This window comes from Oncorhynchus keta, chromosome 24 (assembly GCF_023373465.1).
Source record: "Oncorhynchus keta strain PuntledgeMale-10-30-2019 chromosome 24, Oket_V2, whole genome shotgun sequence".
In the NCBI taxonomy this organism is placed as follows: Eukaryota; Metazoa; Chordata; class Actinopteri; order Salmoniformes; family Salmonidae; genus Oncorhynchus; species Oncorhynchus keta.
In genome coordinates this window covers 4,985,942-5,055,834 of record NC_068444.1, presented here as the reverse complement: position 1 = coordinate 5,055,834, position 69,893 = coordinate 4,985,942, and the positions used below count along the sequence as shown (strand labels likewise).

The following is a 69,893-nucleotide window of genomic DNA, read 5'->3' as shown; positions in this document are numbered from 1 at the left end:
CAGTAACCAGGCTGTGAGGTTTAGTTTGGTGGCCGGGAGGCAGCAGTAACCAGGCTGTGAGGCTGTGAGGTTTAGTTTGGTGGCCAGGAGGCAGCAGTAAACAGGCTGTGAGGTTTAGTTTGGTAGCCGGGAGGCAGCAGTAACCAGGCTGTGAGGCTGTGAGGTTCAGTTTGGTGGTCTGGAGGCAGCAGTAACCAGGCTGTGAGGCTGTGAGGTTTAGTTTGGTGGCCAGGGGGCAGCAGTAACCAGGCTGTGAGGCTGTGAGGTTTAGTTTGGTGGCCAGGAGGCAGCAGTAACCAGGCTGTGAGGTTTAGTTTGGTGGCCGGGAGGCAGCAGTGACCAGGCTGTGAGGCTGTGAGGTTTAGTTTGGTGGCCAGGAGGCAGCAGTAACCAGGCTGTGAGGTTTAGTTTGGTGGCCGGGAGGCAGCAGTACCAGGCTGTGAGGCTGTGAGGTTTAGTTTGGTGGCCGGGAGGCAGCAGTAACCAGGCTGTGAGGTTTAGTTTGGTGGCCGGGAGGCAGCAGTGACCAGGCTGTGAGGCTGTGAGGTTTAGTTTGGTGGCCAGGAGGCAGCAGTAACCAAGCTGTGAGGTTTAGTTTGGTGGCCAGGGGGCAGCAGTAACCAGGCTGTGAGGTTTAGTTTGGTAGCCGGGAGGCAGCAGTAACCAGGCTGTGACGTTTAGTTTGGTGACCGGGAGGCAGCAGTAACCAGGCTGTGAGGTTTAGTTTGGTGGCCAGGAGGCAGCAGTAACCAGGCTGTGAGGTTTAGTTTGGTGGCCAGGGGGCAGCAGTAACCAGGCTGTGAGGTTTAGTTTGGTGGCCGGGAGGCAGCAGTGACCAGGCTGTGAGGCTGTGAGGTTTCATTTGGTGGCCAGGAGGCAGCAGTAACCAGGCTGTGAGGTTTAGTTTGGTGGCCAGGAGGCAGCAGTAACCAGGCTGTGAGGTTTAGTTTGGTGGCCAGGAGGCAGCAGTAACCAGGCTGTGAGGTTTAGTTTGGTGGCCGGGAGGCAGCAGTAACCAGGCTGTGAGGTTTAGTTTGGTGGCCAGGAGGCAGCAGTAAACAGGCTGTGAGGTTTAGTTTGGTAGCCGGGAGGCAGCAGTAACCAGGCTGTGAGGCTGTGAGGTTCAGTTTGGTGGTCTGGAGGCAGCAGTAACCAGGCTGTGAGGCTGTGAGGTTTAGTTTGGTGGCCAGGGGGCAGCAGTAACCAGGCTGTGAGGCTGTGAGGTTTAGTTTGGTGGCCAGGAGGCAGCAGTGACCAGGCTGTGAGGTTTAGTTTGGTGGCCGGGAGGCAGCAGTGACCAGGCTGTGAGGCTGTGAGGTTTAGTTTGGTGGCCAGGAGGCAGCAGTAACCAGGCTGTGCGGTTTAGTTTGGTGGCCGGGAGGCAGCAGTAACCAGGCTGTGAGGCTGTGAGGTTTAGTTTGGTGGCCGGGAGGCAGCAGTGACCAGGCTGTGAGGTTTAGTTTGGTAGCCGGGAGGCAGCAGTGACCAGGCTGTGAGGCTGTGAGGTTTAGTTTGGTGGCCGGGAGGCAGCAGTGACCAGGCTGTGAGGTTTAGTTTGGTGGCCGGGAGGCAGCAGTGACCAGGCTGTGAGGTTTAGTTTGGTAGCCGGGAGGCAGCAGTAACCAGGCTGTGACGTTTAGTTTGGTGACCGGGAGGCAGCAGTAACCAGGCTGTGAGGTTTAGTTTGGTGGCCAGGAGGCAGCAGTAACCAGGCTGTGAGGTTTAGTTTGGTGGCCAGGGGGCAGCAGTAACCAGGCTGTGAGGTTTAGTTTAGTGGCTGGGAGGCAGCAGTAACCAGGCTGTGAGGCTGTGAGGTTTAGTTTGGTGGCCAGGAGGTAGCAGTGACCAGGCTGTGAGGTTTAGTTTGGTGCCCAGGAGGCAGCAGTAACCAGGCTGTGAGGTTTAGTTTGGTGGCCGGGAGGCAGCAGTAACCAGGCTGTGAGGTTTAGTTTGGTGGCCGGAAGGCAGCAGTAACCAGGCTGTGAGGTTTAGTTTGGTGGCCAGGAGGCAGCAGTAACCAGGCTGTGAGGCTGTGAGGTTTAGTTTGGTGTCCAGGGGCAGCAGTAACCAGGCTGTGAGGCTGTGAGGTTTAGTTTGGTGGCCAGGAGGCAGCAGTAACCAGGCTGTGAGGCTGTGAGGTTTAGTTTGGTGTCCAGGGGGCAGCAGTAACCAGGCTGTGAGGCTGTGAGGTTTAGTTTGGTGGCCAGGGGCAGCAGTAACCAGGCTGTGAGGTTTAGTTTGGTAGCCGGGAGGCAGCAGTAACCAGGCTGTGAGGTTTAGTTTGGTGACCGGGAGGCAGCAGTAACCAGGCTGTGAGGTTTAGTTTGGTGGCCGGGAGGCAGCAGTAACCAGGCTGTGAGGTTTAGTTTGGTGGCCAGGAGGCAGCAGTAACCAGGCTGTGATGCTGTGAGGTTTAGTTTGGTGTCCAGGGGGCAGCATTAACCAGGCTGTGAGGCTGTGAGGTTTAGTTTGGTGGCCAGGGGGCAGCAGTAACCAGGCTGTGAGGTTTAGTTTGGTAGCCGGGAGGCAGCAGTAACCAGGCTGTGAGGTTTAGTTTGGTGACCGGGAGGCAGCAGTAACCAGGCTGTGAGGTTTAGTTTGGTGGCCGGGAGGCAGCAGTAACCAGGCTGTGAGGTTTAGTTTGGTGGCCAGGAGGCAGCAGTAACCAGGCTGTGATGCTGTGAGGTTTAGTTTGGTGGCCGGGAGGCAGCAGTACCAGGCTGTGAGGCTGTGAGGTTTAGTTTGGTGGCCGGGAGGCAGCAGTAACCAGGCTGTGAGGTTTAGTTTGAGGCCGGGAGGCAGCAGTAACCAGGCTGTGAGGCTGTGAGGTTTAGTTTGGTGGCCAGGAGGCAGCAGTAACCAGGCTGTGAGGTTTAGTTTGGTGGCCAGGGGGCAGCAGTAACCAGGCTGTGAGGTTTAGTTTGGTAGCCGGGAGGCAGCAGTAACCAGGCTGTGACGTTTAGTTTGGTGACCGGGAGGCAGCAGTAACCAGGCTGTGAGGTTTAGTTTGGTGGCCAGGAGGCAGCAGTAACCAGGCTGTGAGGTTTAGTTTGGTGGCCAGGGGGCAGCAGTAACCAGGCTGTGAGGTTTAGTTTAGTGGCTGGGAGGCAGCAGTAACCAGGCTGTGAGGCTGTGAGGTTTAGTTTGGTGGCCAGGAGGTAGCAGTGACCAGGCTGTGAGTTTTAGTTTGGTGCCCAGGAGGCAGCAGTAACCAGGCTGTGAGGTTTAGTTTGGTGGCCGGGAGGCAGCAGTAACCAGGCTGTGAGGTTTAGTTTGGTGGCCGGAAGGCAGCAGTAACCAGGCTGTGAGGTTTAGTTTGGTGTCCAGGGGGCAGCAGTAACCAGGCTGTGAGGCTGTGAGGTTTAGTTTGGTGGCCAGGAGGCAGCAGTAACCAGGCTGTGAGGCTGTGAGGTTTAGTTTGGTGTCCAGGGGGCAGCAGTAACCAGGCTGTGAGGCTGTGAGGTTTAGTTTGGTGGCCAGGGGCAGCAGTAACCAGGCTGTGAGGTTTAGTTTGGTAGCCGGGGGCAGCAGTAACCAGGCTGTGAGGTTTAGTTTGGTGACCGGGAGGCAGCAGTAACCAGGCTGTGAGGTTTAGTTTGGTGGCCGGGAGGCAGCAGTAACCAGGCTGTGAGGTTTAGTTTGGTGGCCAGGAGGCAGCAGTAACCAGGCTGTGATGCTGTGAGGTTTAGTTTGGTGTCCAGGGGGCAGCAGTAACCAGGCTGTGAGGCTGTGAGGTTTAGTTTGGTGGCCAGGAGGCAGCATTAACCAGGCTGTGAGGCTGTGAGGTTTAGTTTGGTGTCCAGGGGGCAGCAGTAACCAGGCTGTGAGGCTGTGAGGTTTAGTTTGGTGGCCAGGGGGCAGCAGTAACCAGGCTGTGAGGTTTAGTTTGGTAGCCGGGAGGCAGCAGTAACCAGGCTGTGAGGTTTAGTTTGGTGACCGGGAGGCAGCAGTAACCAGGCTGTGAGGTTTAGTTTGGTGGCCGGGAGGCAGCAGTAACCAGGCTATGAGGTTTAGTTTGGTAGCCGGGAGGCAGCAGTAACCAGGCTGTGAGGTTTAGTTTGGTGGCCAGGGGGCAGCAGTAACCAGGCTGTGAGGCTGTGAGGTTTAGTTTGGTGGCCAGGTGGCAGCAGTAACCAGGCTGTGAAGTTTAGTTTAGTGGTTGGGAGGCAGCAGTAACCAGGATGTGAGGTTTAGTTTGGTAGCCGGGAGGCAGCAGTAACCAGGCTGTGAGGTTTAGTTTGGTGGCCAGGAGGCAGCAGTGACCAGGCTGTGAGTTTTAGTTTGGTGCCCAGGAGGCAGCAGTAACCAGGCTGTGAGGTTTAGTTTGGTGGCCGGGAGGCAGCAGTAACCAGGCTGTGAGGTTTAGTTTGGTGGCCGGAAGGCAGCAGTAACCAGGCTGTGAGGTTTAGTTTGGTGTCCAGGGGGCAGCAGTAACCAGGCTGTGAGGCTGTGAGGTTTAGTTTGGTGGCCAGGAGGCAGCAGTAACCAGGCTGTGAGGCTGTGAGGTTTAGTTTGGTGTCCAGGGGCAGCAGTAACCAGGCTGTGAGGCTGTGAGGTTTAGTTTGGTGGCCAGGGGCAGCAGTAACCAGGCTGTGAGGTTTAGTTTGGTAGCCGGGGGCAGCAGTAACCAGGCTGTGAGGTTTAGTTTGGTGACCGGGAGGCAGCAGTAACCAGGCTGTGAGGTTTAGTTTGGTGGCCGGGAGGCAGCAGTAACCAGGCTGTGAGGTTTAGTTTGGTGGCCAGGAGGCAGCAGTAACCAGGCTGTGATGCTGTGAGGTTTAGTTTGGTGTCCAGGGGGCAGCAGTAACCAGGCTGTGAGGCTGTGAGGTTTAGTTTGGTGGCCAGGAGGCAGCATTAACCAGGCTGTGAGGCTGTGAGGTTTAGTTTGGTGTCCAGGGGGCAGCAGTAACCAGGCTGTGAGGCTGTGAGGTTTAGTTTGGTGGCCAGGGGGCAGCAGTAACCAGGCTGTGAGGTTTAGTTTGGTAGCCGGGAGGCAGCAGTAACCAGGCTGTGAGGTTTAGTTTGGTGACCGGGAGGCAGCAGTAACCAGGCTGTGAGGTTTAGTTTGGTGGCCGGGAGGCAGCAGTAACCAGGCTATGAGGTTTAGTTTGGTAGCCGGGAGGCAGCAGTAACCAGGCTGTGAGGTTTAGTTTGGTGGCCAGGGGGCAGCAGTAACCAGGCTGTGAGGCTGTGAGGTTTAGTTTGGTGGCCAGGTGGCAGCAGTAACCAGGCTGTGAAGTTTAGTTTAGTGGTTGGGAGGCAGCAGTAACCAGGATGTGAGGTTTAGTTTGGTAGCCGGGAGGCAGCAGTAACCAGGCTGTGAGGTTTAGTTTGGTGGCCAGGAGGCAGCAGTAACCAGGCTGTGAGGTTTAGTTTGGTGGCCAGGAGGCAGCAGTAACCAGGCTGTGAGGCTGTGAGGTTTAGTTTGGTGGCCAGGTGGCAGCAGTAACCAGGCTGTGAAGTTTAGTTTAGTGGTTGGGAGGCAGCAGTAACCAGGATGTGAGGTTTAGTTTGGTAGCCGGGAGGCAGCAGTAACCAGGCTGTGAGGTTTAGTTTGGTGACCAGGAGGCAGCAGTAACCAGGCTGTGAGGTTTAGTTTGGTGGCCAGGAGGTAGCAGTGACCAGGCTGTGAGTTTTAGTTTGGTGCCCAGGAGGCAGCAGTAACCAGGCTGTGAGGTTTAGTTTGGTGGCCGGGAGGCAGCAGTAACCAGGCTGTGAGGTTTAGTTTGGTGGCCGGAAGGCAGCAGTAACCAGGCTGTGAGGTTTAGTTTGGTGTCCAGGGGGCAGCAGTAACCAGGCTGTGAGGCTGTGAGGTTTAGTTTGGTGTCCAGGGGGCAGCAGTAACCAGGCTGTGAGGCTGTGAGGTTTAGTTTGGTGTCCAGGGGGCAGCAGTAACCAGGCTGTGAGGTTTAGTTTGGTAGCCGGGAGGCAGCAGTAACCAGGCTGTGAGGTTTAGTTTGGTGACCGGGAGGCAGCAGTACCAGGCTGTGAGGCTGTGAGGTTTAGTTTGGTGGCCGGGAGGCAGCAGTAACCAGGCTGTGAGGTTTAGTTTGGTGGCCAGGAGGCAGCAGTAACCAGGCTGTGATGCTGTGAGGTTTAGTTTGGTGTCCAGGGGCAGCAGTAACCAGGCTGTGAGGCTGTGAGGTTTAGTTTGGTGGCCAGGAGGCAGCATTAACCAGGCTGTGAGGCTGGGAGGTTTAGTTTGGTGTCCAGGGGGCAGCAGTAACCAGGCTGTGAGGCTGTGAGGTTTAGTTTGGTGGCCAGGGGCAGCAGTAACCAGGCTGTGAGGTTTAGTTTGGTAGCCGGGAGGCAGCAGTAACCAGGCTGTGAGGTTTAGTTTGGTGACCGGGAGGCAGCAGTAACCAGGCTGTGAGGTTTAGTTTGGTGGCCGGGAGGCAGCAGTAACCAGGCTATGAGGTTTAGTTTGGTAGCCGGGAGGCAGCAGTAACCAGGCTGTGAGGTTTAGTTTGGTGGCCAGGGGCAGCAGTAACCAGGCTGTGAGGCTGTGAGGTTTAGTTTGGTGGCCAGGTGGCAGCAGTAACCAGGCTGTGAAGTTTAGTTTAGTGGTTGGGAGGCAGAAGTAACCAGGATGTGAGGTTTAGTTTGGTAGCCGGGAGGCAGCAGTAACCAGGCTGTGAGGTTTAGTTTGGTGTCCAGGAGGCAGCAGTGACCAGGCTGTGAGTTTTAGTTTGGTGCCCAGGAGGCAGCAGTAACCAGGCTGTGAGGTTTAGTTTGGTGGCCGGGAGGCAGCAATAACCAGGCTGTGAGGTTTAGTTTGGTGGCCGGAAGGCAGCAGTAACCAGGCTGTGAGGTTTAGTTTGGTGACCGGGAGGCAGCAGTAACCAGGCTGTGAGGTTTAGTTTGGTGGCCGGGAGGCAGCAGTAACCAGGCTATGAGGTTTAGTTTGGTAGCCGGGAGGCAGCAGTAACCAGGCTGTGAGGTTTAGTTTGGTGGCCAGGGGTCAGCAGTAACCAGGCTGTGAGGCTGTGAGGTTTAGTTTGGTGGCCAGGTGGCAGCAGTAACCAGGCTGTGAAGTTTAGTTTAGTGGTTGGGAGGCAGCAGTAACCAGGATGTGAGGTTTAGTTTGGTAGCCGGGAGGCAGCAGTAACCAGGCTGTGAGGTTTAGTTTGGTGGCCAGGAGGCAGCAGTGACCAGGCTGTGAGTTTTAGTTTGGTGCCCAGGAGGCAGCAGTAACCAGGCTGTGAGGTTTAGTTTGGTGGCCGGGAGGCAGCAGTAACCAGGCTGTGAGGTTTAGTTTGGTGGCCGGAAGGCAGCAGTAACCAGGCTGTGAGGTTTAGTTTGGTGTCCAGGGGGCAGCAGTAACCAGGCTGTGAGGCTGTGAGGTTTAGTTTGGTGGCCAGGAGGCAGCAGTAACCAGGCTGTGAGGCTGTGAGGTTTAGTTTGGTGTCCAGGGGGCAGCAGTAACCAGGCTGTGAGGCTGTGAGGTTTAGTTTGGTGGCCAGGGGCAGCAGTAACCAGGCTGTGAGGTTTAGTTTGGTAGCCGGGGGCAGCAGTAACCAGGCTGTGAGGTTTAGTTTGGTGACCGGGAGGCAGCAGTAACCAGGCTGTGAGGTTTAGTTTGGTGGCCGGGAGGCAGCAGTAACCAGGCTGTGAGGTTTAGTTTGGTGGCCGGAAGGCAGCAGTAACCAGGCTGTGAGGTTTAGTTTGGTGTCCAGGAGGCAGCATTAACCAGGCTGTGAGGCTGTGAGGTTTAGTTTGGTGTCCAGGGGCAGCAGTAACCAGGCTGTGAGGCTGTGAGGTTTAGTTTGGTGGCCAGGGGCAGCAGTAACCAGGCTGTGAGGTTTAGTTTGGTAGCCGGGAGGCAGCAGTAACCAGGCTGTGAGGTTTAGTTTGGTGACCGGGAGGCAGCAGTAACCAGGCTGTGAGGTTTAGTTTGGTGGCCGGGAGGCAGCAGTAACCAGGCTATGAGGTTTAGTTTGGTAGCCGGGAGGCAGCAGTAACCAGGCTGTGAGGTTTAGTTTGGTGGCCAGGGGGCAGCAGTAACCAGGCTGTGAGGCTGTGAGGTTTAGTTTGGTGGCCAGGTGGCAGCAGTAACCAGGCTGTGAAGTTTAGTTTAGTGGTTGGGAGGCAGCAGTAACCAGGATGTGAGGTTTAGTTTGGTAGCCGGGAGGCAGCAGTAACCAGGCTGTGAGGTTTAGTTTGGTGGCCAGGAGGCAGCAGTGACCAGGCTGTGAGTTTTAGTTTGGTGCCCAGGAGGCAGCAGTAACCAGGCTGTGAGGTTTAGTTTGGTGGCCGGGAGGCAGCAATAACCAGGCTGTGAGGTTTAGTTTGGTGGCCGGAAGGCAGCAGTAACCAGGCTGTGAGGTTTAGTTTGGTGACCGGGAGGCAGCAGTAACCAGGCTGTGAGGTTTAGTTTGGTGGCCGGGAGGCAGCAGTAACCAGGCTATGAGGTTTAGTTTGGTAGCCGGGAGGCAGCAGTAACCAGGCTGTGAGGTTTAGTTTGGTGGCCAGGGGGCAGCAGTAACCAGGCTGTGAGGCTGTGAGGTTTAGTTTGGTGGCCAGGTGGCAGCAGTAACCAGGCTGTGAAGTTTAGTTTAGTGGTTGGGAGGCAGCAGTAACCAGGATGTGAGGTTTAGTTTGGTAGCCGGGAGGCAGCAGTAACCAGGCTGTGAGGTTTAGTTTGGTGGCCAGGAGGCAGCAGTGACCAGGCTGTGAGTTTTAGTTTGGTGCCCAGGAGGCAGCAGTAACCAGGCTGTGAGGTTTAGTTTGGTGGCCGGGAGGCAGCAGTAACCAGGCTGTGAGGTTTAGTTTGGTGGCCGGAAGGCAGCAGTAACCAGGCTGTGAGGTTTAGTTTGGTGTCCAGGGGCAGCAGTAACCAGGCTGTGAGGCTGTGAGGTTTAGTTTGGTGGCCAGGAGGCAGCAGTAACCAGGCTGTGAGGCTGTGAGGTTTAGTTTGGTGTCCAGGGGGCAGCAGTAACCAGGCTGTGAGGCTGTGAGGTTTAGTTTGGTGGCCAGGGGGCAGCAGTAACCAGGCTTTGAGGTTTAGTTTGGTAGCCGGGGGCAGCAGTAACCAGGCTGTGAGGTTTAGTTTGGTGACCGGGAGGCAGCAGTAACCAGGCTGTGAGGTTTAGTTTGGTGGCCGGGAGGCAGCAGTAACCAGGCTGTGAGGTTTAGTTTGGTGGCCAGGAGGCAGCAGTAACCAGGCTGTGATGCTGTGAGGTTTAGTTTGGTGTCCAGGGGGCAGCAGTAACCAGGCTGTGAGGCTGTGAGGTTTAGTTTGGTGGCCAGGAGGCAGCATTAACCAGGCTGTGAGGCTGTGAGGTTTAGTTTGGTGTCCAGGGGGCAGCAGTAACCAGGCTGTGAGGCTGTGAGGTTTAGTTTGGTGGCCAGGGGGCAGCAGTAACCAGGCTGTGAGGTTTAGTTTGGTAGCCGGGAGGCAGCAGTAACCAGGCTGTGAGGTTTAGTTTGGTGACCGGGAGGCAGCAGTAACCAGGCTGTGAGGTTTAGTTTGGTGGCCGGGAGGCAGCAGTAACCAGGCTATGAGGTTTAGTTTGGTAGCCGGGAGGCAGCAGTAACCAGGCTGTGAGGTTTAGTTTGGTGGCCAGGGGCAGCAGTAACCAGGCTGTGAGGCTGTGAGGTTTAGTTTGGTGGCCAGGTGGCAGCAGTAACCAGGCTGTGAAGTTTAGTTTAGTGGTTGGGAGGCAGCAGTAACCAGGATGTGAGGTTTAGTTTGGTAGCCGGGAGGCAGCAGTAACCAGGCTGTGAGGTTTAGTTTGGTGGCCAGGAGGCAGCAGTAACCAGGCTGTGAGGTTTAGTTTGGTGGCCAGGAGGCAGCAGTAACCAGGCTGTGAGGCTGTGAGGTTTAGTTTGGTGGCCAGGTGGCAGCAGTAACCAGGCTGTGAAGTTTAGTTTAGTGGTTGGGAGGCAGCAGTAACCAGGATGTGAGGTTTAGTTTGGTAGCCGGGAGGCAGCAGTAACCAGGCTGTGAGGTTTAGTTTGGTGGCCGGGAGGCAGCAGTAACCAGGCTGTGAGGTTTAGTTTGGTGGCCAGGAGGTAGCAGTGACCAGGCTGTGAGTTTTAGTTTGGTGCCCAGGAGGCAGCAGTAACCAGGCTGTGAGGTTTAGTTTGGTGGCCGGGAGGCAGCAGTAACCAGGCTGTGAGGTTTAGTTTGGTGGCCGGAAGGCAGCAGTAACCAGGCTGTGAGGTTTAGTTTGGTGTCCAGGGGGCAGCAGTAACCAGGCTGTGAGGCTGTGAGGTTTAGTTTGGTGTCCAGGGGGCAGCAGTAACCAGGCTGTGAGGCTGTGAGGTTTAGTTTGGTGTCCAGGGGGCAGCAGTAACCAGGCTGTGAGGTTTAGTTTGGTAGCCGGGAGGCAGCAGTTACCAGGCTGTGAGGTTTAGTTTGGTGACCGGGAGGCAGCAGTACCAGGCTGTGAGGCTGTGAGGTTTAGTTTGGTGGCCGGGAGGCAGCAGTAACCAGGCTGTGAGGTTTAGTTTGGTGGCCAGGAGGCAGCAGTAACCAGGCTGTGATGCTGTGAGGTTTAGTTTGGTGTCCAGGGGGCAGCAGTAACCAGGCTGTGAGGCTGTGAGGTTTAGTTTGGTGGCCAGGAGGCAGCATTAACCAGGCTGTGAGGCTGTGAGGTTTAGTTTGGTGTCCAGGGGGCAGCAGTAACCATGCTGTGAGGCTGTGAGGTTTAGTTTGGTGGCCAGGGGCAGCAGTAACCAGGCTGTGAGGTTTAGTTTGGTAGCCGGGAGGCAGCAGTAACCAGGCTGTGAGGTTTAGTTTGGTGACCGGGAGGCAGCAGTAACCAGGCTGTGAGGTTTAGTTTGGTGGCCGGGAGGCAGCAGTAACCAGGCTATGAGGTTTAGTTTGGTAGCCGGGAGGCAGCAGTAACCAGGCTGTGAGGTTTAGTTTGGTGGCCAGGGGGCAGCAGTAACCAGGCTGTGAGGCTGTGAGGTTTAGTTTGGTGGCCAGGTGGCAGCAGTAACCAGGCTGTGAAGTTTAGTTTAGTGGTTGGGAGGCAGCAGTAACCAGGATGTGAGGTTTAGTTTGGTAGCCGGGAGGCAGCAGTAACCAGGCTGTGAGGTTTAGTTTGGTGGCCAGGAGGCAGCAGTGACCAGGCTGTGAGTTTTAGTTTGGTGCCCAGGAGGCAGCAGTAACCAGGCTGTGAGGTTTAGTTTGGTGGCCGGGAGGCAGCAGTAACCAGGCTGTGAGGTTTAGTTTGGTGGCCGGAAGGCAGCAGTAACCAGGCTGTGAGGTTTAGTTTGGTGTCCAGGGGGCAGCAGTAACCAGGCTGTGAGGCTGTGAGGTTTAGTTTGGTGGCCAGGAGGCAGCAGTAACCAGGCTGTGAGGCTGTGAGGTTTAGTTTGGTGTCCAGGGGGCAGCAGTAACCAGGCTGTGAGGCTGTGAGGTTTAGTTTGGTGGCCAGGGGGCAGCAGTAACCAGGCTGTGAGGTTTAGTTTGGTAGCCGGGGGCAGCAGTAACCAGGCTGTGAGGTTTAGTTTGGTGACCGGGAGGCAGCAGTAACCAGGCTGTGAGGTTTAGTTTGGTGGCCGGGAGGCAGCAGTAACCAGGCTGTGAGGTTTAGTTTGGTGGCCAGGAGGCAGCAGTAACCAGGCTGTGATGCTGTGAGGTTTAGTTTGGTGTCCAGGGGGCAGCAGTAACCAGGCTGTGAGGCTGTGAGGTTTAGTTTGGTGGCCAGGAGGCAGCATTAACCAGGCTGTGAGGCTGTGAGGTTTAGTTTGGTGTCCAGGGGCTGCAGTAACCAGGCTGTGAGGCTGTGATGTTTAGTTTGGTGGCCAGGGGGCAGCAGTAACCAGGCTGTGAGGTTTAGTTTGGTAGCCGGGAGGCAGCAGTAACCAGGCTGTGAGGTTTAGTTTGGTGACCGGGAGGCAGCAGTAACCAGGCTGTGAGGTTTAGTTTGGTGGCCGGGAGGCAGCAGTAACCAGGCTATGAGGTTTAGTTTGGTAGCCGGGAGGCAGCAGTAACCAGGCTGTGAGGTTTAGTTTGGTGGCCAGGGGGCAGCAGTAACCAGGCTGTGAGGCTGTGAGGTTTAGTTTGGTGGCCAGGTGGCAGCAGTAACCAGGCTGTGAAGTTTAGTTTAGTGGTTGGGAGGCAGCAGTAACCAGGATGTGAGGTTTAGTTTGGTAGCCGGGAGGCAGCAGTAACCAGGCTGTGAGGTTTAGTTTGGCGGCCAGGAGGCAGCAGTAACCAGGCTGTGAGGTTTAGTTTGGTGGCCAGGAGGCAGCAGTAACCAGGCTGTGAGGCTGTGAGGTTTAGTTTGGTGGCCAGGTGGCAGCAGTAACCAGGCTGTGAAGTTTAGTTTAGTGGTTGGGAGGCAGCAGTAACCAGGATGTGAGGTTTAGTTTGGTAGCCGGGAGGCAGCAGTAACCAGGCTGTGAGGTTTAGTTTGGTGACCAGGAGGCAGCAGTAACCAGGCTGTGAGGTTTAGTTTGGTGGCCAGGAGGTAGCAGTGACCAGGCTGTGAGTTTTAGTTTGGTGCCCAGGAGGCAGCAGTAACCAGGCTGTGAGGTTTAGTTTGGTGGCCGGGAGGCAGCAGTAACCAGGCTGTGAGGTTTAGTTTGGTGGCCGGAAGGCAGCAGTAACCAGGCTGTGAGGTTTAGTTTGGTGTCCAGGGGGCAGCAGTAACCAGGCTGTGAGGCTGTGAGGTTTAGTTTGGTGGCCAGGAGGCAGCAGTAACCAGGCTGTGAGGCTGTGAGGTTTAGTTTGGTGTCCAGGGGCAGCAGTAACCAGGCTGTGAGGTTTAGTTTGGAGGCCGGGAGGCAGCAGTGACCAGGCTGTGAGGCTGTGAGGTTTAGTTTGGTGGCCAGGAGGCAGCAGTAACCAGGCTGTGAGGTTTCGGACCTATTTGATGGAGGGACATGACTGAGGTGTTCCACAATATTGCAGGACCTCCAACAGCCGAAGCTAAGTAGTAACATTAACATGATGCCTTCTAATTGCAGCCGCTGTGCTCGCCTTACGGCGAGGATAGCTGTACTGCAAGCCCAGCTTCAGACGCAATCGTTAGGCAAGGGTAATTTCAGTGTAGGAAAGGATGAAACAGCGTCTGTGCCACCAGTAAGTACAGATAGTAGTATAAACCCCCTGGCACAGTCCCCGCAGCCGGACAACTTTCTCACGGTTTCTGGAAGGAAATGCTGTAGGAACGCTCAACCGGTGTCGCTCATTCAGCAGACAGAAACTTTCAACCGGTTCTCCCCATTAAGCAGCGGGTCGGTGTCAGAGGCCGAGTCTTCTCTGGTCTCTACTCCTCCCGTTACGGGGTCTGAGACGCCGAAGCTTCCCACCATTAGCTCTGACAAATTGAAAACTCTAGTCATTGGCGACTCCATTACCCGCAGTATTAGACTTAAAGCGAATCATCCAGCGATCATACACTGTTTACCAGGGGCAGGGCTACCGACGTTAAGGCTAATCTGAAGATGGTGCTGGCTAAAGCTAAAACTGGCGAGTGTAGAGAGTATAGAGATATTGTTATCCACGTCGGCACCAACGATGTTAGGATGAAACAGTCAGAGATCACCAAGCGCAACATAGCTTCTGCGTGCATATCAGCTAGAAAGATGTGTCGGCATCGAGTAATTGTCTCTGGCCCCCTCCCAGTTAGGGGGGAGTGATGAGCTCTACAGCAGAGTCTCACAACTCAATCGCTGGTTGAAAACTGTTTTCTGCCCCTCCCAAAAGATAGAATTTGTAGATAATTGGCCCTCTTTCTGGGACTCACCCACAAACAGGACCAAGCCTGACCTGCTGAGGAGTGACGGACTCCATCCTAGCTGGAGGGGTGCTCTCATCTTATCTGCCAACATAGACAGGGCTCTAACTCCTCTAGCTCCACAATGAAATAGGGTGCAGGCCAGGCAGCAGGCTATTAGCCAGCCTGCCAGCATAGTGGAGTCTGCCACTAGCATAGTCAGTGTAGTCAGCTCAGCTATCACCATTGAGACCGTGTCTGTGCCTCGACCTAGGTTGGGCAAAACTAAACATGGCGGTGTTCGCCTTAGCAATCTCACTAGGATAAAGACCACCTCCATTCCTGTCATTACTGAAAGAGATCATGATACCTCACATCTCAAAATAGGGCTACTTAATATTAGATCCCTTACTTCAAAGGCAATTATAGTCAATGAACTAATCACTGATCATAATCTTGATGTGATTGGCCTGACTGAAACATGGCTTAAGCCTGATGAATTTACTGTGTTAAATGAGGCCTCACCTCCTGGCTACACTAGTGACCATATCCCTCGTGCATCCCGCAAAGGCGGAGGTGTTGCTAACATTTACGATAGCAAATTTCAATTTACAAAAAAAAAAAAATGACGTTTTCGTCTTTTGAGCTTCTAGTCATGAAATCTATGCAGCCTACTCAATCACTTTTTATAGCTACTGTTTACAGGCCTCCTGGGCCATATACAGCGTTTCTCACTGAGTTCCCTGAATTCCTATCAGACCTTGTAGTCATTGCAGATAATATTCTAATCTTTGGTGACTTTAATATTCACATGGAAAAGTCCACAGACCCACTCCAAAAGGCTTTTGGAGCCATCATCGACTCAGTGGGTTTTGTCCAACATGTCTCTGGACCCACTCACTGTCACAGTCATACGCTGGACCTAGTTTTGTCCAATGGAATAAATGTTGTGGATCTTAATGTTTTTCCTCATAATCCTGGACTATCGGACCACCATTTTATTACGTTTGCAATTGCAACAAATAATCTGCTCAGACCCCAACCAAGGAACATCAAAAGTCGTGCTATAAATTCACAGACAACACAAAGATTCCTTGATGCCCTTCAAGACTCCCTCTGCCTACCCAAGGACGCCAGAGGACAAAAATCCGTTAACCACCTAACTGAGGATCTCAATTTAACCTTGCGCAATACCCTAGATGCAGTTGCACCCCTAAAAACTAAAAAATGTCTCATAAGAAACTAGCTCCCTGGTACACAGAAAATACCAGAGCTCTGAAGCAAGCTTCCAGAAAATTGGAACGGAAATGGCGCCACACCAAACTGGAAGTCTTCCGACTAGCTTGGAAGGACGGTACCGTGCAGTACCGAAGAGCCCTTACTGCTGCTCGATCGTCCTATTTCTCTAACTTAATTGAGGAAAATAAGAACAATCCGAAATTCCTTTTTGATACTGTGGCAAAGCTAACTAAAAAGCAGCATTCCCCAAGAGAGGATGACTTTCACTTTAGCAGTGATAAATTCATGAACTTCTTTGAGGAAAATATTATGATTATTAGAAAGCAAATTACGGACTGTATTCCTCCAAACCTCAGTTGTCCTGAGTCTGCACAACTCTGCCAGGACCTAGGATCAAGAGAGACGCTCAAGTGTTTTAGTACTATATCTCTTGACACAATGATGAAAATAATCATGGCCTCTAAACCTTCAAGCTGTATACTGGACCCTATTCCAACTAAACTACTGAAAGAGCTGCTTCCTGTGCTTGGCCCTCCTATGTTGAACATAATAAACGGCTCTCTATCCACTGGATGTGTACCAAACTCACTAAAAGTGGCAGTAATAAAGCCTCTCTTGAAAAAGCCAAACCTTGACCCAGAAAATATAAAAACTATCGGCCTATATCGAATCTTCCATTCCTCTCAAAGATTTTAGAGAAGGCTGTTGCGCAGCAACTCACTGCCTTCCTGAAGACAAACAATGTATACGAAATGCTTCAGTCTGGTTTTAGACCCCATCATAGCACTGAGACGGCACTTGTGAAGGTGGTAAATGACATTTTAATGGCATCGGACCGAGGCTCTGCATCTGTCCTCGTGCTCCTAGACCTTAGTGCTGCTTTTGATATCATCGATCACCACATTCTTTTGGAGAGATTGGAAACCCAAATTGGTCTACACGGACATGTTCTGGCCTGGTTTAGGTCTTATCTGTCGGAAAGATATCAGTTTGTCTCTGTGAATGGTTTGTCCTCTGACAAATCAACTGTACATTTCGGTGTTCCTCAAGGTTCTGTTTTAGGACCACTATTGTTTTCACTATATATTTTACCTCTTGGGGATGTTATTCAAAAACATAATGTAAACTTTCACTGCTATGCGGATGACACACAGCTGTACATTTCAATGAAACATGGTGAAGCCCCAAAATTGCCCTCGCTAGAAGCATGTGTTTCAGACATAAGGAAGTGGATGGCTGCAAACTTTCTACTATTAAACTCGGACAAAACAGAGATGCTTGTTCTAGGTCCCAAGAAACAAAGAGATCTTCTGTTGAATCTGACAATTAATCTTAATGGTTGTACAGTCGTCTCAAATAAAACTGTGAAGGACCTCGGCGTTACTCTGGACCCTGATCTCTCTTTTGAAGAACATATCAAGACCATTTCGAGGACAGCTTTTTTCCATCTACGTAACATTGCAAAAATCAGAAACTTTCTGTCCAAAAATGATGCAGAAAAATTAATCCATGCTTTTGTCACTTCTAGGTTAGACTACTGCAATGCTCTATTTTCCGGCTACCCGGATAAAGCACTAAATAAACTTCAGTTAGTGCTAAATACGGCTGCTAGAATCCTGACTAGAACCAAAAAATTTGATCATATTACTCCAGTGCTAGCCTCTCTACACTGGCTTCCTGTCAAAGCAAGGGCTGATTTCAAGGTTTTACTGCTAACCTACAAAGCATTACATGGGCTTGCTCCTACCTACCTCTCTGATTTGGTCCTGCCGTACATACCTACACGTACGCTACGGTCACAAGACGCAGGCCTCCTAATTGTCCCTAGAATTTCTAAGCAAACAGCTGGAGGCAGGGCTTTCTCCTATAGAGCTCCATTTTTATGGAACGGTCTGCCTACCCATGTCAGAGACGCAAACTCGGTCTCAACCTTTAAGTCTTTACTGAAGACTCATCTCTTCAGTGGGTCATATGATTGAGTGTAGTCTGGCCCAGGAGTGGGAAGGTGAATGGAAAGGCTCTGGAGCAACGAACCGCCCTTGCTGTCTCTGCCTGGCCGGTTCCCCTCTTTCCACTGGGATTCTCTGCCTCTAACCCTGTTACGGGGGCTGAGTCACTGGCTTGCTGGGGCTCTCTCGTGCCGTCCCTGGGGGGGGGGTGCGTCACCTGGGTGGGTTGATTCACTGTTGTGGTCGGCCTGTCTGGGTTGCCCCCCTTGTGTTGTACCGTGGCGGAGATCTTTGTGGGCTATACTCGGCCTTGTCTCAGGATGGTAAGTTGGTGGTTGAAGATATCCCTCTAGTGGTGTGGGGCTGTGCTTTGGCAAAGTGGGTGGGGTTATATCCTTCCTGTTTGGCCCTGTCCGGGGTGTCCTCGGATGGGGCCACAGTGTCTCCTGACCCCTCCTGTCTCAGCCTCCAGTATTTATGCTGCAGTAGTTTATGTGTCGGGGGCTAGGGTCAGTTTGTTATATCTGGAGTACTTCTCCTGTCCTATTCGGTGTCCTGTGTGAATCTAAGTGTGCGTTCTCTAATTCTCTCCTTCTCTCTTTCTTTCTCTCTCTCGGAGGACCTGAGCCCTAGGACCATGCCCCAGGACTACCTGACATGATGACTCCTTGCTGTCCCCAGTCCACCTGGCCATGCTGCTGCTCCAGTTTCAACTGGCCTGGGCCCTAGGACCATGTCCCAGGACTACCTGACATGAGGACTCCTTGCTGTCCCCAGTCCACCTGGCCATGCTCCTGCTCCAGTTTCAACTGTTCTGCCTTACTATTATTCAACCATGCTGGTCATTTATGAACATTTGAACATCTTGGCCACGTTCTGTTATAATCTCCACCCGCACAGCCAGAAGAGGACTGGCCACCCCACATATGCTCTCTCTAATTCTCTCTTTCTTTCTCTCTCTCGGAGGACCTGAGCCCTAGGACCGTGCCCCAGGACTACCTGACATGATGGCTCCTTGCTGTCCCCAGTCCACCTGACTGTGCTGCTGCTCCAGTTTCAACTGTTCTGCCTTATTATTATTCGACCATGCTGGTCATTTATGAACATTTGAACATCTTGGTCATGTTCTGTTATAATCTCTACCCGGCACAGCCAGAAGAGGACTGGCCACCCCACATAGCCCGGTTCCTCTCTAGGTTTCTTCCTAGGTTTTGGCCTTTCTAGGGAGTTTTTCCTAGCCACCGTGCTTTTACACCTGCATTGTTTGCTGTTTGGGGTTTTAGGCTGGGTTTCTGTACAACACTTTGAGATATCAGCTGATGTACGAAGGGCTATATAAATAAATTTGATTTGATTTGATTTGAGTTTAGTTTGGTGGCCGGGAGGCAGCAGTACCAGGCTGTGAGGCTGTGAGGTTTAGTTTGGTGGCCGGGAGGCAGCAGTAACCAGGCTGTGAGGTTTAGTTTGGTGGCCGGGAGGCAGCAGTAACCAGGCTGTGAGGCTGTGAGGTTTAGTTTGGTGGCCAGGAGGCAGCAGTAACCAGGCTGTGAGGTTTAGTTTGGTGGCCAGGGGGCAGCAGTAACCAGGCTGTGAGGTTTAGTTTGGTAGCCGGGAGGCAGCAATAACCAGGATGTGACGTTTAGTTTGGTGACCGGGAGGCAGCAGTAACCAGGCTGTGAGGTTTAGTTTGGTGGCCAGGAGGCAGCAGTAACCAGGCTGTGAGGTTTAGTTTGTTGGCCAGGGGGCAGCAGTAACCAGGCTGTGAGGTTTAGTTTACTGGCTGGGAGGCAGCAGTAACCAGGCTGTGAGGCTGTGAGGTTTAGTTTGGTGGCCAGGAGGTAGCAGTGACCAGGCTGTGAGGTTTAGTTTGGTGCCCAGGAGGCAGCAGTAACCAGGCTGTGAGGTTTCGTTTGGTGGCCGGGAGGCAGCAGTAATCAGGCTGTGAGGTTTAGTTTGGTGGCCGGGAGGCAGCAGTAACCAGGCTGTGAGGTTTAGTTTGGTGGCCAGGAGGCAGCAGTAACCAGGCTGTGAGGCTGTGAGGTTTAGTTTGGTGTCCAGGGGGCAGCAGTAACCAGGCTGTGAGGCTGTGAGGTTTAGTTTGGTGGCCAGGAGGCAGCAGTAACCAGGCTGTGAGGCTGTGAGGTTTAGTTTCGTGGCCAGGAGGCAGCAGTAACCAGGCTATGAGGCTGTGAGGTTTAGTTTGGTGGCCGGGAGGCAGCAGTAACCAGCCTGTGAGGCTGTAAGGTTTAGTTTGGTGGCCGTGAGGCAGCAGTAACCAGGCTGTGAGGCTGTGAGGTTTAGTTTGGTGGCCAGGAGGCAGCAGTAACCAGGCTGTGAGGTTTAGTTTGGTGGCCAGGTGGCAGCAGTAACCAGGCTGTAAAGTTTAGTTTAGTGGTTGGGAGGCAGCAGTAACCAGGCTGTGAGGTTTAGTTTGGTAGCCGGGAGGCAGCAGTAACCAGGCTGTGAGGTTTAGTTTGGTGCCCAGGAGGCAGCAGTAACCAGGCTGTGAGGTTTCGTTTGGTGGCCAGGAGGCAGCAGTAACCAGGCTGTGAGGTTTAGTTTGGTGTCCAGGGGCAGCAGTAACCAGGCTGTGAGGCTGTGAGGTTTAGTTTGGTGGCCAGGAGGCAGCAGTAACCAGGCTGTGAGGCTGTGAGGTTTAGTTTCGTGGCCAGGAGGCAGCAGTAACCAGGCTATGAGGCTGTGAGGTTTAGTTTGGTGGCCGGGAGGCAGCAGTAACCAGCCTGTGAGGCTGTAAGGTTTAGTTTGGTGGCCGTGAGGCAGCAGTAACCAGGCTGTGAGGCTGTGAGGTTTAGTTTGGTGGCCAGGAGGCAGCAGTAACCAGGCTGTGAGGTTTAGTTTGGTGGCCAGGTGGCAGCAGTAACCAGGCTGTAAAGTTTAGTTTAGTGGTTGGGAGGCAGCAGTAACCAGGCTGTGAGGTTTAGTTTGGTAGCCGGGAGGCAGCAGTAACCAGGCTGTGAGATTTAGTTTGGTGCCCAGGAGGCAGCAGTAACCAGGCTGTGAGGTTTCGTTTGGTGGCCGGGAGGCAGCAGTAATCAGGCTGTGAGGTTTAGTTTGGTGGCCGGGAGGCAGCAGTAACCAGGCTGTGAGGTTTAGTTTGGTGGCCAGGAGGCAGCAGTAACCAGGCTGTGAGGCTGTGAGGTTTAGTTTGGTGTCCAGGGGGCAGCAGTAACCAGGCTGTGAGGCTGTGAGGTTTAGTTTGGTGGCCAGGAGGCAGCAGTAACCAGGCTGTGAGGCTGTGAGGTTTAGTTTCGTGGCCAGGAGGCAGCAGTAACCAGGCTATGAGGCTGTGAGGTTTAGTTTGGTGGCCAGGAGGCAGCAGTAACCAGCCTGTGAGGCTGTAAGGTTTAGTTTGGTGGCCGTGAGGCAGCAGTAACCAGGCTGTGAGGCTGTGAGGTTTAGTTTGGTGGCCAGGAGGCAGCAGTAACCAGGCTGTGAGGTTTAGTTTGGTGGCCAGGTGGCAGCAGTAACCAGGCTGTAAAGTTTAGTTTAGTGGTTGGGAGGCAGCAGTAACCAGGCTGTGAGGTTTAGTTTGGTAGCCGGGAGGCAGCAGTAACCAGGCTGTGAGGTTTAGTTTGGTGCCCAGGAGGCAGCAGTAACCAGGCTGTGAGGTTTCGTTTGGTGGCCGGGAGGCAGCAGTAATCAGGCTGTGAGGTTTAGTTTGGTGGCCGGGAGGCAGCAGTAACCAGGCTGTGAGGTTTAGTTTGGTGGCCAGGAGGCAGCAGTAACCAGGCTGTGAGGCTGTGAGGTTTAGTTTGGTGTCCAGGGGGCAGCAGTAACCAGGCTGTGAGGCTGTGAGGTTTAGTTTGGTGGCCAGGAGGCAGCAGTAACCAGGCTGTGAGGCTGTGAGGTTTAGTTTCGTGGCCAGGAGGCAGCAGTAACCAGGCTGTGAGGCTGTGAGGTTTAGTTTGGTGGCCGGGAGGCAGCAGTAACCAGCCTGTGAGGCTGTAAGGTTTAGTTTGGTGGCCGTGAGGCAGCAGTAACCAGGCTGTGAGGCTGTGAGGTTTAGTTTGGTGGCCAGGAGGCAGCAGTAACCAGGCTGTGAGGTTTAGTTTGGTGGCCAGGTGGCAGCAGTAACCAGGCTGTAAAGTTTAGTTTAGTGGTTGGGAGGCAGCAGTAACCAGGCTGTGAGGTTTAGTTTGGTAGCCGGGAGGCAGCAGTAACCAGGCTGTGAGGTTTAGTTTGGTGGCCAGGAGGCAGCAGTAACCAGGCTGTGAGGCTGTGAGGTTTAGTTTGGTGGCCGGGAGGCAGCAGTGACCAGGCTGTGAGGTTTAGTTTGGTGGCCAGGAGGCAGCAGTAACCAGGCTGTGAGGTTTAGTTTGGTGGCCAGGAGGCAGCAGTAACCAGGCTGTGAGGCTGTGAGGTTTAGTTTGGTGGCCAGGAGGCAGCAGTAACCAGGCTGTGAGGCTGTGAGGTTTAGTTTGGTGGCCGGGAGGCAGCAGTAACCAGGCTGTGAGGCTGTGAGGTTTAGTTTGGTAGCCGGGAGGCAGCAGTAACCAGGCTGTGAGGTTTAGTTTGGTGGCCGGGAGGCAGCAGTGACCAGGCTGTGAGGCTGTGAGGTTTAGTTTGGTGGCCAGGAGGCAGCAGTAACCAGGCTGTGAGGCTGTGAGGTTTAGTTTGGTGGCCGGGAGGCAGCAGTGACCAGGCTGTGAGGTTTAGTTTGGTGGCCGGGAGGCAGCAGTGACCAGGCTGTGAGGCTGTGAGGTTTAGTTTGGTGGCCAGGAGGCAGCAGTAACCAGGCTGTGAGGTTTAGTTTGGTGGCCGGGAGGCAGCAGTAACCAGGCTGTGAGGTTTAGTTTGGTAGCCGGGAGGCAGCAGTGACCAGGCTGTGAGGTTTAGTTTGGTGGCCAGGAGGCAGCAGTAACCAGGCTGTGAGGTTTAGTTTGGTGGCCAGGAGGCAGCAGTAACCAGGCTGTGAGGTTTAGTTTGGTGGCCAGGAGGCAGCAGTAACCAGGCTGTGAGGTTTAGTTTGGTGGCCAGGAGGCAGCAGTAACCAGGCTGTGAGGTTTAGTTTGGTGGCCAGGAGGCAGCAGTAACCAGGCTGTGAGGTTTAGTTTGGTGGCCAGGAGGCAGCAGTAACCAGGCTGTGAGGTTTAGTTTGGTGGCCAGGAGGCAGCAGTAACCAGGCTGTGAGGTTTAGTTTGGTGGCCGGGAGGCAGCAGTAACCAGGCTGTGAGGTTTAGTTTGGTAGCCGGGAGGCAGCAGTAACCAGGCTGTGAGGTTTAGTTTGGTGGTTGGGAGGCAGCAGTAACCAGGCTGTGAGGTTTAGTTTGGTGGCCAGGAGGCAGCAGTAACCAGGCTGTGAGGTTTAGTTTGGTGGCCAGGAGGCAGCAGTAACCAGGCTGTGAGGCAGTGAGGTTTAGTTTGGTTGCCAGGAGGCAGCAGTAACCAGCCTGTGAGGCTGTAAGGTTTAGTTTGGTGGCCGTGAGGCAGCAGTAACCAGGCTGTGAGGCTGTGAGGTTTAGTTTGGTGGCCAGGAGGCAGCAGTAACCAGGCTGTGAGGTTTAGTTTGGTGGCCAGGTGGCAGCAGTAACCAGGCTGTAAAGTTTAGTTTAGTGGTTGGGAGGCAGCAGTAACCAGGCTGTGAGGTTTAGTTTGGTAGCCGGGAGGCAGCAGTAACCAGGCTGTGAGGTTTAGTTTGGTGGCCAGGAGGCAGCAGTAACCAGGCTGTGAGGCTGTGAGGTTTAGTTTGGTGGCCAGGAGGCAGCAGTGACCAGGCTGTGAGGTTTAGTTTGGTGGCCAGGAGGCAGCAGTAACCAGGCTGTGAGGTTTAGTTTGGTGGCCGGGAGGCAGCAGTAACCAGGCTGTGAGGCTGTGAGGTTTAGTTTGGTGGCCAGGAGGCAGCAGTAACCAGGCTGTGAGGCTGTGAGGTTTAGTTTGGTGGCCAGGAGGCAGCAGTAACCAGGCTGTGAGGCTGTGAGGTTTAGTTTGGTGGCCGGGAGGCAGCAGTAACCAGGCTGTGAGGCTGTGAGGTTTAGTTTGGTGGCCGGGAGGCAGCAGTAACCAGGCTGTGAGGTTTAGTTTGGTGGCCAGGAGGCAGCAGTAACCAGGCTGTGAGGCTGTGAGGTTTAGTTTGGTGGCCAGGAGGCAGCAGTAACCAGGCTGTGAGGCTGTGAGGTTTAGTTTGGTGGCCGGGAGGCAGCAGTAACCAGGCTGTGAGGTTTAGTTTGGTGGCCAGGAGGCAGCAGTGACCAGGCTGTGAGGCTGTGAGGTTTAGTTTGGTGGCCAGGAGGCAGCAGTAACCAGGCTGTGAGGCTGTGAGGTTTAGTTTGGTGGCCAGGAGGCAGCAGTAACCAGGCTGTGAGGTTTAGTTTGGTGGCCAGGAGGCAGCAGTAACCAGGCTGTGAGGTTTAGTTTGGTGGCCAGGAGGCAGCAGTAACCAGGCTGTGAGGTTTAGTTTGGTGGCCAGGAGGCAGCAGTAACCAGGCTGTGAGGTTTAGTTTGGTGGCCAGGAGGCAGCAGTAACCAGGCTGTGAGGTTTAGTTTGGTGGCCAGGAGGCAGCAGTAACCAGGCTGTGAGGTTTAGTTTGGTGGCCAGGAGGCAGCAGTAACCAGGCTGTGAGGTTTAGTTTGGTGGCCAGGAGGCAGCAGTAACCAGGCTGTGAGGTTTAGTTTGGTGGCCAGGAGGCAGCAGTAACCAGGCTGTGAGGTTTAGTTTGGTAGCCGGGAGGCAGCAGTAACCAGGCTGTGAGGTTTAGTTTGGTGGCCGGGAGGCAGCAGTGACCAGGCTGTGAGGTTTAGTTTGGTAGCCGGGAGGCAGCAGTAACCAGGCTGTGAGGTTTAGTTTGGTGGCCAGGAGGCAGCAGTAACCAGGCTGTGAGGTTTAGTTTGGTGGCCAGGAGGCAGCAGTAACCAGGCTGTGAGGTTTAGTTTGGTGGCCAGGAGGCAGCAGTAACCAGGCTGTGAGGCTGTGAGGTTTAGTTTGGTGGCCAGGAGGCAGCAGTAACCAGGCTGTGAGGTTTAGTTTGGTGGCCAGGAGGCAGCAGTAACCAGGCTGTGAGGTTTAGTTTGGTGGCCAGGAGGCCTTAACTTTGAGTTTTTAATCTTTGCTTTTTTGTCATTTTTGTTGTTGTATAAATGTATTTTGGGAAAAGCACTTTGAACAACGAATAATCTGCTGGGACTGCACACATCAAATCAGGTTACAGACAAGTTACTAAGACCAGGAGACTTAGCGAGTGCAACAATATTAGCAGGCTAATAATTGGTTTTGTTACAATACCCAGCTAGGTATATGATTTTTTTACTCATCTCCTGCTACTGTAAAGTAGACTCATCTACTACTGTAAAGTAGGATCATCTCCTTCTACTGTATAGTACACTCATCTCCTGCTACTGTAAAGTAGACTCATCTTCTACTGTAAAGTAGACTAATCTCCTTCTACTGTAAAGTAGGATCATCTCCTGCTACTGTAAAGTAGGATTATCTCCTGCTACTGTAAAGTAGACTAATCTCCTTCTACTGTTAAGTAGGATAATCTCCTTCTACTGTAAAGTAGGATCATCTCCTGCTACTGTAAAGTAGGAACATCTCCTGCTACTGTAAAGTAGGAACATCTCCTGCTCCTGTAAAGTAGGATCATCTCCTGCTACTGTAAAGTAGACTCATCTCCTGCTCCTGTAAAGTAGACTCATCTCCTGCTACTGTAAAGTAGACTCATCTCCTGCTACTGTAAAGTAGACACATCTCCTGCTCCTGTAAAGTAGACTCATCTCCTGCTACTGTAAAGTAGAATCATCTCCTTCTACTGTAAAGTAGACTCATCTCCTGCTACTGTAAAGTAGACTCATCTCCTTCTACTGTAAAGTAGGATCATCTCCTGCTACTGTAAAGTAGGAACATCTCCTGCTCCTGTAAAGTAGACTCATCTCCTGCTACTGTAAAGTAGACTCATCTCCTGCTACTGTAAAGTAGACTCATCTTCAACTGTAAAGTAGGATCATCTCCTGCTACTGTAAAGTAGGACCATCTCCTGCTACTGTAAAGTAGACTCCTTGTCTACTGTAAAGTAGACTCATCTCCTGCTACTGTAAAGTAGACTCATCTCCTGCTCCTGTAAAGTAGGATAATCTCCTGCTACTGTAAAGTAGACTCATCTTCAACTGTAAAGTAGACTCATCTCCTACTACTTTAAAGTAGGATCATCTCCTGCTACTGTAAAGTAGACTCATCTCCTGCTCCTGTAAAGTAGACTCATCTCCTGCTCCTGTAAAGTAGACTCATCTCCTGCTACTGTAAAGTAGACTCATCTCCTGCTACTGTAAAGTAGGATCATCTCCTGCTACTGTAAAGTAGACTCATCTTCTACTGTAAAGTAGACTCATCTCCTGCTACTGTAAAGTAGGATCATCTCCTGCTACTGTAAAGTAGACTCCTTGTCTACTGTAAAGTAGGATCATCTCCTGGTACTGTAAAGTAGACTCATCTCCTGCTACTGTAAAGTAGACTCATCTCCTGCTACTGTAAAGTAGGATCATCTCCTGCTACTGTAAAGTAGACTCATCTCCTGCAACTGTAAAGTAGACTCATCCTCTGCTACTGTAAAGTAGACTCATCTCCTTCTACTTTAAAGTAGACTCATTGTCTACTGTAAAGTAGGATCATCTCCTGCTACTGTAAAGTAGACTCATCTCCTTCTACTTTAAAGTAGACTCATCTCCTTCTACTTTAAAGTAGACTCATCTCCTTCTACTTTAAAGTAGGCTTTTTGACATCTGCTTAGTGCTTATCATACCGTCATAACTAAAAATGAAACTACTGTATCAATGTTCTTGAGTTGCCTAGTTACAGATTTGACTTAAATCAGCTTAAATCTATGGCTGTCTTACAACGATCAACAACCAACTTGACAGAGCTTGAAGAATTTAAAAAATAATCAGGTGTAAGTACTGTATAATCCAGGTGTGCAAAGCTCTTAGTGACTTACCCAGAAAGACTCACAGCTGTAATCACTGCCAAAGGTGATTCTGACATGTATTGACTCAGGGGTATGAATACAGTAACACTCCCCATCCAACCTGACAGAGCTTGAGAGGATCTGCAGAGAAGAATGGGAGAAACTCCCCAAATCCAGGTGTGCAAAGCTCTTAGAGACTTACCCAGAAAGACTCACAGCTGTAATCGCTGCCAAAGGTTCTTCAACAAAGTACTAGTAGTAAAGTGTCCGAATACTTACGTAAAATGTGATATTTCAGATTTGTATTTAAAAAAAATAAAAACCTGTTTTTGCGTTTGTCATTATGTAGTATTGTGTGTAGATTGATTTAGAATACGGTTGTAACATAAGAAAAATGTGGAAAAAGTCAACAAGAGGTCTGAATACTTCCAGAAAACGCGGCATCGTATTCTCAAATAAAATCAAATCAAAATGTATTTGTCACATACACATGGTTAGCAGATGTTAATGCGAGTGTAGCGAAATGTTTGTGCTTCTATTTTCGACGATGCAGTAATTAAACCAACGAGTAATCTAACCTAACAATTCCAAAACTACTACCTTATACACACACAAGTGTAAAGGGATAAATAATATGTACATAAAGATATATGATGATGGTGTGTAGCGTTTAACGCTTCATAATACATACAAATAAGTCCTAGTTAATAAAAATAAAATAACAATTTAAATAAAGTAATCAATGTAATACAGGGCACACACATGCAAAGTTATGGCATTGCTCCTGTAAATAGGCCTTCTAAACACGTCGCAGAAATAAGGCAGTAAATCAAGTCGACATTTATACTGTCTATGGTATTCATACACTGATACAATATATTGGTCGCGAAGCCATGGCTGGCTGATAACTCAGGACACATTGGAAGGGAGTCCGTCCGGTGGAGAAGTGACGTCATGAATTCTGGGTTTACAGGGAGGGAAGGAATCGGGCCAACTCCCCCTGCAGCTCCTGGCAGTGACTTCTGAGGAACCTCCCCAGCTTCTGGTTCATCCTCTCCACTTGCCCGTTGGACTGAGGCTGGGAATCAGAAGTGAGGCTGACAGTGACCCCTTGGTGACCCCTCCATGAGTGCCTTCCATACCCGTGACGTAAATTGGGAGCCACGGTCGGAGACGATGTCCTCTGGAAGGCCATAGTACCTGAAAACCTGCTGGAACAGTGCCGCCAGTGACCTGGAGAGCGGGAGGGAGACCACAGAGAGAGGAATAAAAACCGGTATGATTTAGAGAATCTGTCCACCAACCGTCGGTGGGGGGGTAAGGACAGATGTGACCACGGACGCTGAGGCACGGGAAGGGGAAGGCGTTTCCCTGCTGGGGGGATTTTTGTTTGGGCACATACTAAGCATGAGTTGATAGAGTTTGCCACGTCCTATGCCAAAGTGAGCCACGTCCTACGCCAAAGTGAGCCACGTCCTACGCCAAAGTGAGCCACGTCCTACGCCAAAGTGAGCCACGTCCTACGCCAAAGTGAGCCACGTCCTACGCCGAAGTGAGCCACGTCCTATGCCAAAGTGAGCCACGTCCTACACCGAAGTGAGCCACGTCCTACACCAAAGTGGGCCACGTCCTATGCCAAAGTGAGCCACGTCCTACGCCAAAGTGGGCCACGTCCTACACCAAAGTGAGCCATGTCCTACACCAAAGTGGGCCACATCCTACGCCAAAGTGAGCCACGTCCTACGCCAAAGTGGGCCACGTCCTATGCCAAAGTGGGCCACGTCCTACGCCAAAGTGGGCCACCGGTATTTCTCAGAGTTGGAGTGAATAGTGCGAGTGATACCAGTGGTATCCAGTGGTCAGGGATGTGTGCGCTCAGGTCAACAGGGAACGTACAGTAAATGCGTTCAGGTGGGCAGGTAACGGGCGCGGGTTCCTTCTCCAGAGCCTGGCGGATGTCCCACATCTATGTCCCCAAACACGGGAGGGATGGGCTGGAGGCTGGTGGGCGCTACCTGGACTCTCAACAGACGTGGAACCACAAGGTGAGGGAATGCAGGTCCTCTGGCATCCTGGTGATTCTCATCCTTGCCCAGGAGATGGTTATGATGTTGAAGCCACGGGAGGCTGTGGCTTTGTACGTGATGATGATGATGATGATGATGATGATGATGATGATGATGATGAGGAAGGCTTTCCTGGTGCATAGGTGTCCGGGGGCACAGTGAGGGTGAGTGGTGTTGTGATGTGTTCGACAATACGACGCTTGAACTGGAAATGGAGAGGAAAGCGAGGAGAGAAGCCACCGCACGTAATGATAATATAATAATAATAATAATAATATATGCCATTTAGCAGACGCTTTTATCCAAAGCGACTTACAGTCATGTGTGCATAGATTCTACGTATGGGTGGTCCCGGGAATCGAACCCACTACCCTGGCGTTACAAGCGCCATGCTCTACCAACTGTGCTACAGAAGGACCAGGTTTGCCAGGTGTGAGTAATGATGGGTTGCCAGGTGTGAGTAATGATGGGTTGCCAGGTGTGAGTAATGATGGTTTGCCAGGTGTGAGTAATGATGGTTTGCCAGGTGTGAGTAATGATGGTTTGCCAGGTGTGAGTAATGATGGGTTGCCAGGTGTGAGTAATAATGGGTTGCCAGGTGTGAGTAATGATGGGTTGCCAGGTGTGAGTAATGATGGTTTGCCAGGTGTGAGTAATGATGGTTTGCCAGGTGTGAGTAATGATGGGTTGCCAGGTGTGAGTAATGATGGGTTGCCAGGTGTGAGTAATGATGGGTTGCCAGGTGTGAGTAATGATGGTTTGCCAGGTGTGAGTAATGATGGGTTACCAGGTGTGAGTAATGATGGGTTGCCAGGTGTGAGTAATGATGGCTTGCCAGGTGTGAATTATGATGGCTTGCCAGGTGTGAGTAATGATGGCTTGCCAGGTGTGAGTAGTGATGGGTTGCCAGGTGTGAGTAATGATGGCTTGCCAGGTGTGAGTAGTGATGGGTTGCCAGGTGTGAGTAATGATGGGTTGCCAGGTGTGAGTAATGATGGGTTGCCAGGTGTGAGTAATGATGGTTTGCCAGTTGTGAGTAATGATGGGTTACCAGGTGTGAGTAATGATGGGTTGCCAGGTGTGAGTAATGATGGCTTGCCAGGTGTGAATTATGATGGCTTGCCAGGTGTGAGTAATGATGGCTTGCTAGGTGTGAGTAGTGATGGGTTGCCAGGTGTGAGTAATGATGGCTTGCCAGGTGTGAGTAGTGATGGGTTGCCAGGTGTGAGTAATGATGGCTTGCCAGGTGTGAGTAATGATGGGTTGCCAGGACCGGTGCTTAGTATCCCGGCGACGTCGAACGCCGGAGGGGAGGAGTGGGAGTAGACGTGACACTGACTTTACTTTTTCCAGGGAGAATTGAACTTTTACAAGGGACACTTTACATAAAAGCATTCACACCCGTTTGACTTTTTTTTCACATTCTGTTGTGTTACAGTTTGAATTTAACAATGATTCAATTAAGATTTGTGTGTAGATTGGGTGAGACAAAAATTTAAAAAAATGTAGTCAATTTTAAATTCAGACTATAACTCAACAACCTTTGGAATGAGTCAAGGGGTATGAATACTTTCTGAGGGCACTGTAACAGCAACATTTAACATTAAAGTCAAATACAAATTGTATGCTATACAAGATAAAACTTAAGTCATTAATCATTTCATTCAAATTGTATGCTATACAAGATAAAACTTAAGTCATTAATCATTTCATTCAATTTCCAATAAAATACATACTGATGTTGGTATAAAAAAAACCCACTGTGAATCCCTGATGGAAACATTTCCCAACAGTAAAATACAAAAAGGGAAAAATATTGGTTCCGTTTGAGGATCATCAGCTTGAGGTTCTGTACTGTTGCACCACATCACATCAAATCAAATGTTATTGGTCACATACATGTGTTTAGCAGATGTTATTGCGGGTGTAGCGAAATGCTTGTGTTTCTTGTAATATCTAACATGTAACAGCTAACAATACAATACAACACAATCTAAAGTAAAGGAATGGAATTAAGAATATATAAGTATTTGGACGAGGGATGTCAGAGCGTTATAGACTAAGATACAGTAGAATAGGATAGAATACAGTATGTACATATGAGATGAGCAATGCAAAATATGTAAACATTATTAAAGTGACTAGTGTTCCATTTATTGAAGTGGCCAGTGATTTAAAGTCTATGTATATGGGGCAGCAGCCTCTAATATGCTAGTGATGGCTATTGTGGTCCTTCTGTAGCTCAGTTGGTAGAGCATGGCGCTTGTAACGCCAGGGTAGTGGGTTCGATTCCCGGGACCACCCATACGTAGAATGTATGCACACATGACTGTAAGTCGCTTTGGATAAAAGCGTCTGCTAAATGGCATATATATATATATTTAACAGTCTGTCATAAGGCAATGTAGGCCTAGCCTATATTTGAGGAAATGTGTCTGTTCTCTCTCTCACAATCCATCCTGTAAAACGTAATCACATAAAATAAATGTGGCCTGGAGCAATACATTACAGTAGTAGGCCTACATATTCCCTGGGGCGAGGATGGGAAAGGCTATGCAAAGATAACCCTAAACTAAACTCCTCGGTGTGTTAAAATTGGATTATTTGCATGTAAATTCACTAAATTGAGTACCAACACTCAGTAGAAATCAAATCAGGTTTCATTAGATCAGTTAAATATTTGAATACAGTGATGTAAGTCGCTCTGGATAAGAGCGTCTGCTAAATGACTTAAATGTAAATGTAAATCACCCACAGGACTCAGTGATCTTATCATGTGCTTTAATTGCACTCCTAATTATCATAGGCTACTAATTTGTATCAATCCAGGCAACGTGTGGAGAAATAAAGACCTTATAGCCTTTTGATTAATTGATTTTTTTTATTTCAACTTAATTTAACCGGGTAGGCCAGTTGAGAACAAGTTGTCATTTACAACTGCAACCTTTTTAGTCATATATGTGTGTGTGTGTGTGTGTGTGTGTGGGGGGGGGTGATAATGAGTAGGCTATGTTTGTCTACATATAACTACAATAATGATACCTTACATAATGATCAACAAAACTATTTTTTCAAAGGCAAAAAAAAAAGAAAAAAGGACAGTACATGTTTATTTGTTGAGGTAAACGCTGATCAATCAAATAGACCCAGACAAGACCGTCACATGTCCAGGCTCAGAAGTCACCTGACTATGAGACATGCTATAAACCCAGTGCAGCCCTCCTCCACCACCCCCACTCCACCCTGCAGTGCATTGCAGTGCTTAGACCCTGGACAGGCTCCTCCTCCTCCACCCTGCAGTGCAGTGCTCAGACCCTGGACAGGCTCCTCCTCCTCCTCCTCCTCCTCCACCCTGTAGTGCAGTGCTCAGACCCTGGACAGGCTCCTCCTCCTCCTCCTCCTCCTCCTCCTCCTCCTCCTCCACCCTGCAGTGCAGTGCTCAGACCCTGGACAGGCTCCTCCTCCTCCTCCACCCTGTAGTGCAGTGCTCAGACCCTGGAAAGGCTCCTCCTCCTCCTCCACCCTGCATTGCAGTGCTCAGACCCTGGACAGTCTCCTCCTCCTCCTCCACCCTGCATTGCAGTGCTCAGACCCTGGACAGGCTCCTCCTCCTCCACCCTGCATTGCAGTGCTCAGACCCTGGACAGGCTCCTCCTCCTCCTCCACCCTGCATTGCAGTGCTTAGACCCTGGACAGGCTCCTCCTCCTCCACCCTGTAGTGCAGTGCTCAGACCCTGGACAGGCTCCTCCTCCTCCACCCTGTAGTGCAGTGCTCAGACCCTGGACAGGCTCCTCCTCCTCCACCCTGTAGTGCAGTGCTCAGACCCTGGACAGGCTCCTCCTCCTCCACCCTGTAGTGCAGTGCTCAGACCCTGGACAGGCTCCTCCTCCTCCTCCACCCTGCAGTGCAGTGCTCAGACCCTGGACAGGCTCCTCCTCCTCCTCCACCCTGCATTGCAGTGCTCAGACCCTGGACAGGCTCCTCCTCCTCCTCCACCCTGCAGTGCAGTGCTCAGACCCTGAACAGGCTCCTCCTCCTCCTCCACCCTGCAGTGCAGTGCTCAGACCCTGGACAGGCTCCTCCTCCTCCTCCACCCTGCATTGCAGTGCTCAGACCCTGGACAGGCTCCTCCTCCTCCACCCTGTAGTGCAGTGCTTAGACCCTGGACAGGCTCCTCCTCCTCCTCCACCCTGCATTGCAGTGCTCAGACCCTGGACAGGCTCCTCCTCCTCCTCCACCCTGCATTGCAGTGCTTAGACCCTGGACAGGCTCCTCCTCCTCCACCCTGTAGTGCAGTGCTCAGACCCTGGACAGGCTCCTCCTCCTCCACCCTGTAGTGCAGTGCTCAGACCCTGGACAGGCTCCTCCTCCTCCACCCTGTAGTGCAGTGCTCAGACCCTGGACAGGCTCCTCCTCCTCCACCCTGTAGTGCAGTGCTCAGACCCTGGACAGGCTCCTCCTCCTCCTCCACCCTGCAGTGCAGTGCTCAGACCCTGGACAGGCTCCTCCTCCTCCTCCACCCTGCATTGCAGTGCTCAGACCCTGGACAGGCTCCTCCTCCTCCTCCACCCTGCAGTGCAGTGCTCAGACCCTGAACAGGCTCCTCCTCCTCCTCCACCCTGCAGTGCAGTGCTCAGACCCTGGACAGGCTCCTCCTCCTCCTCCACCCTGCATTGCAGTGCTCAGACCCTGGACAGGCTCCTCCTCCTCCACCCTGTAGTGCAGTGCTTAGACCCTGGACAGGCTCCTCCTCCTCCTCCACCCTGCATTGCAGTGCTCAGACCCTGGACAGGCTCCTCCTCCTCCTCCACCCTGCATTGCAGTGCTCAGACCCTGGACAGGCTCCTCCTCCTCCTACACCCTGCATTGCAGTGCTCAGACCCTGGACAGGCTCCTCCTCCTCCACCCTGCATTGCAGTGCTCAGACCCTGGACAGGCTCCTCCTCCTCCTCCACCCTGCATTGCAGTGCTCAGACCCTGGACAGGCTCCTCCTCCTCCTCCACCCTGCATTGCAGTGCTCAGACCCTGGACAGGCTCCTCCTCCTCCTCCACCCTGCATTGCAGTGCTCAGACCCTGGACAGGCTCCTCATCCTCCTCCACCCTGCATTGCAGTGCTCAGACCCTGGACAGGCTCCTCCTCCTCCTCCACCCTGCAGTGCAGTGCTCAGACCCTGGACAGGCTCCTCCTCCTCCACCCTGTAGTGCAGTGCTCAGACCCTGGACAGGCTCCTCCTCCTCCACCCTGCAGTGCAGTGCTCAGACCCTGGACAGGCTCCTCCTCTTCCACCCTGCATTGCAGTGCTCAGACCCTGGACAGGCTCCTCCTCCTCCTCCACCCTGCATTGCAGTGCTCAGACCCTGGACAGGCTCCTCCTCCTCCTCCACCCTGTAGTGCAGTGCTCAGACCCTGGACAGGCTCCTCCTCCTCCTCCACCCTGTAGTGCAGTGCTCAGACCCTGGACAGGCTCCTCCTCCTCCACCCTGCAGTGCAGTGCTCAGACCCTGGACAGGCTCCTCCTCCTCCACCCTGCAGTGCAGTGCTCAGACCCTGGACAGGCTCCTCCTCCTCCTCCACCCAGCATTGCAGTGCTCAGACCCTGGACAGGCTCCTCCTCCACCCTGCATTGCAGTGCTCAGACCCTGGACAGGCTCCTCCTCCTCCACCCTGTAGTGCAGTGCTCAGACCCTGGACAGGCTCCTCCTCCTCCTCCACCCTGCATTGCAGTGCTCAGACCCTGGACAGGCTCCTCCTCCTCCTCCACCCTGCATTGCAGTGCTCAGACCCTGGACAGGCTCCTCCTCCTCCTCCACCCTGCAGTGCAGTGCTCAGACCCTGGACAGGCTCCTCCTCCTCCTCCACCCTGCAGTGCAGTGCTCAGACCCTGGACAGGCTCCTCCTCCTCCTCCACCCTGCATTGCAGTGCTCAGACCCTGGACAGGCTCCTCCTCCTCCACCCTGTAGTGCAGTGCTTAGACCCTGGACAGGCTCCTCCTCCTCCTCCACCCTGCATTGCAGTGCTCAGACCCTGGACAGGCTCCTCCTCCACCCTGCATTGCAGTGCTCAGACCCTGGACAGGCTCCTCCTCCTCCTCCTCCTCCTCCACCCTGTAGTGCAGTGCTCAGACCCTGGACAGGCTCCTCCTCCTCCTCCTCCACCCTGCAGTGCAGTGCTCAGACCCTGGACAGGCTCCTCCTCCTCCTCCACCCTGTAGTGCAGTGCTCAGACCCTGGAAAGGCTCCTCCTCCTCCTCCACCCTGCATTGCAGTGCTCAGACCCTGGACAGTCTCCTCCTCCTCCTCCACCCTGCATTGCAGTGCTCAGACCCTGGACAGGCTCCTCCTCCTCCACCCTGCATTGCAGTGCTCAGACCCTGGACAGGCTCCTCCTCCTCCTCCACCCTGCATTGCAGTGCTTAGACCCTGGACAGGCTCCTCCTCCTCCACCCTGTAGTGCAGTGCTCAGACCCTGGACAGGCTCCTCCTCCTCCTCCACCCTGTAGTGCAGTGCTCAGACCCTGGACAGGCTCCTCCTCCTCCACCCTGTAGTGCAGTGCTCAGACCCTGGACAGGCTCCTCCTCCTCCCCCCTGTAGTGGAGTGCTCAGACCCTGGACAGGCTCCTCCTCCTCCTCCACCCTGCAGTGCAGTGCTCAGACCCTGGACAGGCTCCTCCTCCTCCTCCACCCTGCATTGCAGTGCTCAGACCCTGGACAGGCTCCTCCTCCTCCTCCACCCTGCAGTGCAGTGCTCAGACCCTGAACAGGCTCCTCCTCCTCCTCCACCCTGCAGTGCAGTGCTCAGACCCTGGACAGGCTCCTCCTCCTCCTCCACCCTGCATTGCAGTGCTCAGACCCTGGACAGGCTCCTCCTCCTCCACCCTGTAGTGCAGTGCTTAGACCCTGGACAGGCTCCTCCTCCTCCTCCACCCTGCATTGCAGTGCTCAGACCCTGGACAGGCTCCTCCTCCTCCTCCACCCTGCATTGCAGTGCTCAGACCCTGGACAGGCTCCTCCTCCTCCTACACCCTGCATTGCAGTGCTCAGACCCTGGACAGGCTCCTCCTCCTCCACCCTGCATTGCAGTGCTCAGACCCTGGACAGGCTCCTCCTCCTCCTCCACCCTGCATTGCAGTGCTCAGACCCTGGACAGGCTCCTCCTCCTCCTCCACCCTGCATTGCAGTGCTCAGACCCTGGACAGGCTCCTCCTCCTCCTCCACCCTGCATTGCAGTGCTCAGACCCTGGACAGGCTCCTCATCCTCCTCCACCCTGCATTGCAGTGCTCAGACCCTGGACAGGCTCCTCCTCCTCCTCCACCCTGCAGTGCAGTGCTCAGACCCTGGACAGGCTCCTCCTCCTCCACCCTGTAGTGCAGTGCTCAGACCCTGGACAGGCTCCTCCTCCTCCACCCTGCAGTGCAGTGCTCAGACCCTGGACAGGCTCCTCCTCTTCCACCCTGCATTGCAGTGCTCAGACCCTGGACAGGCTCCTCCTCCTCCTCCACCCTGCATTGCAGTGCTCAGACCCTGGACAGGCTCCTCCTCCTCCTCCACCCTGTAGTGCAGTGCTCAGACCCTGGACAGGCTCCTCCTCCTCCTCCACCCTGTAGTGCAGTGCTCAGACCCTGGACAGGCTCCTCCTCCTCCACCCTGCAGTGCAGTGCTCAGACCCTGGACAGGCTCCTCCTCCTCCACCCTGCAGTGCAGTGCTCAGACCCTGGACAGGCTCCTCCTCCTCCTCCACCCAGCATTGCAGTGCTCAGACCCTGGACAGGCTCCTCCTCCACCCTGCATTGCAGTGCTCAGACCCTGGACAGGCTCCTCCTCCTCCACCCTGTAGTGCAGTGCTCAGACCCTGGACAGGCTCCTCCTCCTCCTCCACCCTGCATTGCAGTGCTCAGACCCTGGACAGGCTCCTCCTCCTCCTCCACCCTGCATTGCAGTGCTCAGACCCTGGACAGGCTCCTCCTCCTCCTCCACCCTGCAGTGCAGTGCTCAGACCCTGGACAGGCTCCTCCTCCTCCTCCACCCTGCAGTGCAGTGCTCAGACCCTGGACAGGCTCCTCCTCCTCCTCCACCCTGCATTGCAGTGCTCAGACCCTGGACAGGCTCCTCCTCCTCCACCCTGTAGTGCAGTGCTTAGACCCTGGACAGGCTCCTCCTCCTCCTCCACCCTGCATTGCAGTGCTCAGACCCTGGACAGGCTCCTCCTCCTCCTCCACCCTGCAGTGCAGTGCTCAGACCCTGGACAGGCTCCTCCTCCTCCTCCACCCTGCAGTGCAGTGCTCAGACCCTGGACAGGCTCCTCCTCCTCCTCCACCCTGCATTGCAGTGCTCAGACCCTGGACAGGCTCCTCCTCCTCCACCCTGTAGTGCAGTGCTTAGACCCTGGACAGGCTCCTCCTCCTCCTCCACCCTGCATTGCAGTGCTCAGACCCTGGACAGGCTCCTCCTCCTCCTCCACCCTGCATTGCAGTGCTCAGACCCTGGACAGGCTCCTCCTCCTCCACCCTGCATTGCAGTGCTCAGACCCTGGACAGGCTCCTCCTCCTCCTCCACCCTGCATTGCAGTGCTCAGACCCTGGACAGGCTCCTCCTCCTCCTCCACCCTGCATTGCAGTGCTCAGACCCTGGACAGGCTCCTCCTCCTCCTCCACCCTGCATTGCAGTGCTCAGACCCTGGACAGGCTCCTCCTCCTCCACCCTGCATTGCAGTGCTCAGACCCTGGACAGGCTCCTCCTCCTCCACCCTGCATTGCAGTGCTCAGACCCTGGACAGGCTCCTCCTCCTCCTCCACCCTGCAGTGCAGTGCTCAGACCCTGGACAGGCTCCTCCTCCTCCTCCACCCTGCAGTGCAGTGCTCAGACCCTGGACAGGCTCCTCCTCCTCCTCCACCCTGCATTGCAGTGCTCAGACCCTGGACAGGCTCCTCCTCCTCCTCCACCCTGTAGTGCAGTGCTCAGACCCTGGACAGGCTCCTCCTCCTCCTCCACCCTGCATTGCAGTGCTCAGACCCTGGACAGGCTCCTCCTCCTCCACCCTGCATTGCAGTGCTCAGACCCTGGACAGGCTCCTCCTCCTGGACAGGCTCCTCCTCCTCCTCCACCCTGCATTGCAGTGCTCAGACCCTGGACAGGCTCCTCCTCCTCCACCCTGCATTGCAGTGCTCAGACCCTGGACAGGCTCCTCCTCCTCCACCCTGCATTGCAGTGCTCAGACCCTGGACAGGCTCCTCCTCCTCCACCCTGCATTGCAGTGCTCAGACCCTGGACAGGCTCCTCCTCCTCCTCCACCCTGCAGTGCAGTGCTCAGACCCTGGACAGGCTCCTCCTCCTCCTCCACCCTGCAGTGCAGTGCTCAGACCCTGGACAGGCTCCTCCTCCTCCTCCACCCTGTAGTGCAGTGCTCAGACCCTGGGCAGGCTCCTCCTCCTCCTCCACCCTGCATTGCAGTGCTCAGACCCTGGACAGGCTCCTCCTCCTCCACCCTGCATTGCAGTGCTCAGTCCCTGAACAGGCTCCTCCTCCTCCTCCACCCTGCATTGCAGTGCTCAGACCCTGGACAGGCTCCTCCTCCTCCACCCTGCATTGCAGTGCTCAGACCCTGGACAGGCTCCTCCTCCTGGACAGGCTCCTCCTCCTCCTCCACCCTGTAGTGCAGTGCTCAGACCCTGGACAGGCTCCTCCTCCTCCTCCACCCTGCATTGCAGTGCTCAGACCCTGGACAGGCTCCTCCTCCTCCTCCACCCTGCATTGCAGTGCTCAGACCCTGGACAGGCTCCTCCTCCTCCACCCTGCATTGCAGTGCTCAGACCCTGGACAGGCTCCTCCTCCTCCACCCTGCATTGCAGTGCTCAGACCCTGGACAGGCTCCTCCTCCTCCTCCACCCTGCAGTGCAGTGCTCAGACCCTGGACAGGCTCCTCCTCCTCCTCCACCCTGCAGTGCAGCGCTCAGACCCTGGACAGGCTCCTCCTCCTCCTCCACCCTGCATTGCAGTGCTCAGACCCTGGACAGGCTCCTCCTCCTCCACCCTGCATTGCAGTGCTCAGACCCTGGACAGGCTCCTCCTCCTCCTCCACCCTGCATTGCAGTGCTCAGACCCTGGACAGGCTCCTCCTCCTCCACCCTGCATTGCAGTGCTCAGACCCTGAACAGGCTCCTCCTCCTCCTCCACCCTGCATTGCAGTGCTCAGACCCTGGACAGGCTCCTCCTCCTCCACCCTGCATTGCAGTGCTCAGACCCTGGACAGGCTCCTCCTCCTGGACAGGCTCCTCCTTCTCCTCCACCCTGCAGTGCAGTGCTCAGACCCTGGACAGGCTCCTCCTCCTCCTCCACCCTGCATTGCAGTGCTCAGACCCTGGACAGGCTCCTCCTCCTCCACCCTGCAGTGCAGTGCTCAGACCCTGGACAGGCTCCTCCTCCTCCACCCTGCAGTGCAGTGCTCAGACCCTGAACAGGCTCCTCCTCCTCCTCCACCCTGCATTGCAGTGCTCAGACCCTGGACAGGCTCCTCATCCTCCTCCACCCTGCATTGCAGTGCTCAGACCCTGGACAGGCTCCTCCTCCTCCACCCTGCAGTGCAGTGCTCAGACCCTGAACAGGCTCCTCCTCCTCCTCCACCCTGCAGTGCAGTGCTCAGACCCTGGACAGGCTCCTCCTCCTCCACCCTGCATTGCAGTGCTCAAAACCGAACAGTCGCCATTCAAATTCACACAGTCGCCAGAACAAGAACAGCTTTCAACCGGACATAAACAGCGCAGTCATGCTGTACCTCGCTTTGTTTTTCATCTCCGCAGGTAAATACGATACACATTACATTGGAAAACGATTTGATTAGTGTAACGTTAACTAGGTACATAGGTGTCTTTTTTGTTGTTGCTGTATCATAGATACATATGTAGTATAGAGGATACGTATCGACGTTAGCTTAGCCAGCTAACTAGCTAACGTTACTGTAGCAACCAACGGTTAAATACCTTGTCGTCCAATGACTAATTTTACTAACGTTTTTTTTTTTTTTAACTTCACTTTCTGAACATTCAAGATGTGTAACTAGAGAATGATTATTATTATTATTTTTTATTTTTTTTGGGGGGGGGGTGGACTTTGTGCTAGATAACTTGTCTTATTTCTACGTTATGAATCGGAGCTAACTTCACTGTAGCCCAGTGTACTGTTGGGTAACTTCCTGTTAGCTATAGCAGCGAGCTAACAGGAAGTTACCTAACTAACTATAGAGACTTGGCCAGGGAGTTATTAGCCAGCAAGGTACTCTGGCAAGGTTGGCTGTGGTCCGGTTGATACAATGTTTTAAAGTAATTTTAAAAATTAAAAATAAACCCACGATATATAATATCAAAGCAACTCATGATAGCTACTACTTAAAAGAAAATGTGTATAGCTCAGACATTGGTGTGACGCATTAGCTATCGAAGCAGAGTAGCTAGCCCTGCCAAATGTTTTTCTTTTCACCTAACCTGTTTTTAGGAAATAACTAAATCATTAACACCCGTTTGCGCAGGTAAATGGCATTGATGGCACAACTGTTATATCACCATTTATGTAAACAAACATAAAAAAAATAAGTGTACAGTGAGTCTGCACTTTTCTGATGCACATATTCTTTATGGGAAGAACAAAAGTGTGGTTCTGTTGACTTACACAATCGCACGCCATCTAACTTGCTCTCCTATTCACTGGCTTTTATTTATTATAGCTTATTCTAACAGTACTTATGGGCCGTTCCCAACAATGCAGAGAACGTTGCTTATTGCTGCTGTGTGTGACAATGGCTAATCCTTTTTTTCTAGCTTCTTCCTCCTTGACTCCTTGTGTTGTATTTTGGAATTGGATCACACTGACATAAAGACCGTCTAGTAGACGATCCACTTATCTTTACGACGCGGCCAGTTACATGATTACTCATCAGCCTCTATCTGCATTGACCCTTTTATTTTGTTGTTGCAGGAACTCTTGACTCCTCTGCTGCTACTGTTTATATATCCTGTTGCCTCCTCACTTGATCCTGACCTATATGTACATAGCTACCTCAATTACCTTGACCCCTACACATTGATGTAATCCTGGTACCACGTGTGTGTATTTTTTTAACCTTTAATTTAACTGGGGAAGTCGGGTAAGAACAAGGTCTTTATTACAATGGCCCATAAGTAAGCATTTCGGTGTTGATCTACACCCGTTTACTAAGCATTCAATTGTTTTTGTCACATGCTTACTCATATTTGCCATTTCTGCAATACATTTGCTCGTGTTTGTTCCCCTTTGGTTTTGGGGAAATGTTTTAGAGCACCCAGTTTGCAAAACTAACAGCACAACAATTCCATTCACTATGAGAATAGTGGTTTGACACTCCTATGTAATTAGGAGTCATTCTTGCTCAGTAGACAAGCTGTTCATCATAGGCTATTCATGAGGCCTGCTGTCAGGGGGGGGGGTAGGGTTTTATATACCATACCCATTGGGCCTTATTGTTTAATTATACTTTATCTATGCTGACTCACTGAAACTGTAGCTTAAAGACTTTGCTCTTTGGGGAGTTTGACAACAGTGAAACATGTCCTTATGATGCCTAGGCCCATTACATCATATTGAGCAATAGCTTGTTTTTATCTGCCTAGTCATGTGACCTGACCGCCGAGGAGAAGAGGGAGGGGTGGGTGGGTATTATCGTCATGTGAACATGACGGAGGGTTTCAGGTGTTTCCTAATGCCTTAGATTCCTATGGTGTACTGTAGATAAGGTTTTGCAATGGAAAATTAGCGTTTCTCATTAGACAAGTACAGATAGTGTCCTGTTCCCCCCCCCCTTTCTGAATGTTTTGTGCTTACTAAACACATGCCGTGTCCTATCTACAATCTATCTTTAGGCTGTTGTCACAATGACCCACTCGATACGGGTCCAGCCTCGGTATGTAGACTATTGCTCCAGCAGCACTGGGTGATCTATGTCATGTCTGCTGACATTGTGGTCACATGATCAACCATCTATCACGTTGCTGGTTTATTTGACGAGGAAATGCCGGCTGAGCTCTCTCTCCCCTAACCTGGACGAAGCTGGGCCAATCGTGTGCTGCCTCGTGGGTCTCCCGGTCACGGCCGGCTGTGACACAGCCTGGAATTGAACCCGGGGCTGTTGTGACATCCCTAGCCCTACGATGCAGTGCTTTAGACCGCTGCACCACTCGGGAGGCCCTTATACAAACTAATACCACTCTATGCACAGAGGAGACTTTTTGTTGTTACAGGACTTGTCTGAAAGTAACCTGCTACTGGTTTAAACTTTTTTTATGGATGTTTTCTTAAGGTAAACCCCCCCCCCCCCACGAGGTGTAAATATGTGCTAAAAATATATTTGATCTTTGTCTCCTAGCTATAGGACACTTCAAAACCTTATTCCTTAAGATGTATTTAGACTTTTGCTGTGTTTTTCCCCCTATAGCAGTTAAGGCTAAGTTCATTGAGGTTTATTGTTATTTTACTGTAGGTTTACTTCTAAACAAATGACTTGGTGGAGCATGGTGCTTCCAACACAAGGGTTGTAGGTTCGATTCCCACGTGGGACCGGTTTTGGAAATCTATGCTCTCGTTGTCTACTGTAACTCACTCTGGATAAGAGCGTCTGCTAAATGACAATGTGTCAAATGTAACACTGTTTTATTCTAGAATGGGGCAGTGACTGTTCTAGTATTGTGTAACACACCGACAACAGTGTGGTTAGATGGGTATGCGTTGTAACAGCTAGATTTTTCTTTTCTTCTGTCCCCGTAGCCGTCGCCACCCCTCTGTTGGGTACTGAACAGTGTGCCCGTGGTCCTCCCTACTGGTGCCACAATGTGAAGACTGCCTCTATCTGTGGCGCCGTGGTCCACTGCCAACAGAACGTATGGAACCAACCCCAGATGGTGAGATTCTAGCCTGCTGTATCTAGCAAGTTATTGGCTACTGAAGGAGCAGAGAAGGTCTTGACCACCGTTACCCAAGCTTTGTCCTGGGCCCCTCCCCCAGGGTGCACCACCGTTACCCAAGCTTTGTCCTGGGCCCCTCCCCCAGGGTGCACCACCGTTACCCAAGCTTTGTCCTGGGCCCATCCCCCGGTTGCACCCGGGGGGGTGGGGGGGGGGGCGACAGTTTTGGTAACGTTGGTGCACCCAGGGGGAGGGGCCCAGGTCAGAGTTTGGGTAAATGCTGCTCTAAGCCCTTGTCTTTCACTGTGTAAATAGCTCAACAGGTGGGCATTGTTTAACCTGGCCTTGGGGTTTTGTTGCTCTAATCATCTCCCCCTCCTTCTTCTGTTTCAGAAATCTGTGCCGTGTGACCTGTGTAAGGAGGTGTTGATTGTGGTGGACCAGCTGCTGAAAGACAACGCTACTGAGGTGCGTCATGGGGGATGAAGATTGTTCCACAACTTTTGCCACTGAAAACAAATTCATGCTCTACCATGGGTGGCAGGTAGCCTAGTGGTTGGAGGCGGGGTAGCCTAGTGGTTGGAGGCGGGGTAGCCTAGTGGTTGGAGGCGGGGTAGCCTAGTGGTTGGAGGCGGGGTAGCCTAGTGGTCGGAGGCGGGGTAGCCTAGTGGTCGGAGGCGGGGTAGCCTAGTGGTTGGAGGCGGGGTAGCCTAGTGGTTGGAGGCGGGGTAGCCTAGTGGTTGGAGGCGGGGTAGCCTAGTGGTTGGAGGCGGGGTAGCCTAGTGGTTGGAGGCGGGGTAGCCTAGTGGTCGGAGGCGGGGTAGCCTAGTGGTCGGAGGCGGGGTAGCCTAGTGGTCGGAGGCGGGGTGGTCGGAGGCGGGGTGGTCGGAGGCGGGGTGGTCGGAGGCGGGGTAGCCTAGCGGTCGGAGGCGGGGTAGCCTAGCGGTCGGAGGCGGGGTAGACATCTGTCGTTCTGCCCCCTGAACAAGGCAGTTTAACTCACTGTTCCCTGGTAGGTCGTCATTGTATATAAGAATTTGTTGTTAACTGACTAATCTGTTTTTATTTTACCATTCTTCCAACCAGCGTAAACTATTTATGCCAGAACCGTTTTCCAATCCCTAATTGAGTTAGTAAGATACCCCGGCCATAGCTACCATTGTTCACAACAGTCCTCTGAGTAGGGTGTCGTAGTTGTTCTCCCAGAGGAGACGTCAGACCAGACAACAACAACAACAACAACAATGTGTCCTGAGGCTCTGAGATCTGTGTGTTTCCAGGGTGAGATCCTGGGCTACCTGGAGAAGGCCTGTGCCTTGATTCCTGACAAGAATCTGTCTGCAGAGTGTAAGGAGCTGGTAGACAGCTACTACCCTATCCTTATAGGTATCATCACGGGAGAACTGGTACGTATCAAACACTGTATAATAACATTAGTTAAGATAAAATAAATACTATTTTATTTTAAAAATGAAGTGGTGATTTTTAATGCTTACTAGTGTTAAGATGGTAGACAGCTGAACTGATGTGTAAAAGTGGACTGAATTGTCTGGGTCTACCATAGTCTTAATACAGTCTGGTCTTTAATACAGTCTGGTCCGTGGACAGAGATCTGTTACTGAATTGTCTGGGTCTACCATAGTCTTAATACAGTCTGGTCTTTAATACAGTCTGGTCCGTGGACAGAGATCTGTTACTGAATTGTCTGGGTCTACCATAGTCTTTAATACAGTCTGGTCTTTAATACAGTCTGGTCCGTGGACAGAGATCTGTTACTGAATGTCTAGGTCTACCATAGTCTTTAATACAGTCTGGTCTTTAATACAGTCTGGTCCGTGGACAGAGATCTGTTACTGAATGTCTAGGTCTACCATAGTCTTTAATACAGTCTGGTCTTTAATACAGTCTGGTCTTTAATACAGTCTGGTCTTTAATACAGTCTGGTCCGTGGACAGAGATCTGTTACTGAATGAATTAGACTGGGATAAAGGTTCACATTTTGAGAGCAACCTTTTGACAGTGAGGTAGAGTAACCTTGTGGCCCACTATGCAGCACTGGCCCACTATGCAGCACTGGCCCACTATGCAGCACTGGCCCACTATGCAGCACTGGCCCACTATGCAGCACTGGCCCACTATGCAGCACTGGCCCTCTATGCAGCACTGGCCCACTATGCAGCACTGGCCCACTATGCAGCACTGGCCCACTATGCAGCACTGGCCCACTATGCAGCACTGGCCCACTATGCAGCACTGGCCCACTATGCAGCACTGGCCCACTATGCAGCACTGGCCCACTATGCAGCACTGGCCCACTATGCAGCACTGGCCCACTATGCAGCACTGGCCCACTATGCAGCACTGGCCCACTATGCAGCACTAGCCCACTATGCAGCACTAACCCACTATGCAGCACTAGCCCACTATGCAGCACTGGCCCACTATGCAGCACTGGCCCTCTATGCAGCACTGGCCCACTATGCAGCACTGGCCCACTATGCAGCACTGGCCCACTATGCAGCACTGGCCCACTATGCAGCACTGGCCCACTATGCAGCACTGGCCCACTATGCAGCACTGGCCCACTATGCAGCACTGGCCCACTATGCAGCACTGGCCCACTATGCAGCACTGGCCCACTATGCAGCACTGGCCCACTATGCAGCACTGGCCCACTATGCAGCACTGGCCCTCTATGCAGCACTGGCCCACTATGCAGCACTGGCCCACTATGCAGCACTGGCCCACTATGCAGCACTGGCCCACTATGCAGCACTGGCCCACTATGCAGCACTGGCCCACTATGCAGCACTGGCCCACTATGCAGCACTGGCCCACTATGCAGCACTGGCCCACTATGCAGCACTGGCCCACTATGCAGCACTGGCCCTCTATGCAGCACTGGCCCTCTATGCAGCACTGGCCCACTATGCAGCACTGGCCCACTATGCAGCACTGGCCCTCTATGCAGCACTGGCCCTCTATGCAGCACTGGCCCTCTATGCAGCACTGGCCCACTATGCAGCACTGGCCCACTATGCAGCACTGGCCCTCTATGCAGCACTGGCCCTCTATGCAGCATTGGCCCACTATGCAGTTCAATCCACTTAATGGATTTTAGCCTTTCATAGGGCCATCTTCGGCATTAGATTTGCATTCAGAGTTGCTCTCTCTGTAGGAAAGTAAATGTATTACTCTCTCCTTATCAGACTCTGTTTGTAAACTCAAGGGGCCAACACAGTAGAGTGTCTGTGTGGACTGGGGGGACTAGTTGAATGAGAGGCATTTAGGATGCTGGCTGGATCTCTGGTCACACAGACAGACGGTTCTTTGTGGGCCTCGACTGCTTCCTGTCACTAACGGGCCAAAAGGCCTCATCCCTCTCAGTTCAACCTGCCGCGGCCTCATCCCTCTCAGTTCAACCTGCCGTGGCCTCATCCCTCTCAGTTCAACCTGCCGCGGCCTCATCCCTCTCAGTTCAACCTGCCGCGGCCTCATCCCTCTCAGTTCAACCTGCCGTGGCTTCAGCACCAGATGGTCAACAATACATATCGGTAGTTCCTGGACAAACACCCTTTCAGTGTAGGTTGTTTTTAGTGTAGGACTTGGCCTAATCTGTGTCTGGAGTGGGAAAACTGACCCGGAGTTACATTGGTTTTGTCACAGAAGGTTGGTTACATCTTTAATTGGAGAGGATGGGCTCATGTTAATGGCTGGAAATAAAACCAATCCAATGGCATCAAATGGTTTCTATGTTTGATACCATTTTAATTATGAGCCGTCATCCCTTCCGTAGCAGTGTGAGGATCCAGGGGTCTATTTATGCTGTGTAGTGAGATGCAGGTCGTCGTGACCTAAAGTGGACGGACGGTGATTGTTGTTTCCCAGGAGGATCCTCAGGTGGCTTGTGGTGCCATGGGGCTGTGTGACTCCCAGCAGGCAGCTCTGGCCAGGCTGGCTAAGCTCAAGTCCAACCAGATCCCCCAGCTCACGTCCAATGAGATCCCCCAGGTAGACCTAGCCCAGAGGGTCGCCCCCTTCCTCCTCAACGTCCCTGGGCTCCTCTACCCTCAGGCGCAGGATAACACCAAGCAGGAACCTGCCGCGGCACAGGTACATGGTCATGTTCTTTGTGATGTTATAAGGGCTTGGGGGGGACACACATGTGATTCTGCCTTTGACTTCCTATTATACTAAATCTAGATGCATCTGGGTTGTGTTCAGTAGGGCACAAAGTACCAAATCGTTTCGCAACGGGAAACTGAAATCTGCTTTTGTCATTGGACAAATTCTGTCTGTACATCCCTGTTTTAAAAAAAAAATCCCCCTGTTTTCAAAAAAAATTCCCCCTACTGAACACTAACACAGTAGCAACTTTAAACTACTACTGATTCATACTGGGTTGCGTGTTGATGAAACTGCTACTCCTTATTCCCTAGTGAATGTTTTCTGTCTCCTCGTAGGAGTCTGGAGACGTGTGTGAGGACTGTGTGAAGTTTATCACAGACACTCAGGAGGAGGCGAAGAGCAACTCCACTTTTGTCAACTCTCTGATCGAGCAGATCCAGGACCAGTGTGACCTGCTGGGGCCTGGTATCTCTGACCTGGTGAGAGGCCTTGTTATCTAGTTAGTTACAGATCCAGAACCAGTGTGACCTGCTGGGGCCTGGTATCTCTGACCTGGTGAGAGGCCTTGTTATCTAGTTAGTTGCAGATCCAGAACCAGTGTGGTCTCTGACCCGGTTAGAGGACTGGTTTCTATAACAAGGGGCACAGCAAAATACCATTACTTTTAATCTGTGATGCCACTTCCTGTCTTCTTGTTTCAGTGCAAGCAGTACGTCAGCCAGTACGCCCCTCTTATCGTCCAGCAGCTGATGTCCATGGTGAGTACCTCCTCTACGGGGGATCCGTTACGTTCCACAGTTAGCGCTAATAACTAGGCCTCATTTAGCTGGGAGATCTGTTACGTTCCACAGTTTGCGCTAATAACTAGGCCTCATTTAGCTGGGAGATCTGTTACGTTCCACAGTTAGCGCTAATAACTAGGCCTCATTTAGCTGGGAGATCTGTTACGTTCCACAGTTAGCGCTAATAACTAGGCCTCATTTAGCTGGGAGATCTGTTACGTTCCACAGTTAGCGCTAATAACTAGGCCTCGTTTAGCCGGGAGATCTGTTACGTTCCACAGTTAGCGCTAATAACTAGGCCTCATTTAGCTGGGAGATCTGTTACGTTCCACAGTTTGCGCTAATAACTAGGCCTCATTTAGCTGGGAGATCTGTTACGTTCCACAGTTAGCGCTAATAACTAGGCCTCATTTAGCTGGGAGATCTGTTACGTTCCACAGTTAGCGCTAATAACTAGGCCTCATTTAACCGGGAGATCTGCATAATATTACTAGTGGTGTCTGTATTTGACTTCACTATATATTTGAAGACTTTATTTTCTTTAGGAATGTAGAGAAGGAAATGTACTTTTTACTCCATTCACCCAACAGTGCTTAGCAGGACAGTACAATGTTCTGATTCGCACACTTATCAAGAACATCCCTGGTCGTCCCTACTGCCTCTGATCTGGAGGACTCACTAAACAGAACATCCCTGGTCCTCCCTACTGCCTCTGATCTGGAGGACTCACTAAACAGAGAACATCCCTGGTCATCCCTACTGCCTCTGATCTGGAGGACTCACTAAACAGAGAACATCCCTGGTCATCCCTACTGCCTCTGATCTGGAGGACTCACTAAACAGAGCACATCCCTGGTCGTCCCTACTGCCTCTGATCTGGAGGACTCACTAAACAGAACATCCCTGGTCCTCCCTACTGCCTCTGATCTGGAGGACTCACTAAACAGAGAACATCTCTGGTCGTCCCTACTGCCTCTGATCTGGAGGACTCACTAAACAGAACATCCCTGGTCATCCCTACTGCCTCTGATCTGGAGGACTCACTAAACAGAGAACATCTCTGGTCGTCCCTACTGCCTCTGATCTGGAGGACTCACTAAACAGAGAACATCTCTGGTCGTCCCTACTGCCTCTGATCTGGAGGACTCACTAAACAGAGAACATCTCTGGTCGTCCCTACTGCCTCTGATCTGGAGGACTCACTAAACAGAGAACATCTCTGGTCGTCCCTACTGCCTCTGATCTGGAGGACTCACTAAACAGAGAACATCTCTGGTCGTCCCTACTGCCTCTGATCTGGAGGACTCACTAAACAGAGAACATCTCTGGTCGTCCCTACTGCCTCTGATCTGGAGGACTCACTAAACAGAGAACATCCCTGGTCGTCCCTACTGCCTCTGATCTGGAGGACTCACTAAACAGAGAACATCCCTGGTCGTCCCTACTGTCTCTGATCTGGAGGACTCACTAAACAGAGAACATCCCTGGTCGTCCCTACTGCCTCCGATCTGGAGGACTCACTAAACAGAGAGCATCCCTGGTCATCCCTACTGCCTCTGATCTGGAGGACTCACTAAACAGAGAGCATCCCTGGTCGTCCCTACTGTCTCTGATCTGGAGGACTCACTAAACAGAGCACATCCCTGGTCGTCCCTACTGCCTCTGATCTGGAGGACTCACTAAACAGAGAACATCCCTGGTCATCTCTACTGTCTCTGATCTGGAGGACTCACTAAACAGGGAACATCCCTGGTCGTCCCTACTGCCTCTGATCTGGAGGACTCACTAAACAGAACATCCCTGGTCATCTCTACTGCCTCTGATCTGGAGGACTCACTAAACAGAGAACATCCCTGGTCATCACTACTGCCTCTGATCTGGAGGACTCACTAAACAGAGAACAACACAAATGCTTAGTCTGTAAACGGTGTTGGAATGTTTACCCCCCCCTCGGCTGTCTGTAAATTAACAAACTAATTTGTGCTGTCTAGATTGTTTTTTAATTTGAAATGATTCATACTTAAGTATATATATATTTTTTAGCAATTACTTTGACTTTTGATACTTCAGGTAATTTAAAACCAAATACTTTTTTAGACTTATACTCAAGTAGTATTTTACTGGGTGACTTACTTGAGCCATTTAATAATAGAAAATGACTCTGGTATGACCGGTATTTTAATAACGGAACATGACTCTGGTATGACTGGTATTTTCTTCACCACTGAATATCACATGACCGATAATAAACAGACTACAGGGTGATATGGAGCAAGAGCAAACTTTTCCCACTACTGGGCTGAGATGCAGCTACAGGAAAGGCAACCGGGGGGGGTGGAGGGTCATGTGATTTGGTTCAGCACAATGGATACATTTAGCCCATACAACTCCTAGCCTGCTGATTTAAAAAAAAAAAAAAAATTAAAAAAAAAAAAAACAGGTTCTTCCCTCTCCTCATCCCCTCCTCCATTCATTTATTTGCCTTTCTGCTCTCTTTCTCCCCCTCCCCCATCCTCTGGGGTTTTCCTGGTTGTTGCTGGTCTCTAGGAACAGGTAGGTCTCTCTCTCTCTCTGTGTTCAGCTTTGAGTCTCACCCTTGAGGCTGTGGCCACACAGTGACTTGGATGAAAATTGTATTATGAATTCATTCTCCGGCGAAAGGTCAAGTTGCATATTCATGAAGACTGACATTTGCCCCCTCCCCCAAAAATACACATGTCAACAGAACTCCCATCTGTCTGGCCACAGCTTTAGCATCTGCTTCCTGTACTGGCTGTGTATTAGTGCTGCTTACTTCAGACTCACCTCTACTGCTCTAGATCCTGCATCTGTGTTTGTCTGTTTAGTTGTGCCTGATGTAAATATTATTTTAGGTCGCAGGCTGTCAGTCTTCTTTTGGAAATGTATTTGATGTGCATGTATTCATGCTGGACTGCAGATGGCGCTGTTTCCACTTTATTTATTTTGTTCATGTCACAAACATGTTTGTTCGTGTCTTATTGCGTCATTAGTGTCTGGAACCATCTGATCTGGGTGCATGTTGCCCTATGCATGCCTCTGTTTCTAGAACGTAGTGTGGCCTATGGGACTGGGGTTAGGGGTTCTAGTGTGGCCTATGGAACAGGGGACTGGGGTTAGGGGTTCTAGTGTGGCCTATGGAACAGGGGACTGGGGTTAGGGGTTCTAGTGTGGCCTATGGAACGGGACTGGGGTTAGGGGTTCTAGTGTGGCCTATGGAACGGGACTGGGGTTAGGGGTTCTAGTGTGGCCTATGGAACAGGGGACTGGGGTTAGGGGTTCTAGTGTGGCCTATGGAACAGGGGACTGGGGTTAGGGGTTCTAGTGTGGCCTATGGAACTGGGGTTAGGGGTTCTAGCGTGGCCTATGGAACAGGGGACTGGGGGAAGGGGTTCTAGCGTGGCCTATGGGACTGGGGTTAGGGGTTCTAGCGTGGCCTATGGGACTGGGGTTAGGGGTTCTAGCGTGGCCTATGGGACTGGGGTTAGGGGTTCTAGCGTGGCCTATGGGACTGGGGTTAGGGGTTCTAGCGTGGCCTATGGAACAGGGGACTGGGGTTAGGGGTTTTAGCGTGGCCTATGGAACTGGGGTTAGGGGTTTTAGCGTGGCCTATGGAACTGGGGTTAGGGGTTTTAGCGTGGCCTATGGAACTGGGGTTAGGGGTTTTAGCGTGGCCTATGGAACTGGGGTTAGGGGTTTTAGCGTGGCCTATGGAACAGGGGACTGGGGTTAGGGGTTTTAGCGTGGCCTATGGAACAGTGGACTGGGGTTAGGGGTTTTAGCTTGGCCTATGGAACTGGGGTTAGGGGTTTTAGCGTGGCCTATGGAACTGGGGTTAGGGGTTTTAGCGTGGCCTATGGAACAGGGGACTGGGGTTAGGGGTTCTAGCGTGGCCTATGGAACAGGGGACTGGGGTTAGGGGTTCTAGTGTGGCCTATGGAACTGGGGTTAGGGGTTCTAGCGTGGCCTATGGAACAGGGGACTGGGGGAAGGGGTTCTAGCGTGGCCTATGGGACTGGGGTTAGGGGTTCTAGCGTGGCCTATGGGACTGGGGTTAGGGGTTCTAGCGTGGCCTATGGAACAGGGGACTGGGGGTAGGGGTTTTAGCGTGGCCTATGGAACAGGGGACTGGGGTTAGGGGTTTTAGCGTGGCCTATGGAACTGGGGTTAGGGGTTTTAGCGTGGCCTATGGGACTGGGGTTAGGGGTTTTAGCGTGGCCTATGGAACTGGGGTTAGGGGTTTTAGCGTGGCCTATGGAACTGGGGTTAGGGGTTTTAGCGTGGCCTATGGAACTGGGGTTAGGGGTTCTAGCGTGGCCTATGGAACTGGGGACTGGGGTTAGGGGTTTTAGCGTGGCCTATGGAACTGGGGTTAGGGGTTCTAGCGTGGCCTATGGAACTGGGGTTAGGGGTTCTAGCGTGGCCTATGGAACTGGGGTTAGGGGTTCTAGCGTGGCCTATGGAACTGGGGTTAGGGGTTCTAGCGTGGCCTATGGAACTGGGGTTAGGGGTTTTAGCGTGGCCTATGGAACTGGGGTTAGGGGTTTTAGCGTGGCCTATGGAACTGGGGTTAGGGGTTTTAGCGTGGCCTATGGGACTGGTGGAAGGGGTTCTAGCGTGGCCTATGGAACAGGGGACTGGTGGAAGGGGTTTAGCGTGGCCTATGGAACAGGGGACTGGTGGAAGGGGTTTTAGCGTGGCCTATGGAACAGGGGACTGGTGGAAGGGGTTTTAGTGTGGCCTATGGAACAGGGGACTGGGGTTAGGGGTTCTAGCGTGGCCTATGGAACTGGGGTTAGGGGTTCTAGCGTGGCCTATGGAACTGGGGTTAGGGGTTCTAGCGTGGCCTATGGAACTGGGGACTGGGGTTAGGGGTTCTAGCGTGGCCTATGGAACTGGGGACTGGGGTTAGGGGTTCTAGCGTGGCCTATGGGACTGGGGTTAGGGGTTCTAGCGTGGCCTATGGAACAGGGGACTGGGGTTAGGGGTTCTAGCGTGGCCTATGGAACAGGGGACTGGGGTTAGGGGTTCTAGCGTGGCCTATGGAACTGGGGACTGGGGTTAGGGGTTCTAGCGTGGCCTATGGAACTGGGGACTGGGGTTAGGGGTTCTAGCGTGGCCTATGAAACTGGGGACTGGGGTTAGGGGTTCTAGCGTGGCCTATGGAACTGGGGACTGGGGTTAGGGGTTCTAGCGTGGCCTATGGAACTGGGGACTGGGGTTAGGGGTTCTAGCGTGGCCTATGGAACTGGGGTTAGGGGTTCTAGCGTGGCCTATGGGACTGGTAGACGGGGTTCTAGCGTGGCCTATGGGACTGGTAGACAGGGTTCTAGCGTGGCCTATGGAAAAGGGTATTCTGTGGTATGAATGTGTCCATTCTGACGTTCTCTTCCCCCCCCCCCCCAGCAACCCAAGGATGTCTGTACCTTTGCTGGCTTCTGCTCTGCTGATGTGAAGAGCTCTGTCCCCATGATGAAGCTGGTGGCTGCCAAAACCATCCCCGCTGTCAAACTGCTTCCTGCCACTAAGATGGAGGCTGTCAAGCCTGCCACTAAGATGGAGGCTGTCAAGCCTGCCATGGTAGGTTAACCTCCTGATAATAGTCAGGATACTGGCCAGTTTGCGTACTCACAGAATATTTGAAAACTTTTATGAACTGAACACGTTATGACAAAGACGCTGTTAAATTGCAGGTACTCTGTTCATCAGTGCCATTTTCTGTAAAATGATGTTCCTCTTTCCAAGAAGCTCGATTTGTCTGGCTCGTGTGGTACTGGGTATTTCTATACTAACTAGTCTCTTCTGTAGAACATGGTGCGTGCCCGTGACTCCCCTCAATGTGCCATGTGTGAGTTCATGATGAAGGAGTTGGAGAGCATGCTGCAGGATGAGAAAACGGAGGTAGGTTTTACCTGACCTGTTGCACACGAGTCACGACCTGCTATAGAACACTAACTGGTGAAAGTACTGTACAAACCGGAGTAGACACTGTTTAAAAAAATAAAAAATAATAGTTATGAGATCTGCATTATAAATGTGATTGTGCTTCACCTCTGGTATTCTGGATGATGGCGACCTGCGACCCCTGCTGATCATGACTCTGATCCGTTTGCATCTCGTCAGTTCGGCAACTTAATTTATTATTATTTTTTTAAATTAAATGATCTAGATTCTGTAATCCTTACACTCCAGGATCGGTTTGATAAGGGGTGCGGTTACCGGAGGTTTGCTGGTTCAATCCCCTGAGCTGCCTGCTGGGACATTCTGCAGGGATTAGGCTGCAGCTAGAGGGTTACCAGAATCAATATCCTGCATACTGCCGTTGTGCCCTTGAGCAAGGCACTTGTGTGCTTGAAGTCAGCAAATGCATTTTTCTGTGAGCCCGGGCACTTGTTGAACTTCCTTTTGAGTTTTGAACAATGCAACAACAACAACATTGTCATCCTTATTTCAAATAAAAAATAAGGTTGACAATGTTGTTGTTGTTGAACCTGGGGGCTCCCTAGAAAGACGGGAACCTGGGGGCTCCCTAGAAAGACGGGAACCTGGGGGGCTCCTAGAAAGACGGGAACCTGGGGGCTCCTAGAAAGACGGGAACCTGGGGGGGCTCCCTAGAAAGACGGGAACCTGGGGGGGCTCCCTAGAAAGACGGGAACCTGGGGGGGCTCCCTAGAAAGACGGGAACCTGGGGGGGCTCCCTAGAAAGACGGGAACCTGGGGGGGCTCCCTAGAAAGACGGGAACCTGGGGGGGCTCCCTAGAAAGACGGGAACCTGGGGGGGCTCCCTAGAAAGACGGGAACCTGGGGGGCCCCTAGAAAGACGGGAACCTGGGGGGCTCCTAGAAAGACGGGAACCTGGGGGCTCCCTAGAAAGACAGGAACCTGGGGGGGCTCCCTAGAAAGACGGGAACCTGGGGGGGCTCCCTAGAAAGACAGGAACCTGGGGGGCCCCTAGAAAGACAGGAACCTGGGGGCTCCCTAGAAAGACAGGAACCTGGGGGGCTCCTAGAAAGACGGGAACCTGGGGGGGGGCTCCCTAGAAAGACGGGAACCTGGGGGGGCTCCCTAGAAAGACGGGAACCTGGGGGGGCTCCCTAGAAAGACGGGAACCTGGGGGGGGCTCCCTAGAAAGACAGGAACCTGGGGGGCTCCCTAGAAAGACAGGAACCTGGGGGGGCTCCCTAGAAAGACAGGAACCTGGGGGGGCTAGTCCCAGTGGTTACCAAGTCCTCTACTGGTTGAGCCAGAATAGAATTCGTTGATTAGAAAGAAAAAAAAGTAAAATGAAATGGTAGGGTTCATGCCTCACCCTTGTGCTCTCTCCTTCCCTCTCTCTTCTCAGCAAGATGTGGTGCGTGCTGTGGAGAAGGTGTGCGCTGTGCTGCCCTCCTCCCTGTCGGTCCAGTGTAAGGACCTGATTGAGGCCTACGGCCAGGCCATCATTGAGCTGCTGGTGCAGGAGGCCGACCCGAAGACTATCTGCACCGTGTTGGGGCTCTGCAAGGACGCCAGCCGAGCCTTCATCCGTGAGTAGTGCTCATTGTGTTCAAAGGAAGTGAATGTGGGGTACAACAGGACGCAAGTGCCATTTCTGAACATGGCCCAGATTAAATTAGTAAACTCTGTCCCCATCTCTCAGCGGTGCTGAACATGGCCCAGATTAAGTTAGTAAACTCTGTCCCCATCTCTCAGCGGTGCCGGACCAGGCCCAGATTAAATTAGTAAACTCTGTCCCCATCTCTCAGCGGTGCTGAACCAGGCCCAGATTAAATTAGTTAACTCTGTCCCCATCTCTCAGCGGTGCTGAACATGGCCCAGATTAAGTTAGTAAACTCTGTCCCCATCTCTCAGCGGTGCTGAACCAGGCCCAGATTAAATTAGTAAACTCTGTCCCCATCTCTCAGCGGTGCCGGACCAGGCCCAGATTAAATTAGTTAACTCTGTCCCCATCTCTCAGCGGTGCTGAACATGGCCCAGATTAAGTTAGTAAACTCTGTCCCCATCTCTCAGCGGTGCTGAACATGGCCCAGATTAAATTAGTAAACTCTGTCCCCATCTCTCAGCGGTGCTGAACATGGCCCAGATTAAATTAGTAAACTCTGTCCCCATCTCTCAGCGGTGCTGAACATGGCCCGGGTGGAGGCGGGTGGGTTCTGTGAGGTGTGTAAGGTGGCTGTGCAGTACATCGACGGTATCCTGGAACAGAACGCCACAGAGGCACAGATCGAAGACGCAGTCAAGAAAGTCTGCAGCTTTGTCCCGGAGACCGTGAGGAGCGAGGTGAGTTGGGAGACTCCATCCTGGTTAAATAAGAGACCATTGTATCTGCTTGTCACAGTGATGGGATCGATCTGTCATTTAAGTGTTTCCTGGACACGATAGTCTATTGTCCACGTGTGTGTGTGTGTGTATATATACACACACACACAAACCCTGGATTACTGCTACTTTGACGCTACCCGTCGGCCATATTGGCATGAATAAGCCTTGAAAGGTTTTCTACAGCTTGTAAAATATTAGAGGGAGAGCCAAGATGGAGACATGGTGGCTTCAACACAGCCCCCCTATCGGTCATCTAGTGTGTATATATGTATGGTTACACACTACCAGTAAAAGGGTTTTGTGTGTGTGTGTGTGTGTGTGTATATATGTATGGTTAGATATGTGTGTACATTTACATTTACATTTAAGTCATTTAGCAGACACTCTTATCCAGAGCGACTTACAAATTGGTGCATTCACCTTATGACATCCAGTGGAACAGCCACTTTACAATAGTGCATCTAAGGGGGGGGGGGTGAGAAGGATTATACATGTGTATATATATGTATGGGTACACACTACCAGTAAAAGGGTTGTGTGTGTGTGTGTGTATATGTATGGTGACACACTACCAGTAAAAGGGTTTTTTCTATATTTTTACTGTTCTTTACATTGAAGAATAATATTGGAGGCAAACTCTGAAATGACACGTATGGAATAAATTAGTAACAACTTTAAAATATATTTGATTCTTCAAAGTAACCAGCCTTTGCCTCTGGCAGCTTTGTACACTCTTGGCGTTCTCTCAACCAGATTCACCTGGAATGCTTTTCCAACAGTCTTGAAGGAGTTTCCACATGCTGAGCACTTGTTGGCTGCTTTTCCTTCACTCTGCGGTCCAACTCATCCCAAACCATCAATTGGGTTGAGGTCTGGTAATTGTGGAGGCCAGGTCATCTGATGCAGCACTCCATCACTCTCCTACTTGGTCAAATAGCCCTTACACAGCCTGGAGGTGTGTTGGGTCATTGTCCTGTTGAAAAACAAATGATAGTCCCACTAAGCGTAAACCAGATGGGATGGTGTATCACTGCAGAATGGTAGGCATGTTGGTTAAGTGTGCCTTGAGTTAAATCACCATCGCACCTCCACCTCCATGCTTCACCTCCATGCTTCACCTCCATGCTTCACGGTGGGAACCACGTGCAGAGATCAGCCGTTCATCTGTGTCTCACAAAGACAGCGGTTGGAACGAAGAATCTCATATTTGAGATTAATCTGGTCAAGTGTCAGTTTCTCGTGTTTCTTGACCCATGTACGTCTCCTTGTTTAGTGTCCTTCAGCAGTGGTTTCTTCACAGCAATTTGACCATGAAGGCCTGATTCACAGTCTCTGAACAGTTGATGTTAATGTCTTGAACTGCATTTATTTGTGCTGCGTTCTGAGTTGTAGTTCACTGACCTTATCTCTGGGTCTTCTTTTCCTGTGGCGGTCCTCATGAGAGCCAGTTTCATCACAGGGCTTGATGGTTTTTGCGACCGCACTTGAAGAAACGTTCTTGAAATATTCCGGATGGACTGACCTTCATGTCTTAAAGAAATGATGGACTGACCTTCATGTCTTAAAGTAATGATGGACTGACCTTCAAGTCTTAAAGAAATGGACTGACCTTCATGTCTTAAAGTAATGATGGACTGACCTTCATGTCTTACAGTAACGATGGACTGACCTTCATGTCTTAAAGTAACGATGGACTGACCTTCATGTCTTAAAGTAACGATGGACTGACCTTCATGTCTTAAAGTAACGATGGACTGACCTTCATGTCTTAAAGTAACGATGGACTGACCTTCATGTCTTAAAGTAATGATGGACTGACCTTCATGTCTTAAAGTAATGATGGACTGACCATCATGTCTTAAAGTAATGATGGACTGACCATCATGTCTTAAAGTAATGATGGACTGACCATGTCTTAAAGTAACGATGGACTGACCTTCATGTCTTAAAGTAACGATGGACTGACCTTCATGTCTTAAAGTAACGATGGACTGACCTTCATGTCTTAAAGTAACGATGGACTGACCTTCATGTCTTAAAGTAACGATGGACTGACCTTCATGTCTTAAAGTAACGATGGACTGACCTTCATGTCTTACAGTAACGATGGACTGACCTTCATGTCTTACAGTAATGATGGACTGACCTTCATGTCTTAAAGTAACGATGGACTGACCTTCATGTCTTAAAGTAACGATGGACTGACCTTCATGTCTTAAAGTAACGATGGACTGACCTTCATGTCTTAAAGTAACGATGGACTGACCTTCATGTCTTAAAGTAACGATGGACTGTTGTTTCTCTTTGCTTATTTGAGTTGTTCTTGCCGTAATATGGACTTGGTGTTTTACCAAATATGACCATCTTCTGTATACCACCCCTACCTTGTCATAACACAACTGATTGGCTCAAACGCATTAAGAAGGAAACAAATTCAACATGAATTTAACATGGCTCACCTGTTAATTGAAATGCATTCCATGTGACTACCTCACAAAGCTGGTTGAGAGAATGCCACGAGTGCAAAGCTCTCGAGGCAAAGTGTGGCTACTTTTTTGAAGAATCTCAAATAGAAAATATTTTGGTTACTACATGATTTCATAGTTTTGATGTCTTCATCTTCATTATTCTACAATGTAAAAACAAAAATCCAACTTGACTGGGTGTGTGTATAGATCTCTCTATCATTGGTGTTAACCACTGTCTATCTCCTCCAGTGTGACCAGCTGGTTGAGCAGTATGAGCCCATGCTGGTTCAGCTCCTCCTGCAGATGCTGGACCCTGACTTTGTCTGCATGGTGAGCACTGGAATTAAATATATTTTAGGTGTGGGAGGAGTAAAGTTGAGGGGGACAATCTAGAATAACATCTATTGTCTCGGAGTTGGTTAAAAAGGACTTGCCTGGTTGAATTAATCAAAGGTTATGAATGCTTGTCTAACAGTGCGCTCTGTGTGGTTGTCCCTGGTTACAGAAGTTGGGGGTTTGTCCTGAGGCAGTGCAAAGGCTTCTGGGTATGGAGCAGTGTAGCTGGGGACCCGCCTTCTGGTGCAAGGACATGGACTCCGCGAAACGCTGCAACGTGAGTCAAAACACAGGCAACATGAACTATTCACTGGCCGTCTCAAACTCAGCAAAAAAAGAAACTTCATCTCACTGTCAACTGTCTTTATTTTCAGCAAACTTAACATGTGTAAATATTTGTATGAACATAAGATTCAACAACTGAGACATAAACTGAACAAGTTCCACAGACATGTGACTAACAGAAATTGAATAATGTGTCCCTGAACAAGGGGGGGTCAAAATCAAAAGTAACAGTCAGTATCTGGTGTGGCCACCAGCTGCATTAAGTGCTGCAGTGCATCTCCTCCTCATGGACTGCACCAGATTTGCCAGGTCTTGCTGAGATGTTACCCCACTCTTCCACCAAGGCACCTGCAAATTCACTGACATTTCTGGTGGGGGAATGGCCCTGGCCCTCACACTCCGATCCAACAGGTCCCAGATGTGCTCAATGGGATTGAGATCCAGGCTCTTCGCTGACCATGACAGAACACTGAATGAGCAGTATGGCTGGTGGCATTGTCATGTTGGAGGGTCATGTCAGGATGAACCTGCAGGAAGGATACCACATGAGGGAGGAGGATGTCTTCCTGTAACGCACAGCTTTGAGATTGCCTGTAATGACAACAAGCTCAGTCCGATGATGCTGTGCCACACCGCCCCAGACCATGACGCATCCTCCACCTCCAAATCGATCCCGCTCCAGAGTACAGGCCTCGGTGTAACGCTTATTCCTTCGACCATAAACACGAATCCGATCATCACCCCTGGTGAGACAAAACCACGACTTGTCGTTGAAGAGCACTTTTTGCCAGTCCTGTCTGGTCCAGCGACGGTGGGTTTGTGCCCATAGGCGACATTGTTGCCGGTGATGTCTGGTGAGGACCTGCCTTACAACAGGCCTACAAGCCCTCAGTCCAGCCTCTCTCAGCCTATTGCGGACAGTCTGAGCACTGATGGAGGGATTGTGTGTTCCTGGTGTAACTCGGGCAGTTGTTGTTGCCATCCTGTACCTGTCCCGCAGGTGTGATGTTCGGATGTACCGATCCTGTGCAGGTGTTGTTACACGTGGTCTGCCACTGCGAGGACGATCAGCTGTCCGTCCTGTCTCCCTGTAGCGCTGTCTTAGGCGTCTCACAGTACAGACATTGCAATTTATTGCCCTGGCCACATCTGCAGTCCTCATGCCTCCTTGCAGCATGCCTAAGGCACGTTCACGCAGATGAGCAGGGACCCTGGGCATCTTTCTTTTGGTGTTTTTCAGAGTCAGTAGAAAGGCCTCTTTAGTGTCCTAAGTTTTCATAACTGTGACCTTAATTGCCTACCGTCTGTAAGCTGTTAGTGTCTTAACGACCGTTCAGCAGGTGCATGTTCATTAATTGTTTATGGTTCATTGAACAAGCATGGGAAACAGTGTTTAAACCCTTTACAATGAAGATCTGTGAAGTTATTTGGATTTTTACAAAAAATATATATATATTTTTCGTGAGTTTAGTAACAGCAGTGATCAGGGTTGCCTTGATAAATATCAGTGATTTAAAAAAAAAACAATGCAATAAATGTATCTGAAACTTTAAAAAAAATGTATGATGAACTGGGAAATTCATCCAGATCTTATTTTAATTGTCTAAAATATTTATTATCACAGCAGATGCATAAACTAAAGGAGGAACTATTCCGTAGGGAAGGCGGTCTCTAACCTGTTGGTCTTGTCTTTCCCAGGCGGTGGCACACTGCAGGCGTCACGTGTGGGAATAGAGTGGAGAAGACCTCCCTAAACGGACCCTTTAGGAAATCAAGGAGAAACACTAGCGCTGCTTTAAGTTTTAAATCAATAAATACAACTTCTTCTTTTTCTTTAAACGTGTGGAATTTAATGTTTTTTTTTTTTTTTTGCTCTCGTCTAAATGAATTTACCAGGCAGGTTCTGAGAGGAGGGAGTGGACGCCTTTCCAGTGAATGTGGGGGAAGAGGTGGTATTGGGGCTTCGAGAGGCAATCTACCTACCTGACTGTTTAGTTACAGGGACAAACATCCAAACCGATACTGTACTGACTATTTTACTATTCCTGGGTTTGTGTAAAGCTCTCATTAGATTTTCACATGTTTAAGCCTTGTCCTGGACTGAAACGCACGGATTGCTTCCTTAGTTCAAGAAACTGGCCCATTTCAAGTATGTGAAGCAGATGGGCGAGAAGATGAATACTGCTGTGTCTGTGTGAAAGGGTGCTTGGATACTTCCAGTTGAGTCTTAGTGGGTCCTTTTGCCCTCTAGTCTACTCGTTGCCCTACCTACTACCATCCCTCTAGCCTACTCGTTGCCCTACCTACCTATTGCCCTCTAGCCTACTCGTTGCCCTACCTACCTATTGCCCTCTAGCCTACTCATTGCCCTACCTACTACCATCCCTCTAGCCTACTCTTTGCCCTACCTACTACCATCCCTCTAGCCTACTCGTTGCCCTACCTACCACCATCCCTCTAGCCTACTCATTGCCCTACCTACTACCATCCCTCTAGCCTACTCTTTGCCCTACCTACTACCATCCCTCTAGCCTACTCGTTGCCCTACCTACCACCATCCCTTGCAGTGACGGTATATATCTTAATTTTCTGGGATGTTTTCTGTTTAACGAAGTCTCATTTCCTTAAAGCAGATTTAAATCTCTAGTTTGTAGAAACTGTTGAATTGTGTAGAATACTTTAGTTTTATTATTAAATTGGGTGGTTCTGAAATGGTACCTTTGTCCCTAAAGTAGTGCGTTTGATATAGGGAGTAAGGTGCCAGTTTTTTTTTTTTTTTGTCGCGACCTGTGTACATTTTTGTTGCCGTGGGTGACGAATCCACTTTAGCACCAAGGGGTGTGGTCTAAAATGTGACTTCCCTGCCCTGTGTCCCTAATGGCACCTTGGTCCCTATGGGCCCTGGTCAAAAGGAGTGCACTGTAAAGGGAACGAGGTGCCATTGGGGATGGAGACATCTAACAACATGCTCATGTGCACCATCCCCGTCAAGCCTGTTTTGCAGTGTCCCACTCAGCCAACCAATGTGCTGACTGACCTCACCCTGTTTATGCTAATCAATGGTTCTAATGTAACGATGGAGAGCTTGTTGTGACCAATAATCGCTGGCTGACGGCCTCTCTGTTCAGCCTGAAACTGATCGATCGGTCAATTTTTTTTTTTAATGATAATAATAAAATGATCCCAAATCCACGTGGTTATCTAATGTGTGGTATTCATTAGTGTGTGTGTGTGTGATGTTTCAACAATCTGTTTCTCTCATTGGTCAAGCTCTCATTGGTCAAGCTCTCATTGGTCAAGCTCAGGCAGTCCTTCCCTGTTTTGGTTTCCTATTTTGTAAAAACTGAGATTGTTTTAGCTAATAAAAATGCACTTGTACGATTAACCCTACCAGTACTTTGGGGGGGGCATGAATAAACAGAAGTGGATCCTATAGCCTCTAGAGTAAGTAGGGCTGCATACCACTAGATGGCAGTGTGAGCAGAATTACCAATGATGGTTGGATTTATTTATTTTACACTGAGGGGATGTAGATGCCATGGGGAGAACCGCCTGCTTATTTTAGCCTGATACTAATCACAACCAGGATGACAATCCTCATGTGGTGAAAAAAGCATAGATTCCTAACATTTTTATTATCTTGTCCAAATTGAAGATGTCTTTTCAGCTCAGTGTACCGGCTAAGCAGAGATCCCTAACAGCAGAGATCCTATGTCATATTGTGCCAATGCTCCAGTAGGGAGAGAATCAAGTTTCTGTTGTCCTGCTGCAGTGTCATAGAACATATTGGTGTTTGCTGCTCAAAAGGCCCCACGCGTAACATTACTGTCTATAGGAGTATAGTATATATATATGCCATTTAACTGACGCTTTTATCCAAAGCGACTTAGTCATGTGTGCATACATTCTACGTATGGGTGGTCCCGGGAATCGAACCCACTACCCTGGCGTTACAAGTGCCATGCTCTACCAACTGAGCCACAGAAGGACCAAGTATCAAGTATAGGTTGAGCCTCGGCTTAATATCAATGATTGGAAAACAAACTGGACTCTAGAGAGGAACTAAAGATCGTTTCGAAGCAGAGGGGACCTTGAAACCACGCATCAGCAAGAACTTGCACTGTACTAAAATTACATTTTTAATATCAGATGATGCAGTTTAATTTATCTGACAGTTTTGAACTGGACTTATTATTGAATATCCAAATCACACGATTACACTTGCAGTGGAGACGCTACATCAACGACATCATCCACACCCGTCATCCAACAGACTCCCATCCAACAACTACACCACACCCGTCATCCAACAGACTCCCACTCAACAACTACACCACACCCGTCATCCAACAGACTCCCATTCAACGACATCATCCACACCCGTCATCCAACAGACTCCCATTCAATAACTACATCATACCCGTCATCCAACAGACTCCCACTCAACAACTACACCACACCCGTCATCCAACAGACTCCCACTCAATAACTACATCATACCCGTCATCCAACAGACTCCCACTCAACAACTACACCACACCCGTCATCCAACAGACTCCCACTCAACAACTACACCACACCCGTCATCCAACAGACTCCCACTCAACAACTACACCACACCCGTCATCCAACAGACTCCCACTCAACAACTACACCACACCAGTCATCCAACAGACTCCCACTCAACAACTACACCACACCCGTCATCCAACAGACTCCCATCCAACAACTACACCACACCAGTCATCCAACAGACTCCCACTCAACAACTACACCACACCCGTCATCCAACAGACTCCCATTCAACGACATCATCCACACCCGTCATCCAACAGACTCCCATTCAACGACATCATCCACACCCGTCATCCAACAGACTCCCATTCAATAACTACATCATACCCGTCATCCAACAGACTCCCACTCAACAACTACACCACACCCGTCATCCAACAGACTCCCACTCAATAACTACATCATACCCGTCATCCAACAGACTCCCACTCAACAACTACACCACACCCGTCATCCAACAGACTCCCACTCAACAACTACACCACACCCGTCATCCAACAGACTCCCACTCAACAACTACACCACACCAGTCATCCAACAGACTCCCACTCAACAACTACACCACACCCGTCATCCAACAGACTCCCATCCAACAACTACACCACACCAGTCATCCAACAGACTCCCACTCAACAACTACACCACACCCGTCATCCAACAGACTCCCACTCAACAACTACACCACACCCGTCATCCAACAGACTCCCACTCAACAACTACACCACACCCGTCATCCAACAGACTCCCACTCAACAACTACACCACACCCGTCATCCAACAGACTCCCACTCAACAACTACACCACACCCGTCATCCAACAGACTCCCACTCAACAACTACACCACACCCGTCATCCAACAGACTCCCACCCAACAACTACACCACACCAGTCATCCAACAGACTCCCACTCAACAACTACACCACACCCGTCATCCAACAGACTCCCACTCAACAACTACACCACACCCGTCATCCAACAGACTCCCACTCAACAACTACACCACACCCGTCATCCAACAGACTCCCACTCAACAACTACACCACACCCGTCATCCAACAGACTCCCACTCAACAACTACACCACACCAGTCATCCAACAGACTCCCACTCAACAACTACACCACACCCGTCATCCAACAGACTCCCACTCAACAACTACACCACACCCGTCATCCAACAGACTCCCACTCAACAACTACACCACACCCGTCATCCAACAGACTCCCACTCAACAACTACACCACACCAGTCATCCAACAGACTCCCACTCAACAACTACACCACACCAGTCATCCAACAGACTCCCACTCAACAACTACACCACACCCGTCATCCAACAGACTCCCACTCAACAACTACACCACACCCGTCATCCAACAGACTCCCACTCAACAACTACACCACACCCGTCATCCAACAGACTCCCACTCAACAACTACACCACACCCGTCATCCAACAGACTCCCACTCAACAACTACACCACACCCGTCATCCAACAGACTCCCACTCAACAACTACACCACACCCGTCATCCAACAGACTCCCATCCAACAACTACACCACACCCGTCATCCAACAGACTCCCACTCAACAACTACACCACACCCGTCATCCAACAGACTCCCACTCAACAACTACACCACACCCGTCATCCAACAGACTCCCACTCAACAACTACACCACACCCGTCATCCAACAGACTCCCACTCAACAACTACACCACACCCGTCATCCAACAGACTCCCACTCAACAACTACACCACACCAGTCATCCAACAGACTCCCACTCAACAACTACACCACACCCGTCATCCAACAGACTCCCACTCAACAACTACACCACACCCGTCATCCAACAGACTCCCACTCAACAACTACACCACACCCGTCATCCAACAGACTCCCACTCAACAACTACACCACACCAGTCATCCAACAGACTCCCACTCAACAACTACACCACACCCGTCATCCAACAGACTCCCACTCAACAACTACACCACACCCGTCATCCAACAGACTCCCACTCAACAACTACACCACACCAGTCATCCAACAGACTCCCATCCAATAACTACATCATACCAGTCATCCAACAGACTCCCATCCAACAACTACACCACACCAGTCATCCAACAGACTCCCACTCAACAACTACACCACACCAGTCATCCAACAGACTCCCACTCAACAACTACACCACACCCGTCATCCAACAGACTCCCACTCAACAACTACACCACACCAGTCATCCAACAGACTCCCACTCAACAACTACACCACACCAGTCATCCAACAGACTCCCATCCAATAACTACATCATACCAGTCATCCAACAGACTCCCATCCAACAACTACACCACACCAGTCATCCAACAGACTCCCACTCAACAACTACACCACACCCGTCATCCAACAGACTCCCACTCAACAACTACACCACACCAGTCATCCAACAGACTCCCACTCAACAACTACACCACACCAGTCATCCAACAGACTCCCATCCAATAACTACATCATACCAGTCATCCAACAGACTCCCATCCAACAACTACACCACACCCGTCATCCAACAGACTCCCACTCAACAACTACACCACACCAGTCATCCAACAGACTCCCATTCAGAGCGACACACTGAAGCATCCAGGGGCAATGCCTTGCTCAAGGGCACGTTGACAGATCTACCACCAGACCCCAAAACAAACCCAAACATACACAAAGAAACAGGACTAACTCCTAAAATCATAACAGCAATGCCACCTGTATGTGTGTGTGCATGTCTGGCACTATTGAATGTACTGTTAAAGTTGGAAGTTTACAGCCAAATATTAATATTCTTCTCCAGAAAAGTGACCGTTGGTTTCAGTAGCCCTACTTTCATGAACACAGTATAAGCTCGCCCAGGGACAGTCTAAGCCTGGGGCTAAGGACAATGCTGCGTGAAAAGGACATTGTTTGTGTGTAGTAGTTTGTAATATATATCTCTTAGTATGTAGTAGTTTGTAATATATATCTCTTAGAGTAGTAATTTGTAATAGATACAGTTGAAGTCGGAAGTTTACATAAACCTTAGCGAAATACATTTAAACTCTGTTTTTCACAATTCCTGACTTTTAATCCTAGTAAAACTTCCCTGTCTTAGGTTAGTTAGGATCACCACTTTAATTTAAGAATCCTTACATCTAAGTGCATGTAAACTAGTTTTAATGACTCCAACCTAAGTGTATGTAAACTAGTTTTAATGACTCCAACCTAAGTGCATGTAAACTAGTTTTAATGACTCCAACCTAAGTGCATGTAAACTAGTTTTAATGACTCCAACCTAAGTGCATGTAAACTAGTTTTAATGACTCCAACCTAAGTGTATGTAAACTAGTTTTAATGACTCCAACCTCCAACATGTAAACTAGTTTTAATGACTCCAACCTAAGTACATGTAAACTAGTTCTAATGACTCCAACCTCAGTGTATGTAAACTAGTTTTAATGACTCCAACCTAAGTGCATGTAAACTAGTTTTAATGACTCCAACCTAAGTGTATGTAAACTAGTTTTAATGACTCCAACCTAAGTGTATGTAAACTAGTTTTAATGACTCCAACCTAAATGTATGTAAACTAGTTTTAATGACTCCAACCTAAATGTATGTAAACTAGTTTTAATGACTCCAACCTAAGTGCATGTAAACTAGTTTTAATGACTCCAACCTAAGTGCATGTAAACTAGTTTTAATGACTCCAACCTAAGTGTATGTAAACTAGTTTTAATGACTCCAACCTCCAACATGTAAACTAGTTTTAATGACTCCAACCTCAGTGTATGTAAACTAGTTGTAATGACTCCAACCTAAGTGTATGTAAACTAGTTTTAATGACTCCAACCTAAGTGTATGTAAACTAGTTTTAATGACTCCAACCTAAGTGTATGTAAACTAGTTTTAATGACTCCAACCTAAATGTATGTAAACTAGTTTTAATGACTCCAACCTAAGTGTATGTAAACTAGTTTTAATGACTCCAACCTAAATGTATGTAAACTAGTTCTAATGACTCCAACCTCCAACATGTAAACTAGTTTTAATGACTCCAACCTAAGTGTATGTAAACTAGTTTTAATGACTCCAACCTCCAACATGTAAACTAGTTTTAATGACTCCAACCTAAGTACATGTAAACTAGTTTTAATGACTCCAACCTCAGTGTATGTAAACTAGTTTTAATGACTCCAACCTAAGTGTATGTAAACTAGTTTTAATGACTCCAACCTAAGTATATGTAAACTAGTTTTAATGACTCCAACCTCCAACATGTAAACTAGTTTTAATGACTCCAACCTAAGTGTATGTAAACTAGTTTTAATGACTCCAACCTAAGTGTATGTAAACTAGTTTTAATGACTCCAACCTAAGTGGATGTAAACTAGTTTTAATGACTCCAACCTAAGTACTTCCTACTTCAACTGTATGTGTACAAAACACCTGCACAGCCTCAGCCCATCCCACCCCTCAGCTTCCCTCAGCCCATCCCACCCCTCAGATTCCCTCAGCCCATCCCACCCCTCAGCTTCCCTCAGCCCATCCCAACCCTCAGCTTCCCTCAGCCCATCCCACCCCTCAGCTTCCCTCAGCCCATCCCACCCCTCAGCTTCCCTCAGCCCATCCCACCCCTCAGCTTCCCTCAGCCCATCCCACCCCTAAGCTTCCATCAGCCCATCCCACCCCTCAGCTTCCCTCAGCCCATCCCAACCCTCAGCTTCCCTCAGCCCATCCCACCCCTCAGCTTCCCTCAGCCCATCCCACCCCTCAGCTTCCCTCAGCACATCCCAACCCTCAGCTTCCCTCAGCCCATCCCACCCCTCAGCTTCCCTCAGCCCATCCCACCCCTCAGCTTCCCTCAGCCCATCCCACCCCTCAGCTTCCCTCAGCCCATCCCAACCCTCAGCTTCCCTCAGCCCATCCCACCCCTCAGCTTCCCTCAGCCCATCCCACCCCTCAGCTTCCCTCAGCCCATCCCAACCCTCAGCTTCCCTCATCCCATCCCACCCCTCAGATTCCCTCAGCCCATCCCACCCCTCAGCTTCCCTCAGCCCATCCCACCCCTCAGATTCCCTCATCCCATCCCATCCCACCCCTCAGCTTCCCTCAGCCCATCCCACCCCTCAGCTTCCCTCAGCCCATCCCACCCCTCAGCTTCCCTCAGCCCAACCCTCAGCTTCCCTCAGCCCATCCCACCCCTCAGCTTCCCTCAGCCCTACCCTCAGCTTCCCTCACCCCATCCCACCCCTCAGCTTCCCTCAGCCCAACCCTCAGCTTCCCTCAGCCCATCTCACCCCTCAGCTTCCCTCAGCCCATCCCACCCCTCAGATTCCCTCAGCCCATCCCACCCCTCAGATTCCCTCATCCCATCCCATCCCACCCCTCAGCTTCCCTCAGCCCAACCCTCAGCTTCCCTCAGCCCATCCCACCCCTCAGCTTCCCTCAGCCCATCCCACCCCTCAGCTTCCCTCAGCCCAACCCTCAGCTTCCCTCAGCCCATCCCACCCCTCAGCTTCCCTCAGCCCAACCCTCAGCTTCCCTCAGCCCATCCCACCCCTCAGCTTCCCTCAGCCCAACCCTCAGCTTCCCTCAGCCCATCCCACCTGTCTCTGCTGGCCACCCTCTTCGTGTTTCTACGCAACACATATATTTCAACTATGCTGTGATGTTTAATGTGCAATTTCAATCTATCTAATTGGATTGAATCCACAGATTGCGAGTTGAAGATCAATACTTTTACTAAGAGTATTAGTATATTAGTAATTGACTGACCCGGTCTCTCCAGATCTCCTAACAGTACTATTTTTGGGGTCAATTTTAGATCAATGCGATGCATTTTCAGCCATTCCTGAACCTGAGACCAGAAACAGACTACCTGATGGCAATACCAAAATAAATGATATATTGATCCTGTATCCTCACAACAAAATCTGCAGAGCTTTGATGATTTTATGCCCCAAATATTCAACATTTTGTTGGTGGCAAGAATTCCATATAATAATTTTAGCTGAAAAGCACAAAGTCTTGAATCTTGCGTTGTTTTATATATCAACTCATACACCCTGTACCATACACCCTGTACCGTACACCCTGTACCGTACACCCTGTACCGTACACCCTGTACCGTACACCCTGTACCATACACCCTGTACCATACACCCTGTACCGTGGAATCGGTACATCAAAAATCTCTTCCAAACTATTTTGCAATCTGTATGGCACAGTTGTCAACATCCTGGTCCTCAAATGAAGCTGACATACTTTCCTATTTATGCTATTTTTATTCCTCCTCCAGTATTGATCCTTTATATTGGGCAGACAGACCAGTTCCCTACCTCCTCCTCCAGTATTGATCCTTTATATTGGGCAGACAGACCAGTTCCCACCCTCCTCCTCCAGTATTGATCCTTTATATTGGGCAGACAGACCAGTTCCCACCCTCCTCCTCCAGTATTGATCATTTATATTGGGCAGACAGACCAGTTCCCACCCTCCTCCTCCAGTATTGATCATTTATATTGGGCAGACAGTTCCAGTTCCCTACCTCCTCCCTCTGCCACCTGCCTCCTCCAGTTTAGATCCTTTATATTGGGCAGACAGACCAGTTCCCTACCTCCTCCCGCTGCCACCTGCCTCCTCCAGTTTTGATCCTTTATATTGGGCAGACAGACCAGTTCTCTACCTCCTCCCACTGCCACCCTCCTCCTCCAGTATTGATCCTTTATATTGGGCAGACAGACCAGTTCCCTACCTCCTCCTCCTACCTCCTCCCACTGCCACCTGCCTCCTCCAGTATTGATCCTTTATATTGGGCAGACAGACCAGTTCCCTACCTCCTCCCGCTGCCACCTGCCTCCTCCAGTATTGATCCTTTATATTGGGCAGACAGACCAGTTCCCCTCCTCCTCCAGTATTGATCCTTTATATTGGGCAGACAGACCAGTTCCCTGCCTCCTCCCGCTGCCACCTGCCTCCTCCAGTATTGATCCTTTATATTGGGCAGACAGACCAGTTCCCCTCCTCCTCCAGTATTGATCCTTTATATTGGGCAGACAGACCAGTTCCCTACCTCCTCCCGCTGCCACCTGCCTCCTCCAGTATTGATCCTTTATATTGGGCAGACAGACCAGTTCCCCTCCTCCTCCAGTATTGATCCTTTATATTG

General features: G+C 51.0%; 1 protein-coding gene and 1 long non-coding RNA gene across 4 annotated transcripts; one reads left to right on the top strand and one right to left on the bottom strand.

The window, feature by feature from the left end:
• Positions 1 to 38,476: 38,476 nt before the first annotated feature.
• Positions 38,477 to 61,304, top strand: LOC118375425 (prosaposin-like). 3 transcript variants are annotated; one of them, XM_052477535.1, is made up of 14 exons: positions 38,477 to 38,644; positions 41,637 to 41,770; positions 42,167 to 42,241; positions 43,054 to 43,179; positions 45,662 to 45,886; positions 46,237 to 46,380; positions 46,603 to 46,659; positions 52,108 to 52,253; positions 52,509 to 52,602; positions 54,044 to 54,227; positions 54,818 to 54,981; positions 57,741 to 57,821; positions 57,997 to 58,104; positions 59,811 to 61,304. In XM_052477535.1, exons 1-14 carry the CDS (start codon positions 38,611 to 38,613, stop codon positions 59,844 to 59,846), a joined length of 1,608 nt encoding a protein of 535 aa, XP_052333495.1. In that variant the 5' UTR covers positions 38,477 to 38,610; the 3' UTR covers positions 59,847 to 61,304. The 3 variants fall into 3 exon arrangements, with proteins under 3 accessions (XP_052333495.1, XP_052333494.1, XP_052333496.1); XM_052477534.1 differs by having other exon boundaries at positions 52,108 to 52,281; positions 52,510 to 52,602; XM_052477536.1 differs by lacking the exons at positions 54,818 to 54,981; positions 57,741 to 57,821; positions 57,997 to 58,104; positions 59,811 to 61,304 and adding an exon at positions 54,341 to 54,438 and having other exon boundaries at positions 52,108 to 52,281; positions 52,510 to 52,602.
• LOC127911319 (uncharacterized) lies at positions 53,299 to 54,009 on the bottom strand. Its single transcript, XR_008077850.1, has 3 exons — positions 53,812 to 54,009; positions 53,584 to 53,641; positions 53,299 to 53,502 (listed from the first exon to the last, which is right to left on the bottom strand). It is a non-coding gene; the product is annotated as an uncharacterized LOC127911319 (long non-coding RNA).
• Positions 61,305 to 69,893: the final 8,589 nt, after the last annotated feature.

Excerpts from the sequence above, each read along its gene's own strand:
- LOC118375425 (XM_052477534.1), top strand. The coding sequence starts at position 38,611 with ATGCTGTACCTCGCTTTGTTTTTCATCTCCGCAG. Across the intron at positions 42,242-43,053 it reads TGAAAGACAACGCTACTGAG|GGTGAGATCCTGGGCTACCT; the intron begins GTGCGTCATGGG and ends GTGTGTTTCCAG. Across the intron at positions 54,982-57,740 it reads CGGAGACCGTGAGGAGCGAG|TGTGACCAGCTGGTTGAGCA; the intron begins GTGAGTTGGGAG and ends TATCTCCTCCAG.